Source organism: Schistocerca nitens, chromosome 6, assembly GCF_023898315.1.
Source record: "Schistocerca nitens isolate TAMUIC-IGC-003100 chromosome 6, iqSchNite1.1, whole genome shotgun sequence".
NCBI lineage: Eukaryota > Metazoa > Arthropoda > Insecta > Orthoptera > Acrididae > Schistocerca > Schistocerca nitens.
The window spans coordinates 616,325,542-616,397,630 of record NC_064619.1 but is presented as its reverse complement, the minus strand read 5'-3'; the positions used below and the strand labels follow the sequence as shown (position 1 = coordinate 616,397,630).

At 44.9% G+C, this 72,089-nt stretch overlaps 1 protein-coding gene across 1 annotated transcript; it reads left to right on the top strand.

Annotated features, from left to right (window-relative positions):
* Window positions 1-15,234: 15,234 nt before the first annotated feature.
* On the top strand, window positions 15,235-70,287 carry LOC126263523 (putative nuclease HARBI1). The gene is made up of 3 exons (XM_049960617.1): window positions 15,235-15,626; window positions 17,079-17,277; window positions 70,093-70,287. Exons 1-3 carry the CDS (start codon window positions 15,235-15,237, stop codon window positions 70,285-70,287), a joined length of 786 nt encoding a protein of 261 aa, XP_049816574.1.
* The last annotated feature ends 1,802 nt before the right edge of the window (window positions 70,288-72,089 follow it).

Genomic DNA, 72,089 nt, shown 5'->3' with positions numbered 1-72,089 from the left:
ATGCATGGGAAATGCAATTCCCACAAATTATGGATAGTGCGGGTGGAGTTCGCGCCAATAGAGACCCAGATGTTTTTCATAGGGTTCAGGTCGTACGAATTATGTGGTCAAGACATCAGCGCAAATTCCCAGTCGTCTCTGTCATACCACTGTAGCACGAATCCATCCATATGACACAGACAGTATTCTTGATGGAAGATGGTATTGCTGGTAGGAAAGACATCAAAGTTGCATCCGACAACTCTCAAAGATAGCCTGAGAACCCCAGGGAACGTCTCAGACAGCATAATACTGTTCCTACCGTCATGCTTCCGTGACATGGTATGTGATCCGGGCAGCCACTCTCCTGGACGATCAACCTGGTGTAACAATAAACATGAGTCATCCTTAATTCATGGACTAATCTTGTTGATCGCGTGCCCAATGTGACGACGCCATTGGGTCAACACTGGAACATGTATGGGTCGACAGCTGCGGAACCGCAACACTGTGGTCCAAAGCCTTTCTGCCTCCACCAGAATTGTACCCTGTAGTCACACCTCCCAGATTATCGTTTATCCTGGGTTAGAGAGCGGGCAAGCCTCCGAACTTCACATTCTGTGACGAGGTGCAGATGTTAAACATATTCAACACCTTGTTGCCCATTCGTAGTCTAGTCGGCCTCTAACCATTACTCGCAGATATTCAGTACAGTGGCACATGGACAGCCCGCCAGCGTCACCGTTTCTGAGATGATCGTTCCCAAGTATCAGTCTGCCAATGTCCTAGTCCTCCACGTCAATGGATTTCCACATTTTTGGCTCATACTGTTACTCGATTGACTCCCCATTCGTCTCTGCTTCACAGCCGCCGTGTTACCGGTCGTCACCTGGCAGTGGTCATAATGTTTTGGCTTCTCTGTAAAAGTTTAACTTACCTTCTGCTGCAATATCAGAGCAGTGTAAATGCGATGGAAATTCTTCACTGCACGTGAGAGCAGCTGTAAGTGTTTGTGCAAAGAACTGGATAATACCCGCAGGACGTTTCGAAGCGAGGCCTCAATGTCTGAAACAGAAGATGTAGGTAAATGTAAAACTATAACGAATCAAGACACAAAGGAAATAGATCAATTCAATAAAGACAGTTTGTGCGCCTCTCTTGACAGCTGGAGAAGCAGCAACTTCTCAGCCATTATTACTACTACCACATAGCATATTTTGGGCTTAGAAACGTGTACAAGGGGCGTTCAATAATTGAAGCTAGACTCTTTTCCTGAATGGAGGTAGGCTTTATTCAGGATTCCAGTACGCCAATTTATTCTCTATTATATTGGCTTTATTTTTCAAGACAAGCTCTGTTCAGTGTGACAGCCCTACACCACCTTACTAGGACGGGCCGCACGGTACCGCTCTACTGGTCAACGTTGGAGCCAAAGTCATGCTGCATCAATAACCTCCCCATAGCCCACGTACTGTTTCCCACAGAGTGCATGCTTCATTCAGACGGAAGTCGGAAGGTGTGAGATCCGGGCTGTATAGTGGACGAGGAAAAGCAGTCCAATGAAGTTTTGAGAGCTCATTTCGAATGTGCAGACTTGTCTGACGCCTTGTGCTGTCATGAAGAAGGAGCAGTTCGTTTCCAGTTTTGTGGTGAAGAACACACTGAAGTCGTTTCTTCAGTTTCTTGAGCGTAGCACATATCATTTCAGAGTTGATCGTTGCGCCATGAGGGAGGACATCAAACAGAATAGCGCCATCATAGCCCCAGAAGGCCGTCGTCATGAGTTTACCTGCTGAGGGTGTAGCCTCGAACTTTCTATTCGGAGGAGAGGTGCTGTGGTCCCAATCTATGGACTGTCGTATTCGAAGAGATGAAACCATGTTTCATCGCCTGTTGATGATGTTCGACAAAAACTGTCACGATCAGCCTCGTAACATGCACTCAGTACCCCACAGATGATCCTTCTGTGCTCTCTATGGTCTTCTGTCAGGTGGCGTCCGCCCCGGTATCCGAGTGGTCAGCGTGACGGATTGCTGTCCTACGAGCTGGTGTTCGATTCCCGGCTGGGTCGGAGATTTTTTCCGCTCAGGGACTGGGTGTTGTGTTGTCCTCATCATCATTTCATCCCCATCCGGACTGCAGGTCACCCAATGTGGCGTCGAATGTAATAAGACCTGCACCAAGGCGGCAGGACCTACCACGCAAGGGGCCTGCTGGCCAGTGACGCCAAACGCTCATTTTTTTCTGTTAGGTGGTGAAGAACACAGTGGAAAACACACCTTTGTGTATCCCTACTGGTGTACGAGTGTGTCAGCACTACCAACAGAGACGTCCAGCTGAGGAGATGGAGCGAAAGGTTCGATTGTGAGCAGTCGATCATCTCGAATGAGTGTGTCCACACGTTCCAACATTGCAGGAGTCACAGCTGTGTGCGGTCGGCCGGCACTGGGGAGATCAAGCAGGCTTACGTGATCTCGTTGCGATGATGACAGAAGCCCCACCCCACCCCACCCCTCACCTAGCTTTCATCCAGTGCCTGCTCTTTGCGGATATTCTGCAAGAACCTATGAAAATCCAGCCCGCATCTCGTGGTCGTGCGGTAGCGTTCTCGCTTCCCACGCCCGGGTTCCCGGGTTCGATTCCCGGCGGGGTCAGGGATTTTCTCTGCCTCGTGATGGCTGGGTGTTGTGTGCTGTCCTTAGGTTAGTTAGGTTTAAGTAGTTCTAAGTTCTAGGGGACTTATAACCACAGCAGTTGAGTCCCATAGTGCTCAGAGCCATTTGAACCATTTGAACCTATGAAAATCTGCGATGCCCTGGTTTTCGGTCAAAATAAATTCAGTCATAGCTCTATGCTTGGGACGCACTTCCATGACAGACGCAATTTTGAAGGCTACCTACAGCGCTGCCACCTGTCGGAACTTCATGAATCTATAGGGGCTGAAATGCGAACGTTCCACAGTATCCCACAACAAATTCTGCATTTTACCAACAGAAATTGGCCGAGAAAAATGTGTTGCATTACTTACTGAACGCCCCTCATATCTGGCTGTATTCACATGTTACAGTAAATCAGGACTACCTCTGAACACTGGCATGAAGACAAGTCTCTCGTTCGACATAATACCTCATTCTGACGTGGTTCATGGAAGCATTCTGTTGAAAACGGCACATGGATTTCCTAGAATGTATTACTACATTGCACAGAAATGTCTGAATAATTATTGGGAAGGTTTGGGGAGCTGCAGAGCTAGCAAGTTCAGAAGAAACTACTACGGTTGTATGATGGTCTGCGCTCTCGGAATGACCCCACGCAGATATGACGCTGGTTACCACAACCTTCCTCAGTCCTGGCATAACATATTTTCCACATTAATCAGCACCTTTGGTTACATTCTGACCGATCTTACAGCAGCAAGCTTTCCACGATTACAGTCACTATTTCTATCAATATCACACTTTCTCCGCCAGCTTTTTTCATTTCTCAGTATCCCAAGCATTCATAAGCTTAACCAGTAGGAGGAAGTCTGCTAAACTAATTGACTCATTACACTGACCTTTATCACTTTATGAAACGAGGGAGTGGTACAACTAACAGTAAAAACTCAAACGTGTGCAAGTTCAAAGCTGGCTAAGTTTCCTGTGTACACGATAATAAACGTTTATCACAGCAACATAAATTAGGTCTTTGTCAAACTTCCGTTGAAGAAAAGTACGTTGAAGCAAAGATGTCCCGACGCTATCGCTAAACCTGAAGCAGGAAAGACTTTGGGCGCGAGAGACACGTTGTTTTCGTCGGTAACGTTGTTCAGGGAATGTAACGTCAGTTTCACGGTACGTCAATGAAATCTGCCGCAGAAAAAAATATGTGGTTATTATGTAGTTCATTGCCCAGATGACTACGGTAAAAACCATTGTTCGCTATCACCTAAACATTCTTCTGGAATGTCTTTTTATCTGTGCTCCGCTGCGTAATTGATGTGTCGCGGCGCTTATTTTGGGAATAGTGGTGGGAATAGAGACGGGAGTGGGAGTTAAGCCACTATAAACGTTTGGCAATCAGCTTTATGGCTAGAATGTTGGCTTTGTAGGGGATCTACTAAAAGTTTCGCGGATCCAGAGTATTCATGTTTCTATTGCTCATGTCAATTTCCAGTAAAAGTTACAGCCCCATTCTGGGACATTAAAATTGAGGAATTTCGATTACTTGGTTTTCGCATGTCCTGTATTTGATTATTAACATGTACAATGGCCAGATGGTGAGTCATTAAGTATTCGGGTCCACTTGGACGTATGTGCTTCCAGTATTCTTTCTATATAGCCTCTTATTCACTCTCACGGTGTGTTCTCTCAGTGCCTTTTGTAATTTTAACTAACGTATGAGGTTGTGAGGCTTGTAATGTCAGTAACATTGAAAGCCGTTTGCTATAAACAACTCTCACGTAATGTATGAAGACACAAAGATGGCCGCTAGACCTTTTTTTACAGCATTCTGGAGAAACTGCTTTCACTGAGTCGTAATTGATTGTAACTCACACAGCATGTTTTACAATATCCGCCATATTTGTCTTGTTCCGAAAGCCACCTACAAAAGTCTGTTTCTTGTGGCCATTTGTCGTTGAAATGACACTCACGGTGCCGTTTTTTGCCTGCTTCATTTGAGAAGCTCACTATAATATGTTATATATGTATACGTATCCTCAGTCACTACAATGCCGTTCTTAAACACTTCAATTTCAAACTAAACGCATGTCGTGTGCGGTTCACCTAATACAGCCACACATCAAGCAGCCGTGTGCAGCAATGGGTATACTTGACACGTTCATTTGTTCCACAGCGATATTATTTTATACTTAGTAGGTCTTTATTGTAAGCATCGATAATAAAATGAAAATGCGACACTGTTGTTTGTTTTTTTCCGCTGCATACTATAAACGTGCAGAAGAACAAATAGACGTAAACGGATGTTGTAACCCTGCTTTATTGTCCAGGTGGAAGTGACATGCAGCCGTCATAAGAAAATACAAGCTATTATTGGCCTGTCTTTCATAGTTCGTTCTCATTGGAGCGATCTTCAAATGAGTCGATGACAGTGGACGACAACGGACACCGCGGTGTAATAAAAATACAAAGCCCCTTCGACGTCTTTGACACGGCTTGTCGAACAAAGAACGTGCCAACTTATACTAAAATACAATGGAATTCGTTGCTACAAACCGATAATGCCGCTAACTTGTGACAATCTGATACGAAATACTGAAACCAAAGAATAATCAAACTGAAAAGTTTAACTGTTTCCATTTTCATTATTTGGCTTCTAGAAAAAAAATGTAAAAATTAAATCGGGAAATATAAATTTAGCCTAATTTAAGGTGGCCCAAAAACAGGACTTTTGACGTCTGTTAGGGACGTTCGACCGGACATCACAGATTTTATTTGAAAACCTGACTGTTCCGTCTAAAATCGGACAGTTGGTAACCCTGGCCAGAAGTGGATGCATCAGAATGCGTTGTAGATAATATTAGAACTGTTTTCTTCTTCTCTAAAAAGTATGAACACAGACAAATGTTATCTTCATTGAATCCAAATATAGACGACAGTTCTTGGCGTGAAGAGGAAGACTATATCTGGCCGTATATAGGGCGCCTTTCTTTTCCCAGTACCAACTACGGCAACATCTCAAGTCATCAACGGATTTGCTAATGGTAGAGTTGTGAAAAAATTGTCAGTGACTATGTTTCTGTCAGTATCTTCGAAATGGTACATAAATGTTTTACTGCCATCTCGCCTTGATTAGTTTCTCTTCCGTGAACAGATCTACCTGTTATTGGATAAGAATTTCGAGAATCATAAACCCACCATACCTTCAAGCCATATCTGGCTGGCTCTGAGGGCGTGTACAGAGTAAACCTTGTCTTTCGTTTTTGAAGAAAAAGCTGCTCACAACAGTGAGACAATCAGAAGGCACTTAGTGTTTACGAATATCTCAACGTAGCATTTCAAATATGTCAGATACTGCAGCAGCTCTGTCACTTTTCAAACGCTCAGCCCTAGTTTACATATTATCTAATCTTATAAATCTGCTTACCTGCCGAAACCTGTCGGGGGAAAAGCTTTCGCAGTACAATGAGAATGCATTTATTTTCCACATTTCCTTTGTGTGTTTAGTCTTAGGGAATTTTATTTCAGGTGTATAGTATACCAAGATATGCGTCAAATTCTTGTCAATGGCTTCTTACCCTTTCACTGCTCCTTATGATTTGATGTTAACGTTTTTGAGTATCCTGATTTGCCTCCTTCTTGGTTTCACATAATGTTATATCACACATTTCTTCTGTAAATATACTCTTGACGGCGTCTTTCATAGAAAGAAGTTTGGTTGTAGGACCAGATCTGTCCAGCAAAATACTATGCTTCAGCAACTTTTTTTGTCTCAAAAGGTCCCTTATTCCATATTTAGTTCCATCTTTACCATGTACAATGCCTGCAGCAGACACAATCGCTTCACTCTTTTCGTCAAATCTATCATTTGCATCGCTAATACTATCACTTGCCACTAGCCGGCCGCGGTGGTCTAGCGGTTCAGGCGCTCCGTCCGGAACCGCGGGACTGCTACGGTCGCAGGTTCGAATCCTGCCTCGGGCATGGATGTCTGTGATGTCCTTAGGTTAGTTAGGTTTAAGTAGTTCTAAGTTCTAGGGGACTGATGACCACAGATGTTAAGTCCGATAGTGCTCAGAGTCACTTGCCACTCCTTCAACTTCATTATCACTACAAGCACCAACAGCATCTTCAATATCTGAAGCAGCAGCATCTTCCTTACTCGAAGTCCATTCGTCTGTAGAATCTTTGTCGCTAAAATCAGTAGCGTCATTCTTTGTATCAACAGTAGACAGTAACTTTTTAATGTACCCTTCTTTCGCTTTATACACTCCTGGAAATGGAAAAAAGAACACATTGACACCGGTGTGTCAGACCCACCATACTTGCTCCGGACACTGCGAGAGGGCTGTACAAGCAATGATCACACGCACGGCACAGCGGACACACCAGGAACCGCGGTGTTGGCCGTCGAATGGCGCTAGCTGCGCAGCATTTGTGCACCGCCGCCGTCAGTGTCAGCCAGTTTGCCGTGGCATACGGAGCTCCATCGCAGTCTTTAACACTGGTAGCATGCCGCGACAGCGTGGACGTGAACCGTATGTGCAGTTGACGGACTTTGAGCGAGGGCGTATAGTGGGCATGCGGGAGGCCGGGTGGACGTACCGCCGAATTGCTCAACACGTGGGGCGTGAGGTCTCCACAGTACATCGATGTTGTCGCCAGTGGTCGGCGGAAGGTGCACGTGCCCGTCGACCTGGGACCGGACCGCAGCGACGCACGGATGCACGCCAAGACCGTAGGATCCTACGCAGTGCCGTAGGGGACCGCACCGCCACTTCCCAGCAAATTAGGGACACTGTTGCTCCTGGGGTATCGGCGAGGACCATTCGCAACCGTCTCCATGAAGCTGGGCTACGGTCCCGCACACCGTTAGGCCGTCTTCCGCTCACGCCCCAACATCGTGCAGCCCACCTCCAGTGGTGTCGCGACAGGCGTGAATGGAGGGACGAATGGAGACGTGTCGTCTTCAGCGATGAGAGTCGCTTCTGCCTTGGTGCCAATGATGGTCGTATGCGTGTTTGGCGCCGTGCAGGTGAGCGCCACAATCAGGACTGCATACGACCGAGGCACACAGGGCCAACACCCGGCATCATGGTGTGGGGAGCGATCTCCTACACTGGCCGTACACCACTGGTGATCGTCGAGGGGACACTGAATAGTGCACGGTACATCCAAACCGTCATCGAACCCATCGTTCTACCATTCCTAGACCGGCAAGGGAACTTGCTGTTCCAACAGGACAATGCACGTCCGCATGTATCCCGTGCCACCCAACGTGCTCTAGAAGGTGTAAGTCAACTACCCTGGCCAGCAAGATCTCCGGATCTGACCCCCATTGAGCATGTTTGGGACTGGATGAAGCGTCGTCTCACGCGGTCTGCACGTCCAGCACGAACGCTGGTCCAACTGAGGCGCCAGGTGGAAATGGCATGGCAAGCCGTTCCACAGGACTACATCCAGCATCTCTACGATCGTCTCCATGGGAGAATAGCAGCCTGCATTGCTGCGAAAGGTGGATATACACTGTACTAGTGCCGACATTGTGCATGCTCTGTTGCCTGTGTCTATGTGCCTGTGGTTCTGTCAGTGTGATCATGTGATGTATCTGACCCCAGGAATGTGTCAATAAAGTTTCCCCTTCCTGGGACAATGAATTCACGGTGTTCTTATTTCAATTTCCAGGAGTGTAGTTTAACCTGCTGTATTCAGATTTAGAGAATTCCAGTTTATAATCCATGAGAATTCCGAGTTAAGGTTCACAGTAGCAAAGCTTACGCAGCAATGAACTTTTCATAATGTTGTGCAACAGTAGCCAGCAACAATATTAGAATGTCTTCTTGCAACTGTTTCGTATATATCCATAGCTGAGTGTTGCCAACCGTGACTGTAAGACAGTAAAATCATTGTGTTATCCCGGTAACCAGGTCATATAACAAAGTATAATTTTTTATGTGTGAACGAAAGGTTAGTGTTGTGGATAGGTACACAAGGCACTCTGCATTTCCTCCAGCTGTGTACATTTTACGCCTGCTGCTCATTTGTTAAGAATCGAAATTTGTCTTGTGGCATCAAAATGGGCAAGAATCGAAATTTGTCTTGTGGCATCAAAATGGGCATTCTGAAGCTAAATTACGCAGGATTATTGGTGAGACAGTTACTTGCTTGCCGTAAACTGGCGTTATTATGCGCTATTGGAAAAAGAATTACTACGCCCTGTTAGAAGTTTCCAGTTCACTCAAGGTTTATTGTTGAAACAGTGGATATCAAGTACTTGACATGATTACATTTACAGATCAGTAACACAAGCGGTTCTGAGCTAGCAGTTATCGACACATGCTGAAAAAACGATATTAATACGTAGTGTAGCCTCCAAGGGCGAAGATGCAGGCGCTGACTATGGCATCCAGTCGATCGTACAGATGGCGAATACTGTCCTGGAATACGTCATATGAATCAAGCCTGCCCGACGTGATGGCGTACTTCTGTTAAGAATTGTTCACTGACAAGTCGTATGAGTCGCTTCTCGCCCAATCATGTCGCACGAGTGCTCAATTCGAGACAGTTCCAGTGATCATGCTGGCCAGGGCAGTTGATCTACATCTTTCAGAGCACGTTGATTTCCATGGCCAGATTATAGGCGGGCATTATCCTGTTGAAGCAACACATCATCTTCCTGCTGCAACGACGGCAATAGAACGGGTCTAACAACATTCTGCACTCACCGAGCGCTGGTTAGCATCCCCATGGTAACTAGAGTTGTAGCTTATCGCACCCCAGACCATAATGCCAGTGTATACAGAACGAATGCTTCCTCGAGACAAGACTCACTAGGTCTACGTCATATACACAAGTGAACGTCACTTTCTTGCAGGCAGAATTTGATTCCATCACTGAAGAGAATGGCGCCCCATGCCATCTCCAAGTAACTGTCTAATGCAGGGGCGGGCAGGAATCCTGCACGTGTGCAATGCACTTGCACGTGTGCAGTTAACAGGTGTTCTGCGTGCACACTGGAGCAAGCTGGCCACACGCTTCTCTCCACTCCCCACCATACCGTCTCTCCGCTTCTTCCTCTGTAATGCGTTTTCTTTCCTGGCCTGTTTTATTGAATGAAGGAATAAGGTTAGTAGGAGTGCTTGAAAGAAATCGTGGTTTGAAAGAGTGCCTTTTACCTACGATACGTTTTATTCAATTATCACAGGTGGAGTTTACAATACATTTAATGTCTGGAACAAAATTTCTACATACAGACAAACGCAAACAGTTACGTAAATATTCATTACTGATGTTTGCTCTTAACCGAGACTTATTAATTTTCATAACAGAAAAAGTCTCTCACAAACGTATGTCGAGCCAGACATTGACATTATCTTCGCGACGTCACGATGGAGACGAGGAAACTCTTGCTGTGGAAAGTCGTGATAAAAATCTATTACACGTCTTGCCAAAAGGAACTTGTCTCTCAGACGAGAATTATGCTGTAGAATCTACAGTGCAGATCTATTAATTTCATTTGCAAACTGGGATGAATATTATCTACAGAAACAGCAAATTGTCTCGAGAACTATTCAAAACCTTGGGATAAGTGTGATATATCCCCAAATCGCTTGAGAAATTCCTCTTTTATTGCACTAATTACGGGAACATATTGAAATTTATTATAATGGCGTTCAATATTAAACTTCCGCTGACCAGCGACAATACTGTCACATATTGTACATTTCGAATTTTCACGTTTTTGCACAAAGAAAAAATGATTCTCCCATTCCTTTTTAAAAGATAGCAAATCTCCACGTCTCCGTTTCATTGACTCACTCTGCATTTTCCGGTTCTTGAAATACAACGTTCACTACGTAGTGGTCGCTTCGCTTCAACGTCCGCAGCTTAGCCTGGCACTACACTGCCGCAACCTGCCGGCTGTCGTCACTGTCCCGTTTGACGACTGAACGCGAGCAGCACACGTGCAGCGCTGTGTGCTCATGAGCAGCGTGCAACGTTTGCCCGCCCCTGATCTAATGGCAAGAGCCGCGCCGTGAACGTTCATGCTTCAGCTTGAGTGGTAAATGGGCCTGAGGTGTGCATGCCCGTGGTCCCATTGCTAATAACCAGTTGGCAACAGTTTGTGTTGACACAGGCTCTCTTATCTGTACTGTGGTTACTGTAAGACCTGCCACTGCTCTCCTTACAATAGGATGATGGTCATCTGTGCTCCATGTTCTTCCAGGGCCTCGTCTACATGTGTGAGAGTGTTCACATGACCACTGATACCAGCATCGTCGCACAGCTGATGCAGGACATCCAACTTGTGTGGCAGTCTTCAGGAAGGATCATCCCGACATTCGGGATGCCACAGTTTGACTGCTTTTAGAATTACTCACTTGGCTATAGGAAGCACAAGTGTGTCTCCGTGGCATGGTTACCTACTTGCTCCACACGTCTGCACCGCAATGAGCCTTCTGGCAGTGAGCATTGCCTATTAAAGGGTGGACACATATGGCGCTCTGATAGCTATGCCATTACGATATCTGTTGGCTGACAACGTTGAGGCGTATGACGTCATCGGGTCAAAATTACGTCGTCTTTCCAGGTGCACTAATTTTTTCCTAGCAACGTATTTTATCTGGTGCGGTTATAGCAAGGAATGTGTTCTGCAGTTGTGTTCTAAGTGAACAGTGTTAGCACTTTGTCGGATTCGTCTCTTTGTGGGCATCAATATTTGCTTTTTACTGGGTAATCTGAACATATCAATGACTGATCATACTACTTTACCGCTCACTAAGTAATATTATTGTGGATATCGGGTTACATTTTCCTCTTTCGTTAAGGTGTGGTTCTGTACACCCTTATAATCTGTTAAATGACATTTGTATGTACTGTTCACAAGATTTCGCGTTGCTTTACGAAGAGTGACTGAGTTTAAATTTCACTGTCTCTTGAACTCTTCCCCTCACGAACTTATTTCTCGGTCCTCCGATTCCTGATGCTTGTCCACACTCGCGCTCATTCAAGCTTTCCTCTTGAAAGTGTCCGTATCACGTGAAACGTATTTGACATATTTCTTGAATTGCCTTCAGCAGAACAAATTTCTTAAGTTGCCTTAGGCAATAACATCGTTTTATGACCTTATATATAATTTTCAGCTAATCACGGTGAGCGCAAGGAGCCATGACCTTCAAGACAAGTGGTACAGTGCGGAATGCTTCGTGAAATTGGTTTCAAAATTGTCATTTTCCATTCGTTAGGCGTAATGGATCACTAAGCATTTCTGAAGTAATTTCAGCATCATCGTTCCAGGAATTCCGACATCACCACACCCAGCCATGTCCAGCTAGGCGATAACATCGTCGTCCCCAGAACTCTGGCATAAAGGCACATGCACCAATGTCCGGAGATCGTCGCTCCAAGAATGCTGACAACAAAGCGTATTAGCCACATGAAAGCCATCCCAAATCCCCCACTCCCCATCCCCAGGACTCACGCATTCCCACTCATCGAAGTGCCAACAGCATGCAAGCTTAAGCGACCAAGAAACCTGCGAGAATGTCGTTATTTGCTGCCAAGTACAAAGCGGCGCCAGCAGCAACAATCTGACAGAAAGGATAAGCCTGATTTTAAATATTATGCTAAGTTGATGATCTTCTGTTTATGGCTTTTCCTAAACTGATAAATCATGGACACTACTTCCCCTTGCCCTATTTAGTACAAATTTATACACTACACATTTTTACGAAGACTGAACCAAAACACTGGGTAATCCTAGATAAATTACATAACATTTTATAAAAAGAGCCTAACAAGAAGCACCCTGAAACTTCCTCGCAGATTAAAACTGTGTGCCAGACCGATATTCGAACTCGGAGCCTTTGCTTTTCGCAGGTAAGTGCTAGAGCATTCTGGAACAAGCGCCCTAACGGACAAGGATCTGAATCTGACTATTCTCCTGTGCAAGTCCATTGTTTGAACCGCAGCTCCTCCTCTGTCGAAAAGAGAATAATTCGTTCAGGTTACACTTCTATATTGCTACCAGAAAGCGTACGAAATTCACATACAAACACTTTGGCAGCGGAAAGTAATTACTCCCTCCCAAATCGTCTACTACAATACGTTTTATGACAAATGATATAGGTACCCACCAGAATCAGTCCAGCTACTGTTATAGGTGAATGCATTGCCGCTCCACCAATAGCATTCCATGTTACTCGTTATAGCTTTTGAGAGCTGCACATTAGTAATTAATAGCTCGTCCAAGAGATGTCTTCTCTGCTGATGAGACATGTGAAGGAACTTCTTGCTCCACTCCACATCCTCCAACCTACAACAAAATAAACAAAAAGGTGATGTAGGAGTATCGAAAATTGTTGGTAGATGTTTATATCTACGGAGCCAAACGAGTCGTAAGGACTGAATTTTCACATGTTGTCACATGAGAATGTGCCATCTGTTTTAATTGGTGAAAACTTTCTAAAGCCAAGATTGTATAAATATTTCAACAACCAGTTTCGAGAGACTTTGCTGTCATCTTCAGGTCTTCAAAATTTTTGTTACACTCACAACGAACACGTTTCCTAAGATCCAAAGATGACAGAAAAGTCTATCGAATCTAGTTGTTGAAAATTGAAGAAATATTTATGTGGTCTTGGCTTTAGAAAGTTTTTTACCGAATCCTGAGGAGTCTTGACTCCTTTGTTTTATTCTCACATAACCATCTTATTGGAGTACGATTGCCAAAGAGAGAGGAAGAAAAATACACTCCTGGAAATTGAAATAAGAACACCGTGAATTCATTGTCCCAGGAAGGGGAAACTTTATTGACACATTCCTGGGGTCAGATACATCACATGATCACACTGACAGAACCACAGGCACATAGACACAGGCAACAGAGCATGCACAATGTCGGCACTAGTACAGTGTATATCCACCTTTCGCAGCAATGCAGGCTGCTATTCTCCCATGGAGACGATCGTAGAGATGCTGGATGTAGTCCTGTGGAACGCCTTGCCATGCCATTTCCACCTGGCGCCTCAGTTGGACCAGCGTTCGTGCTGGACGTGCAGACCGCGTGAGACGACGCTTCATCCAGTCCCAAACATGCTCAATGGGGGACAGATCCGGAGATCTTGCTGGCCAGGGTAGTTGACTTACACCTTCTAGAGCACGTTGGGTGGCACGGGATACATGCGGACGTGCATTGTCCTGTTGGAACAGCAAGTTCCCTTGCCGGTCTAGGAATGGTTGAACGATGGGTTCGATGACGGTTTGGATGTACCGTGCACTATTCAGTGTCCCCTCGACGATCACCAGTGGTGTACGGCCAGTGTAGGAGATCGCTCCCCACACCATGATGCCGGGTGTTGGCCCTGTGTGCCTCGGTCGTATGCAGTCCTGATTGTGGCGCTCACCTGCACGGCGCCAAACACGCATACGACCATCATTGGCACCAAGGCAGAAGCGACTCTCATCGCTGAAGACGACACGTCTCCATTCGTCCCTCCATTCACGCCTGTCGCGACACCACTGGAGGCGGGCTGCACGATGTTGGGGCGTGAGCGGAAGACGGCCTAACGGTGTGCGGGACCGTAGCCCAGCTTCATGGAGACGGTTGCGAATGGTCCTCGCCGATACCCCAGGAGCAACAGTGTCCCTAATTTGCTGGGAAGTGGCGGTGCGGTCCCCTACGGCACTGCGTAGGATCCTACGGTCTTGGCGTGCATCCGTCCGTCGCTGCGGTCCGGTCCCAGGTCGACGGGCACGTGCACCTTCCGCCGACCACTGGCGACAACATCGATGTACTGTGGAGACCTCACGCCCCACGTGTTGAGCAATTCGGCGGTACGTCCACCCGGCCTCCCGCATGCCCACTATACGCCCTCGCTCAAAGTCCGTCAACTGCACATACGGTTCACGTCCACGCTGTCGCGGCATGCTACCAGTGTTAAAGAATGCGATGGAGCTCCGTATGCCACGGCAAACTGGCTGACACTGACGGCGGCGGTGCACAAATGCTGCGCAGCTAGTGCCATTCGACGGCCAACACCGCGGTTCCTGGTGTGTCCGCTGTGCCGTGCGTGTGATCATTGCTTGTACAGCCCTCTCGCAGTGTCCGGAGCAAGTATGGTGGGTCTGACACACCGGTGTCAATGTGTTCTTTTTTCCATTTCCAGGAGTGTATAATACATTAATGGGCGAGTGCACCAATCTCGATTAACAGATAACCGCAGTTCAACGCAAAATCCTGGTGCACCAACATCGATCTAAGCTAAACGAGGGAATCGACCGCGTTTGTATTTAACCGGGGCTCTTTCACGGTTTCCTCGACATAACCGTGGTTTTAGAAGCATACGCTATTAAGATGGCGGCGCGTTTTGATGTTATGGATGACGCTGAGGAAGAATTGTTATACCTTGACCATTTAAATCGTGGCCGAAACCGTGTTGGAGTGATTGTGGAAAGGGGAAACCCTTTTGAAGATTATAGTGATAGGAAGTTTGGAGAGAGATTTCGTCTGCTAAAAGAAACAGTGTGTTGGTTGTTAAACGAAATTAATTATAGGTTAGAATTTCCTACTGATCGGAATATCCCTATTTCGCCGATGAACAGTCTTTTGATTACTTTAAGGGCATATGCAACAGGTGCATTCAACATTCTTATTGGGGACAACAGTAGTGTAAATCATACAACAGCACAACGAATTATCAGTGATGTATCAGACATCATAGCATCAATGTCTCCTCGATTTATAAAATTTCCTACAAGAGAAGTAGTGCGCTCTCTGATGTATGATTTTAGTCAATTGGACCGATTTACTGGCGTTCTTGGTACCTTGGATTGCACCCATATAAGAATTCAGTCTCCTGGAGGACACAAAGCGGAACTTTTCCGCAATAGGAAATCATATTTTTCCTTTAACTGCCAGACCATTAGTGATCACAATTTGTTAATAAGAGATATTGTCGCTCGATGGCCGGGCCTTTGTGCACGACAGTACTACACTCCTGGAAATGGAAAAAAGAACACATTGACACCGGTGTGTCAGACCCACCATACTTGCTCCGGACACTGCGAGAGGGCTGTACAAGCAATGATCACACGCACGGCACAGCGGACACACCAGGAACCACGGTGTTGGCCGTCGAACGGCGCTAGCTGCGCAGCATTTGTGCACCGCCGCCGTCAGTGTCAGCCAGTTTGCCGTGGCATACGGAGCTCCATCGCAGTCTTTAACACTGGTAGCATGCCGCGACAGCGTGGACGTGAACCGTATGTGGTGTTGACGGACTTATAGCGAGGGCGTATAGTGGGCATGCGGGAGGCCGGGTGGACGTACCGCCGAATTGCTCAACACGTGGGACGTGAGGTCTCCACAGTACATCGATGTTGCCGCCAGTGGTCGGCGGAAGGTGCACGTGCCCGTCGACCTGGGACCGGACCGCAGCGACGCACGGATGCACGCCAAGACCGTAGGATCCTACGCAGTGCCGTAGGGGACCGCACCGCCACTTCCCAGCAAATTAGGGACACTGTTGCTCCTGGGGTATCGGCGAGGACCATTCGCAACCGTCTCCATGAAGCTGGGCTACGGTCCCGCACACCGTTAGGCCGTCTTCCGCTCACGCCCCAACATCGTGCAGCCCGCCTCCAGTGGTGTCGCGACAGGCGTGAATGGAGGGACGAATGGAGACGTGTCGTCTTCAGCGATGAGAGTCGCTTCTGCCTTGGTGCCAATGATGGTCGTATGCGTGTTTGGCGCCGTGCAGGTGAGCGCCACAATCAGGACTGCATACGACCGAGGCACACAGGGCCAACACCCGGCATCATGGTGTGGGGAGCGATCTCCTACACTGGCCGTACACCACTGGTGATCGTCGAGGGGACACTGAATAGTGCACGGTACATCCAAACCGTCATCGAACCCATCGTTCTACCATTCCTAGACCGGCAAGGGAACTTGCTGTTCCAACAGGACAATGCACGTCCGCATGTATCCCGTGCCACCCAACGTGCTCTAGAAGGTGTAAGTCAACTACCCTGGCCAGCAAGATCTCCGGATCTGTCCCCCATTGAGCATGTTTGGGACTGGATGAAGCGTCGTCTCACGCGGTCTGCACGTCCAGCACGAACGCTGGTCCAACTGAGGCGCCAGGTGGAAATGGCATGGCAAGGCGTTCCACAGGACTACATCCAGCATCTCTACGATCGTCTCCATGGGAGAATAGCAGCCTGCATTGCTGCGAAAGGTGGATATACACTGTACTAGTGCCGACATTGTGCATGCTCTGTTGCCTGTGTCTATGTGCCTGTGGTTCTGTCAGTGTGATCATGTGATGTATCTGACCCCAGGAATGTGTCAATAAAGTTTCCCCTTCCTGGGACAATGAATTCACGGTGTTCTTATTTCAATTTCCAGGAGTGTATATTTCTCAACTGCGCTCGCAGAGCCCAGTTTGAAAATGGAGAAATACCGCAAGGTCACTTATTGGGAGATAGCGGCTATGCATGTAGATCCTACTTGTTAACTCCACTTATAAATCAGCAGAATGAAGCAGAGCATCGCTATAACAGGTCTCATATTAAAATTAGAAACACTGTTGAGAGAAAATATGGCTTGTGGAAGAGGAGATTTCCCATATTATCTGTAGGAATAAGATGTAATCTACAGAAAACAATGTCAATAATCGTGGGTAGGGCTGTCTTGCATAATAGTGCGAGGAGTACAAGCAGTGAAGAACCACCAGAAGATCCAAAAATTTCTCGCCTTTTAAGTTAGTTACATGACGAAAGAGTCCCCAACATTGAAGATAACGAAGCTGTGCTACCTGGACAGCAGATGTATCGTGATGACACATTGCTAGGGAGAGCAGTTCGCCGTGCTATAATTAATGAACATTTCCGATAACGTAACATAAATTCAGACATTGTTCAGAATGAAAAATTACGATTATAGTTACGGGATTTCACAGTAATTTTTAATTTTTTAGATTATTTCAGCATGTAATCTATTTTTTTCTGTTATATCGGGAACATAAAAGTAGCCTACTCATTGAACTGGGTGAATGATGAGAAATTCAGTGGTACACCAAAAGCACTTTCAAATTTCAAACTAAAAGCCAGAGTGTGCCGTATACTATGCTTACGATGAACCCAGAAAAGTCATTAATTTATGAGTAAATTTACGAGGAGTAGAATTAAATTGCGTCTCCACATGGGACCACATACCTGTTTTTCTTTTGAGCTGCGGCGGCCAGTTTTCTTATTTTCAAGAACGGATGCAGTTGCAACCACCAGTTCAAGAAGTACATCAATCTCGTGCTTCGAGAAATTCAGGGATCTTCTTTTGTTCTCCATTATTCTCCAAAAAACGAACAGATCGGAAATAGGTACCGTGGTACGTATACACACTTCTGCTTGTTGACGGAAAACACGGCAAAGAGAGAATGTGACACCAGCGATTATATGTACAATTTCATGTTTACTAACATCTTTGCGTCGCCAGGGCACGTTCCATTGCAATGTACAGAGTTTACCGTGGTCAAATGCACGGTTGGCTGACGACGGTTTGCTGACCAGCGATTAACGTTGGTGCACTGCAGAAACATTTTAAACACGATTTACTTTTAACTATGATCGCAGGACCTTGGTAATCATGCTTTTTGACCGGTGTTGGTGCACTCGGCCATAAACATTGGAGGATGTAATGATGCAACCACAAGTTTACATGAATCCTTATGTCCTACCATGCCAACAAATACGTTTTGACGTTAATTTTCTACCAAAAATGTGTACCGCTAATTCACTCAAAAAAGGTGTTAAGCTATTAAATGGTTTCATGAAACCATTTCATGCAACACACTGTGTTAAGTACTTTTATCTGAAATTCTGAAGGTGCGGTATGTACAAAATGCGTAAATAAGTAATGCTTTAACAGCAGTTGGATTATCGTTAGTAACACCTAAAAAGCGGTGACAAGGACATTCTCAAGTCGTTGATGTATGTAAGAAAAGAAAGATTTAATACTGGTACGGAAGCTGATACAAACTACACTGAATGCGAACTGGAACTATTACACCGATTTTAAAAAATCAATGTACGCCTTGATATCCAGCACTCTCTCCGATAATTGTAAAATACTGATTCAAACTAGAAAAACTATTTGTGACATTGCTATCGAGGTGTACGACATCAAACTTTTAGACATGTGTAACATTGTGCCAAGACAAACGATACAGAGGCAGCAGTATCTAAGCATCTAAGTTACTAAACGGCTGAACTGTCGGTAGTGCCCAGTATGCATTGTCTATCTAGCCGCCTTCAGTGGCAACAAAAGTTTCAAATTTCGTGTAATTACTGACCGTATTTAAGAGTTTTACGTGCTGTCACAATCCGCTCATTAAGACGTATAATCTTACATTAAAGGTTAAACACAGAAGTAGTACCGATTACGGCGACTCAGGCGCACTCTGTTTGCATATCTGTCACAACATCTCCCATGTCGGTGGTTACATGATCATGCCTCTCCCTTCCTCCCCTCCATCTCTTACCCCATTCCCCTCCCTCCATTGCCCTCTTAAGCCAATCGCAGCGCAGTATTAAAAATGAAGCAGCTAGTCATAAAATACCTGTAAAGGTCCCACTGAACTGCATTTATTTCCATATACAAATAATAAACTTGAATTGGCTCCATATTGAAAGATATTCATCAATACAACAGTATTTCCAAACTTTTTCGCATTAATCGTGTAAATCGGTGTTATTCATCACTCTCACTCACACAGTCACTCACACACACACACACACACACACACACACACACACACACACACACACATATATATATATATATATATATATATATATATATATATATAGCCGCACTCACAAACAATTGTTTACGTGAAGTTCAGTTGCTTCATCATTTAATTTCATTGCTTTTATGCTTACCTCATTTTCCTAATTGATGATTATAGCAAATAACTTACCCACGTATGGTGACTGCCATTAACCCTGGATCGTAATGACTACCACTAACCCCAATGTCATAGTGACTTCCTCTGCCCTCATAAGTGACTGCCACTGGTGAATGCCATTACCCTAAATGGTGAATCCGTTACCCCCTTTCCCAAACATGGTCATCATCATTAGCTCCATAGCAGATGTTTATAAAAGACTCAATGCCTGACGTTAGTCGACTTTAACAGATCCAGCCCTCATTGTGAACGTTGGAAACATATAGTAGATAAGCCCGATACAACATGTTTACCGACATAATATCAACACCACACGTGGAAATCTTTGGCCTATATTCTGACACCTCACTAAACTGCACAACGAATCTACGTTAACGGATTTGAATTCCTGTCGAGAAATTCTCCTCAACGGCAAATTCCAAGCAAATGAGAAATATTTCACCGATTTTGGGACAACTATTCATTTGTAGAACGCTGGAATGGCTAATAGTTCTGGCTATTGGTTCCTCCAAACAACTTCTGACTTAGCCATTTGGCAACGCAACAGGGGCAGTGTGTTTATGTTGTTGTCATATGTGAAGTGACTGATCTACACTGTTCTGTTCATTTCATCTCTATTTCTTTTTTGTTTCATTGTTTAGCAATGGGCAAAAGAAAGTGTTTAATGTTACCCTCTAACTGCAATAAAAAAATGGTTCAAATGGCTCTGAGCTCTATGGGACTGAACTTCTGAGGTCATCAGTCCCCTAGAACTTACAAGGGAACCTCCCCATCGCACCCCCCTCAGATTTAGTTATAAGTTGGCACAGTGGATAGGCCTTGAAAAACTGAACACAGATCAATCGAGAAAACAGGAAGAAGTTGTGTGGAACTATGAAAAAAATAAGCAAAATATATATAGTCCATGTGCAAGATAGGCAACGTCTAGGACAATCTGCGTTCAGGAGCGCCATGGTCCCGTGGTTAGCGTGAGCAACTGCGGAACGAGAGGTTCCTGGTTCAAATCTTCCCAAGAGTGAAAATTTTTCTTTCTTTATTTTCGCAAAGTTATGATCTGTCCGTTCGTTCATTGACGTCTCTGTTCACTGTAATAAGTTTAGTGTCTGTGTTTTGCGACCACACAGCAAACCCGTGCGATTAGTAGCCGAAAGGACGTGCCTGTCCAATGGAAACCGAAAACATTTGATTGCAAGGTCATAGGTCAACCGATTCCTCCACAGGAAAACACGTCTGATATATTCTATACGACACTGGTGACGGCATGTGCGTCACATGACAGGAATATGTTGTAGACCCACCTAACTTGTACACTTGGTGAATGGGTAAAAAGATTCTTCTACCTTGCCCAATTTAGGTTTTCTTGTGGATGTGATAATCACTTCCAAAAAAGTGTGAAAACATAAGAGTTTGTCACATAAACTGCAACAAATGAATGCAACAGTTTCACAGTCGCACAGTTTTGTCTGTGCTCTGTCAAAACATATGTTTTTAACGTTTTCAAATTTTTCCGTGTGTAAACCGTCAAATCCTGCATATGTCCCAGCAAATCTGAACATGTCCTGGAATTTTGGAGAGCGAAGATGATTATATGTGAGTGCCTGAACTTTGATAATTGTCCGAAAATAAAAATTAAAATTTTCTCCCGAGGGAAGACTTGAACCAACGACCTATCGCTCCGCAGCTGCACACGTTAACCACGGGACCACGGCGCTTGTGTGTTTGCACCCACCTGGATGTTGCTTATCTTACACATGGACTACTCAGTTTGTATATTTTGCTTATTTTTTCATAGTTCCATACAACTTCTTCCTGTTTTCTCGATTGATGTGTGTTCAGTTTTTCAAGGCCTATACACTGTGCCAACTTATAACTAATTCTGAGGGAGGTGCGATGGGGAGGTTCCCTTGTTAGAACTACTTAAACCTAACTAATAATAAATGTGTCTATTTCACACTATATGCTTGAGAATTCGGTTTTGCACATAAGGAACGGCTCATGGTGAACACCACGAAAAACAACCAAACATAGTAATACTATTGAAAAAAAAAACTATTAATACTACTGCTTCACCAAACGTAAGAGATTTCCAGAATGCGATTTTCACTCTGCAGTGGAGTGTGCACTAATATGAAACTTCCTGGCAGATTAAAAATGTGTGCCGGACCGAGACTCGAACTCGGGACCTTTGCCTTTTGCGGTCCCGAGTTCGAGTCTCGGTCCGGCACACAGATTTAATCTGCCATGAAGTTTCATATCAGTGCATACTCGGCTGCGGAGTGAAAATCTCATTCTGGAAACATCCCCTAGGCTGTGGCTAAGGCATGTCTCCGCAATATCCTTTCTTTCAGGAGTGCTAGTTCTGCAAGGTTCGCAGGAGAGCTTCTGTAAAGTTTGGAAGGTAGGAGACGAGATACTGGCAGAAGTAAAGCTGTGAGGACGGGGCATGAGTCGTGCTTGGGTAGATCAGTTGGTAGAACACTTTCCCGCGTAAGGTAAAGGTCCCGAGTTCGAGTCTCGGTCCGGCACACAGATTTAATCTGCCAAGAAGTTTCGTAAGAGATTTGTTTGAAGCCAAGGATGAAAATGACAGTGTGTGCTGATACAGAGGCTACATTTTCATATTACACTGCTAGACATCAAAACCTTTACTGAAATGAGTCACGTCTGATGAATATCACAGCTGAATTATCAAAGTTGATGTTGCAATAAACTGCTTTAACTAATTTTCAAAAACATGTCCTGGGTTAGGCCCAAGACAAAAAATGATAGCAGAATCTTCAAGTTGCTGGGAGGTGAGAGTGCAGTGACTGCTATCAAAATACCAGACCGTGAGGAATATCCGAAACACATGTCAACTCTCACATTTTTCACACACTGATTCTGCTTCAACCTGAAGCGTTTCTACTTACGCTTACCGTTCACAAAACCTCTCCCAGTCTTCTCTTTGTTTATTATACATGTTTCAGACCTTACCATATCTTTGAATGCCACTATGTTGTCTGATCTAAGGCACGTTTCCTTTCATTCAGTGTTTTAAAATCCTTGAGGTGCAGCGAATGCTGAAAATTACAGCTGATCGGTCGTCGAGCAGCGGACAATCTGGAGCGGTTGGTTCCCGATCAATGAAGAAGAGGACCTAAGTCTATCGGCCGGCTGAACATCGTCTCTGCCCACTGAGATTTTATCGTATTAGCGATAATGGGCGAACCAGCAATAAGTTGGATGATCTTGAATGCGTTGCTGTTGAGTCTGCATTTAGAATTCAAACAACTACAACTGTTGTAACTAATAGGTTGGGTTTTAAGGAGCCTATAAGTTACTTGGATACCGGTTGTCACGTTTTCGACAACGCAATTCGTCAAATTAATCGAAGCCTCTAAATCAGTTTTTAACTAGTCACATGGAGTAAAACAAAAGGAACTCAGTACAAGGAACACAATTTAATGCCATCCGAAATTAGTGACATTTGGTACTCGGTTAATATTATTGATAATCTCTCAAAGAAATTTGAGACGTTTCAAGAGAGAGATTCCAGCTGGGCACTGAAGGAAATAGTTCAGGTTCGATTTAATACACATTAAAATAAGGCATTTTATGCAGCACTATACCCAAAACTACTCAAAGTGATATGCGATAAACATGCATTAATAAACCTTAAGTCGTAGGTTAATGCTTGTTTTAAGTGGTCCGTTGTGGCTTCTTTATGTCCTGTAAATCAAGATGCACAACATATGCCTAAATATTCGCTAAATGCAAACAAAGTACACTTTGTCAACATACCATTTCTTGCGGAGCTGAAACATCTATGACACCCAGTATTCTGATTATGAGTGGATGTCAGGGCAAGGCAAGAGATATGACAAAGAGTTCAACATTGTACTACTGGATGTTACAAAACGCCATGACGAATTAGATGTAAACCCACAGACGTTGCAGGAGGATAATACTGAACTACGTCATTTCTTTTGCATAAAAAACTTTTCATGACACGCACAAATTAACATGACTGTTCATCAGAAGTCAATTGTAATATATTAATGGTATCTGTGCTATTTTTATTCCAAGGAAAAGATAAATGCACACATGCTTGACTGTGTACAGTTTAAATCGGTCACGCCTCATGCCTCATGGCAAGAAAAAGTTTATACGAGGGTTGGAATTTAATAGTGGCAGTTATTTATTTACAGCTCCTACAAAACAGATACGTATTTCAACGTTTTAATGACCTTCAAAGTAGTCACCAGCATTGTGTATAACCCTTTGCCAGCGATGTGGAAGTCGTAGGATATTCTTAGCAGTGCCGGTTGTGTTGACATTCGAACGGTGCGGTCTACTGCCCGACGAATTTGTAGCAGTTCTGAAGCGAGTGCCGTAAAGTGTTTCCTTCAGTTTAGAAATCGAGTTGAAATTACAAGGGTTTAGGTCAGGGGAGTGCAGTAGGTGGTATAGAACTTGGCAGCTCCATCAGTCAACAAATGAGTAACAGCTTGCACTGTACGTGCTTGAGCATTGTCCTGCAAAATGATGGTCAGTTCCTGCAGAAAGTGTCGTCACTTCTGTCCCTATGCTGTTCATTTTTGGAACCCAACCTACGACCAGCTTAGAGTGCAATCTGTTACTGATTTGTTTGACTGACGGGGCTGCTAAGTGCTATACAACCTACTGCACTCCCCTGACTTAAGCCCTCGTAAGTTCAACTCGATTTCTAAGCTGAAGGAAACACTTCACGGCATTCGCTTCAGAACTGCTACAAATTCGTCGGGCAATTGACCGCGCCGTTCGAGCTGTCAACACAACTGGCACTGCTAAGAGTATCCTAGGACTTCCACATCGCTGGCAATGGGTTATAGACAGTGGTGGTGACCACTCTGAAGGTCAGTAAAACTTCGAAACACGAATATATTTTGTTCGAGCTGTAAATAAATAGTTGTATGGAGCAGCCATTTGTGACTTATAATGGTACAGAAGACATATTGTAACCAGGTGTTGGTTGTAGTCACAGTATTGACTATGGTTTGTATCCTGATTTTGTAGATTTGCATAAACCGCTCAGTTTTGTCTACTACATACACTGCGGCTATGGCCAGGAACGCTGCGAGTTTAAATTGCACAGAGGCAATGATTGTTATGTACGGTTGACTCAACAGCTCACTGCAGTCGTTGAGATTGTAAATGTGGTTTTGTTGCACAATATCGAAGTAGGAAATGAGCGCTGAAGAAAAATTAGCATTTTGCTAAGCTGAGATTTGTCATACCTATGGAGGTGCAGTTAAGTAAAGAGATGTAAATCATCTCCCTGGTATGTACTGAGGTACAACATCCTCCCCAGCCCCCCCCCCCCGACCCCACTCCCCTCCCCCGTGCCCCCCCCCCCGTTGCAATTTTAACTTCAGGCTTCTCTGTAGATTTTCCATCGTATTCTCACAATCTTAGCAACAGATATTTCTTGATCAGGAGCATTTTTGAACAAAAGACGTTATACTGGAGAAGAAAAAGTGAAGTTAAGTCAATGTCATCTTTCTAATGTGACATAGAACATGGAGAAATATAAAGCTTCTACAAGTGTCACAGTATGCCACCAAGAGTGATATTTTCGATTTACCGGTTTCCAAAGTTTCTTGACGTGCTAACTCACAAAGTGTGCACTTACCTTATATCTGATTAACTTAAGATAATGAGAACCTGTTTCCCATATGATTGAGAGTTTAATCAAGCTAATCAGAAGGATATTTGTGTATATGAGTACTTGTAACGCCGGCCAAAGTGGCCGTGCGGTTAAAGGCGCTGCAGTCTGGAACCGCAAGACCGCTACGGTCGCAGGTTCGAATCCTGCCTCGGGCATGGATGTTTGTGATGTCCTTAGGTTAGTTAGGTTTAACTAGTTCTAAGTTCTAGGGGACTAATGACCTCAGCAGTTGAGTCCCATAGTGCTCAGAGCCATTTGAACCATTTGAGTACTTGTAACACGAATCGATTTTATTGGAAGACTGCCTACTTTCAACCGTAAATTTTAAAAGTTTGCCTACATGTGAAACTATAACAAATGCCAAATTGGTTGGTTGGTTGGTTTTTGGGGGAAGAGACCAAACAGCGAGGTCATCGGTCTCATCGGATTAGGGAAGGAAGTCAGCCGTGCCCTTTCAGAGGAACCATCCCGGCATTTGCCTGGAGCGATTTAGGGAAATCACGGAAAACCTAAATCAGGATGGCCGGACGCGGGATTGAACCGTCGTCCTCCCGAATGCGAGTCCAGTGTGCTAACCACTGCGCCACCTCGCTCGGTCAACAAATGCCAAATATCAAAGAGCCTGTGTAAATGGAAAGTGGTCAGGCGTAGAATACTTGGAGGTAAGTTCGATATATATATATATATATATATATATATATATATATATATATATATATATATATATATATATATTGACGTGCTACATCTTTAGGATGTTTCCGAAAACATTCGGATCTTATTCAGTATTATTTTACCTGGCTTGATGGGGGACCCTCCAATCGAAATTACTAATGCGGAATTGCAGTTAATTATAGATATTCAGAAATCAAAATTTTCTGAGTGTGGCATCAGAGTTGATATTGCTCGCTGCTCACATGGACGAGCTGTTTCAAACAATACATGGATGACTATCATGAAAACAAGAACGAGTTTTCAGTGCACACTTCGATGTTAACTGTGTGTACGAAACCTTCCTGGTTCAGATTCTACGTATATGTTCGTCGATGGCCGGCCGGTGTGGCCGAGGGGTTCTAGGCGCTACAGTCTGGAACCGCGCGACCGCTACGATCGCAGGTTCGAATCCTACCTCGGGCGTGGATGCGTGTGATGTCCTTAGGTTAGTTAGGTTTAAGTAGCTCTAAATCCCATAGTGCTCAGAGCCATTTTTGTTCGTCGATGATTTTGATGTAATGTGTATACCTGATGATTCCGACGTAAGATATATTGTAGATGCCGTTCCTGAGTGCCCGGAAAATTTACGTGAACTTCACTCTGATTCACGATCACGTTCAGAGAAAACTGTACCATCAACTACCATCAGCGAGCTGGGTGTTCCAAAGAAAGTAACTTCCACATTATATAATAAGGTAAATTTTGTGTTTCACTACAGAATTTCAAAGTACTTTCCTACATTTAACATATTCTACAGAAATATCAACGCAATGGTCATGCTCTCAAGCTGCCTGGATCAAACAGTACACTGATATTTATGATGTGTAACACGTGAATGCTAAGAAAAATTTTAAAAAAGTCATCTTCTGACTTGAGGATAATTGTATTTCCGCAAAACAATGCAAAATGTGCGAAAAAAGAGTGATGTGAAGGAACTAACAAAATGTGATTCAAGAACAGTTGAATTAAAATTGCTTAAAATAGTCTTTCATAAGCAAATAGCAGTACAGATGGTTACTATTAATATTTTATAGACGTTTGTAGACTCTTTGTAGATTCTAATTTTCATTATATGTTAAAAAATGTGAAAAAGTCTTACAACGACATGCGTAGTCTAATATACCACGTAACGATAGAAAATAATTATGGTGATATTAAAAGCATACTACATCAATGATTTGACACTGCACCTTGAAAGCTTACAGTTCCGTCCTTAGTACATTTTCTAACAGGAACAGTTAACTGGAAGTATATTTGTTGCGTACCTAAGATGTACACTCTTAGACCCCCACGAAATCATTAACCGAATGGAATGGAAATCAGTATATGAGACATGCTATGCCGGAGCCAAGGTAGCCCCTGATGGCCGGCAACCGAAATTACACCACAGAGGACGGGGTTGTCTATGTCCAAGGCGTACCAAAAGCACCATGGTAAACATTGGGTCTTTACATACAAGATAATGGAAACAGACATTCCGAGGACTACTTCCTGCAGAGGGAGCTCGAGCCACGGCCTGCAAGAAGTATCACTGCGCGAAAACCTGATTGGGTAGAGACAGCTATTTAGGCGCTAGAACCAGCCCCAAAGTTCGGTTTCACTCCTGATGCCGACCTCGTGGACATGGACCGCTGAATATTACATCTTCGTCTCTGACTTGGACTTTTACTAGTGTGTGTGTGTGTGTGTGTGTGTGTGTCTGTGTTATCTCGAACCTTTGTGGAAAATTAGAACTTCTGTTTGCCCAATTAGGAAACTTTGGCTGGCATCGTTATTGTTACGTCTCTTTTGTTGTTCAGTCATCAAACTTGTAAACTTACATAAATAAACGTTGTGTTAGTGAGACATTTCGAATTGTCAGTCACAACAGGACGAACATGTACAGGAAAATAAAACAATTTCAGAAAAGCATGGTCGATCTATTCAAGAGAAAGAGCTTCAAACAATGAGCGAGTCAGTAATGTGTTGATCCACCTCTGGTCCTTATGCAAGTAGTTATTCGGTTTGGCATTTGATTAATAGAGCTGTTGAATGTTCTCGTGATGAATATCGTGCCAAATTCTGTCCAGTTGCGTGCTTAGATAGTCAAAATCCAGATGTTTATTCAGGGCTCTGCCCACAATGGTCCAAACGCTTACAATTGCAGGGAGATCCGGAGAGCTTGCCAGCCAAGGTAGGGTCTGACAAGCACGAAGACTAGCGGTAAACACTCTTGCCATGTGTGGGCGGTCATTATCTTTCTGACATTTGTGGACAGGATGGCTTGCAATGAAGGACGACGTAATGGGGCCTAAAACACCGTCGATGCATCGCTTTGACGTAAGGGTGCCGCGCATGACAATCAAAGGGGTCCTGAAATGAAATGAAATGGCCCCCAACCGTCACTCCTGGACGTCGGGCGTTATGGTGGGCGGCTGGTATCCCACTGATGTCTGGGGAGTCTCCAGATGACTATTCGGCCTGGATTCTCATTGACTGGAGTAGGATTGTCTTGCGTGGTGAGCCACGCTTCAAATTCAGCACCGACTGAAGACTTGTCTGGAGACGAACAGCAGTCAGATATCAAACCGACTGTCGCCAGCCATATGAACAGACAACCAAGAATGGTGGTCTGAGATGCCATTTCATTTCGTAACAGGACATTTCTTTAGTTGTCATCCGCGGCACTTATAGTATACATTATCGGTGATGGAGTTCGTATGGAAGCGGCCAAGCTGGTCCCGCTAGCGTCCCATCCTGGTGCCTTAAGCACGGCCGCGATGTATGTGCTCTCTCGCCGCCACATATCCGCGGCAGTCTGCGTTGGCCGAGGCAGGGCGCCAGCCGCATTTCCGTTCACCCGTATTGTGGGCAAGTTAAGTTGTCTTTTTTAGACATGTAGGTTTTCTAGGCACTCCATGAGTGGCAGCTTTCAGGGCTTCCCGAGGTCTCTGACGATTTACATCGCCGTTCTATTCGCCGTTTTATCACCGCTAAATTCGTTTTTCTAGATTAATATTTCTTTGAAAATATGTCTAAGTGTTTTCACGAATGTAGGGAAATTTCCTTGTTGATTTAAAGCAGCAATATATGTTATTAGTTTAAATCAAACCGAAGGTTTCTATTTTAAAGGACGACTCATATCCATTGTTATCTGAAAGTAGGTTTTAAAGTTTGTACTGTGCATTATTTGGTTCTGTGTGTTCATGTTATCCAGGGGAACTTGCATATTGGTAACCCATCAGTTATACGTTATTGCCCCTGTTAATCATTTGCATTGCTGTTGTTGTGGTCTTCAGTCCTGAGACTGGTTTGATGCAGCTCTCCATGCTACTCTATCCTGTGCAAGCTGCTCCATCTCCCACTACCTCCTGCAACCTACATCTGCTTGGTGTATTCATCTCTCGGTCTCCCTCTACGATCTTTACCCTCCACGCTGCCCTCCAATACTAAATTGGTGATTCCCAACCACTGCTTCCCTTTCATGTCCGTCGACTCTTATAACTGTCATATGGTTTCTGTACAAATTGTAAATAACCTTTCGCTCCCTGTATTTTACCCCTGCCACCTACAGAAATTGAAAGAAAGTATTCCAGTCAACTCTCTCAAAAGCTTTCTCTAAGTCTACAAATGCTAGAAATGTAGGTTTGCCTTTCCTTAAACTATCTTCTAAGATAAGTCGTAGGGTCTGTATTGCCTAACGTGTTCCAATATTTCTACGGAATCCAAAGCCGCGCGGGATTAGCCGAGTGGTGTGAGGCGCTGCAGTCATCGACAGTGCGGCTGGTCCCGGCGGAGGTTGGAGTCCTCCCTTGGGCATGGGTGTGTGTGTTTGTCCTTAGGATAATTTGGGTTAAGTAGTGTGTAAGCCTAGGGACTGATGATCTTAGCAGTAAAGTCCCATAAGAGTCTACACACATTTGAACATTTTGAACGGAATCCAAACCGATCTTCCCCGAGGTCGGCTTCTACCAGATTTTCCATTAGTCTGTAAAGAATTCGCGTTAGTATTTTGCAGCCGTGACTTATTAAACTGATTGTTCGGTAATTTTCAGATCTAACACCTGCTTCCTTTCCGATTGGAATTATTATATTCTTCTTGAAGTCTGAGGGCATTTCACCTGTCTCATACATCTTGCTCAACAGATGGTAGAGTTTTGTCAGGACTGGCTCTCCGAAGGCGTTGTCTACACCCGGGGCCTTGTTTCGACTCAGGTCTTTCAGTGCTCTGTCAAACTCTCCACGCAGTATCATATCTCCCATTTCATCTTTACCTACATCCTCTTCCATTTCCATTATACTGTCCTCAAGTACATCGCCCTTATAAATGCAAATAATTTTTAAAAAGTAACTTGTTCCTTGGGGTAATTGCTCGATTTATTATGTTATATTAAATTCTATGACGAAGTTTATGTAATTTGTATCAAATATTGGTTTATAAATTATGTGTATCAAACCAGTGAATGGGTCAAATGCCTCTGAGCACTATGGGACTTAACATCTGACGTCATCAGTCCCCTAGAACTTAGAACTACTTAAACCTAACTAACCTAAGGACATCACACACATCCATGCCCGAGGCAGGATTCGAACCTGCGACCGTAACAGTCGAGCGGTTCCGGACTGAAATGCCTAGAACTGCTAGGCCACCGCGGACAGCAAACCAGTGAATGAAGCATTTGAAATCCGTTAGGCACAATCTTATCCGGAAAGTCTTGTCGCCCCTTAAGAGACAGTAATTTCCCATTTCAATAGCAATATTTTAGGCATGGTGCAAAAGCGCCAGTACAGTTCCCGCGAAAAGTTGGCCGACTAGCCTGTTACGCGTGGGATGCGGATGGAAAGTTACCTGGCCTTGCTTGGAGCGGGAATCTGAGAGAGACAATGCTGACACTGGCGCCAGCAACCTACGGTTGTTCCTGCCTCGTTCCACGCAGCGGCTACCGGCTAAATTTCGCACAGATGTAACACGCATTCTTGAAAGCGAATTAGTAAGTCGATCACCTATTAAGAGTGTTGTGCCGGCCGCGGTGGCCGTGCGGTTCTAGGCGCTGCAGTCCGGAACCGCGGGACTGCTACGGTCGCAGGTTCGAATCCTGCCTCGGGCATGGATGTGTGTGATGTCCTTAGGTTAGTTAGGTTTAAGTAGGTCTAAGTTCTAGGGGACTGATGACCTAAGATGTTAAGTCCCATAGTGCTCAGAGCCATCTGAACCATTTTAAGAGTGTTGTAATACAACACAATTAGCATAAGTAAAATAGCGAATATTGTGAGTCACTGAAGTTGGCAGCGGTCTGATCAACAAGACCGCGAAGCGGTTGTTTGGGGATTAAATCACTCAGCTCGCTCTCGGTGACACGACACTGTTAACTTGTTACTTATATGGATATGGTGTCTGTTCTTTCGGACATATCCGAAAGAACAGACACCATATCCATATACGTATATAGTTCTGACAATACCGGCCATGACCTTCTTCTTCTGTGCGGATGCACACATATTCCCCGAACTCTTACGGGACTTGGTAAGAGTGTCTTCCATGAGTAATGAGTGTGTTGGGGTGGGACACTATAAATGTAGTGTGTGGACGTACAAGATGAGAATGTGGGTCTTGCGGGAGGCGTGCGCGAGATAGTCCGTGCAGTCGCGTTACCCTCGGTGCCCTCGATGGCTCAGATGGATAAAGCGTCTGCCATGGAAGTAGGAGATCCCGGGCTCAAGTCCCGGGCGGGACACACATTTTTACCCGTCCCCGTTGATATATATCAACTTCCGTCAGCAGCTGAAGGTATTAATATAATTCTAAATTTTGTTAACTTGTGTCTGCATGTCTCTCCAATTTCCGTGAAGCAGTCTGCTTGTTCCACTTAGCAATGCCACCGACTGCGAAAAAGCGAAATTTTAAATTCACGCAAGACTTTCAAAAAGAGTTTTCTTTTTTACAGAAGTGTTAATCACCTTCGGATTTACGACGCAATATATGCAAAGGGACGTTTTCCGTACCTCACGCTGGCGAACACGATATACAACGCCATCTAATATCTCACAAACATAAAAAAAGCTCTGACCGCTGCAAGTACATCGTCAGCACTGTCAACATGCTTTCGACGAGAGAGATACAGCGATCAAAAACCTGAAAGAGTCGAAGGTTGTGAGCCTTCCACACCGTAAGTCACAGAGTTTTGGACTGGTGAAGTGCACTTCTAAATTAATTCAAAAAGTATTTGAAAAGAAGTTTCACTGCGGGAAAACTAAGAGCGAGGCTGTTGTATAGAGTGTGGTTGTGCCGTATTCTTTAGTCTCTCTGATGACAGATCTTAATTATATCCAATTTATCTGCACATCTACAAACATTTCAGACCATAAAGCCGTCAAAATATTTACAACGCTGGTGCAGTACTTCTATCTCACAACTAGAATTAACGACATAATATTAGATATCCTGATTTTACCTGGCGAGACTGCATTCAGTACATATGATACTTTAATCGACATGCTTGAAAAGCACGATCTTCAAGAGGAAGTGGCTGGAATTTGTGCTGATAAGCCCAATGTAAATTCTGGTGCTCAGAGTGAAGGACAATGTAACGTTTTCTTAAAGCTTCAAGAGGGCTTAGGAGGGGTTGATGTGGGGTGCATAGCACACATTGCGCACCACGCTACACAAACATCAGTAGATTTGTACCACCGGAGATTATATTGCTACGAAGATATATTCGTACTTTCGATTCGTACTTTCGTATATGCACAGTGCATGTAGAAGCTCTCAAATATTTTCGCAAAGAGACAACGATGCAGTACATAGAATTTTAGGATATAGCAAAACAAGATGGCTTGCACTTTCGCCTGCAGTTGAGAGAATCTTGCAAATGTATGTACCATTGACACGTTATTTCTTATCGCAAAAAATGTCCAGCAGTACTAAATGCATTCTTCTCTACTGAATGCTCGGAGCTGTGGCTAAAATTAGTAAACGTTCAAGCTGTATTATTTAACGATTCCGTGAAAATGATCGTGGAGACAAAATTAGCTTTACAGAAGTTTCTCTCTTGTTTGTGGATCTGACAAAAATTGCAGAAACCGCTTAGGAAATGAGTCTATTACTCTGCACACAGTGAATGAGTTAAAAAAGCTTGCGTAGAGCGGGTAAACTGACATAAATTATTTTGTAGGGAACATACATAACGCCTGTCACAGCTCCAACCAGCACCTATAGAAATATATTCATCAGTGCAGTAAATTCGAAACATATAACTGGACGCCTGAAATGGGTTGACGTGTAGCAGACATACCAACAGTTAATTTTGCAGATGCCTACGACAATAGCAGAAGGTAACTTATTCGTCGAAGTTAGTTGCGTCTCAAATTACGTGAACCATTATGTTCTGAAGAGATGAAAAGCACAAGGAGTGACGATGATTACAGGTGTTCGAAAAACTTAATGAACGGCAAATACAAGATAAAAGCTGTCTGATCATCGCCCAGTACGTACTCCGTTTACTAGGTATGAACGCCCTACAGAACAAGTATTTAATATCATGTGGATACCAAAAAAATAGCCACTTAAGTTGAAACGCTACGTGCAGTGTTTATTGTAAAATTTAATGCAGGAATTTGTGAAAATTTTATTAAATTCTAAACTAAGAATTAATCAAAAAATGTCACTCATGCCAGAAATATGAATTTAAAAGTAAATGAACATGTTAGTAACTTACGTTTCATTTCCAATCTCAGCACAACAGAGACACTCAGTCACTTATAGTCAGTCACCATCCACATCCACAAAATAACCTGCATCGAGTTTTTACAATTCTGGCCGCCCCTACACTCACTACGCCTTGGTAGTGTCCGTGCAGAATACTGTGGAAATTTTGGAGTTTGGTGGTAAGTTCCTATGGGACCAAACAGCTGTAGTGATCGGTCCCTAGGCCTACACACTACTTAGTCTAACTTACGCTAAGGGCAGCACACACACCCATGCCCGAGGGAGGTCTCGAACCTCTAACAGGGAGAGCAGCGCGAACCGTGGCAAGACGCCTGAGACCGCGATACTCCACAGGGGGAATACCGTGGCCGGTAGATGCGCAATAGACAGGGCACACGTGGGTAGAACAGATAGTGGTGGGGGTTCTGGCAGACACTTTAGGGGAAATTACGAGTACTCGAGGGGAAGTGCTGTTTTAAACTCAAGCCTACACTCACATTTTTTGCAAATATTAAGTACAGTCGGTCCAGGTACCCTTGCGTGGTGACCATTCAAAACGAGCTATCACCTCTGCTTGTTTGGTATGTAGAAGGAATTTCGCTGAAAATGCAGCGACTTATTTTCACCTGGCTTGTTAACCATTTCTAACTTTCAGAGAAGCCTCATGAGTCGCGGACTTTGAGTGAAGCCTACACGTTTCTCTTGTTGCCCTGTTAATTTTTTTTTCTTCTGCCAAAAATTGGCGGAGGTTACCCAGTGTGAACTCACTAACATGTTGTACAGTTGCGAGAGAAGTCTGAAACATTGGTTTACTATTGAGGAACTGAGGAAAAGTGAGGCCAATACCTTATGAAACTGCACATCCTTGCCGCGCCGAGTGACCGCGTGGTTTGAGATGTCACGTCGCGGATTGCGCGGTCCCTCCCGCCGGAGGTTCAAGTCCTCTCTCGGGCATGGGTGTGCGTGTTGTTCTTAGCGTAAGTTAGTTTAAGTAGTGTGTAAGTCTAGGGACCGATGACCTTCACAGTTTGGCCCCTTAGGAATTCACACACATTTGAAAATTTGCACATCCTTCGTAAGAAATAAATGTGTAATGTCTTTACTGATGTTGTGCCAAAACTCATAGCATTTCTAGTTTCACCAGCTATCGATTACACACAAAAATTCCATTCTTTTATCGAAAAAATCCGCAGTGAGTGGAATAACGTGCTGGATAATGAGATTTTGCATAATAGCCGTATGGTAAAATATTTTCCTCTTTATTTGCTATCATTTGCCAAAATCTCGTTTCGATATCAGAAACCGTTTATGAAATATAAGGAATGATGTGGATATTTCACTCTGGCTTTATCGCTGGAGCAGCGCGATCGAAAATGAGTCTACTACATCAGATCAATGCTCTTGAGATTGGAGAGAGAGACCTCCAAGCAAATCTAAAGAAAATTTCAGTATGTTAAAAAATGGTTCAAATGGCTCTGAACACTATGGAACTTAACATCTGAGGTCATCAGTCCCCTAGAACTTACAACTACTTAAACCTAATTAACCTAAGGACATCACACACATCCATGCCCGAGGCAGGATTCGAACCTGCGATCATGGATTTGACATATAAAGCTAAAAGTAACGCAGACGGGAAATTTTTTATCAAATATTATATGTAAAATCGTTTGAGGAAGATAGCACGGCGCGCGCCTCGATTTTGTCATCACCAACTGGCCGAAAGGTGGCAAACAGAGTCGGTCTCCCCTTACGAAAAAACGAATGAGCTCTCCCAGTACTTTGCATGAAAATTTGTCACTGCACATCGGCCACCGTGTCCTGGGCGGTCCCCACGGATGGGTATGAATGCAGATGCTCACAGTCAAATAGCCCACACAGCACGCTGACCACGGCATCAGAGTAAACAGCCACACTGATGAGACGTGACACGCAGATCTGTTAGCGTGTCGCCTTTCCAAGCTTCCACATTAAGTGACAAGTATAATAGTCAGTGTTAAAACAGACGGTCCAGTATGATGTATCATGCAGCGTAACTTGCTGTGACAGTGCGAGAGAGAGAGAGGGGAGAGAGAGAGAGAGAGAGAGAGAGAGAGAAAGATATTGTTTATTACTCTGTGGCGGTCAGCGCTCACATAATTATTCTTAGGAGATAGAGCTTTTGTTCTTCTTAAGAGTGGAAAATTTTAGGAGAGGAGAGCCATTCTTGTGATGTAAAAAACGACGCCATTGCGAGTTTTTGATTCACATTGTAAAATATAAGTGTATATGGAAGGAAATCAGTTAATAGAACAATAAAATATTGTTCATTTTAAGAAGGTACGTGTTATTATACACCCAGCGATATACTTCTATTGTGATTTACTAATAAACACCAGCTTGAGAACAGTTCCGACGGGAGCGTTCAGAGGGTAAATACATACAGCGTACACAGGGCGATGTGTGAAACTGATAGCGATTACGCGCTTCCGCTGTAGTAGAAATCTGCTCCAGATGCTGCAGATACCGTGTTGAGCTGAAAGTGGTAACCAAAGTACGGAGAAATATTCATCGGGGCTCTGTTGCATAGATTGCTTTCAGTTCTGAGAAATGTTCAGGTACTATTGTGGATTTGAATGATCCATGAAGTGACTTCTTTTCCGAAGAAAACATCGAACTGTTTCACTAGAACTGAACGCTCCCGTCGGAACTGTTCTCAAGCTGGTGTTTATTAGTAAATCACAATAGAAGTATATCGCTGGGTGTATAATAACACGTACCTTCTTGAAATGAACAATATTTTATTGTTCTATTAACTGATTTCCTTCCATATACACTTATATTTTACAATGTGAATCAAAAACTCGCAATGGCGTCGATTTTTACATCACAAGAATAGCTCTCCTCTCCTAAAATTTTCTACTCTTAAGAAGAACAAAAGCTCTATCTCCTAAGAATAATTATGTGACCACTGACCGCCACAGAGTAATAAACAATATCTTTGTCTCTCTCTCTCTCGCACTGTCACAGCAAATTACGCTGCATGATACATCATACCAGGTATCAGATACGCCTTTTCTCAATGACAGACTGTAATGTGAGATCCATTCTTGAACTGACGTGTCTCACCACCGGCCTAGTGCGGCATGACTCGCAACTCGTGTCTTGACGCCCGTTAAGAACCAGGATTCTGCGGGCACAACAGTGGGAGGAGGGGCGCCATTGATTGGCCTTGAGTAGGTCAGTGTGTCGCATGGCACCTTTTGTTCTTCTTCCTCTAGTGATGCAGCAGAAGGCTGGGGAAGTCAAGCACACACGGCAGCCCGCTAGGTGGGTGACGCCCGCAGCGGCAAGTAACGGAGATCGAGCAGCTGATGTCTGCAATCTTGGGCCATTACCGACAGCCAGGGGGGCAGAGCAGTGGAGCCACACCCATGACGGCCTGTCCGGCCAGCGTCCTGCACAGTGGCTGCCCACCGCGAGCGCTGTACTTCTGTAGGCGATACAGCTAAATCGAAATGCAGGGCAGCTGTCAGGCCAGGCTGCACCCGAGCGGCTGGCGACCCGTGGAAGATAACCCGTTGCTCTAATGTCATCCACTGTCTTCTCTCACTCTCACCCTGAACGTTACAGTAGCCACGACGACTATGTTACTGATATTAAACCATTATTATTATACACTACTGGCCATTAAAATTGCTACACCACGAAGATGACGTGCTACAGACGCGAAATTTAACCTACAGGAAGAAGATGATGTGATATGCAAATGATTAGCTTTTCAGACATTCACACAAGGTTGGCGCCGGTGGCGACACCTACAACGTGCTGACATGACGAAAGTTTCCAATCGATTTCTCATACACAAACAGCAGTTGACCGGCGTTCCCTGGTCAAACGTTGTTGTGATGCTTCGTGTAAGGAGGAGAAATGCGTACCATCACGTTTCCCACTTTGCTAAAGGTCGCATTATAGCCTATCGCGATTGCGGTTTATCGTATCGCGACATTGCTGCTCGCGTTGGTTGAGACCCAATGACTGTTACCAGAATATGGAATCGGTGGGTTTAGGAGGGTAATACGGAACGCCGTGCTGGATCCCAACGGCCTCGTATCACTAGCAGTCGAGATGACAGGCATCTTATCCTCATGGCTGTAACGGATCGTGCAGCCAAGTCTCGATCCCTGAGTCAACAGATGGGAACGTTTGCAAGACAACAATCATCTGCACGAACAGTTCGACGACGTTTGCAGCAGCATGGACTATCAGCTCGGAGACAATGGCTGCGGCTACCCTTGACGCTGCATCACAGACAGCAGCGCCTGCAATGGTGTACTCAACGACGGACCTGGGTGTAAGAATGGCAAAACGTCAGTTTTTCGGATGAATTTAGGTTCTGTTTACAGCATCATGATGGTCGCATCAGTGTTTGGCGACATCGCGGTGAACCCACATTCGAGTCTGGCGTATCACCCGGCGTCATGATATGGGGTGCCACTGGTTACACGTCTCGACCACCTCTTGTTCGCATTGACGGGACTTTGAACATTGGACGTTACATTTCAGATCTGTTACGACCCGTGGTTCTACCCTTCATTCGAGCCCTGCGAAGCCCTACATTTCAGCAGGATAATGCACGACCGCATGTTGCAGGTCCTGTACGGGCGTTTCTGGATACAGAAAATGTGCGACTGCTGACCTCGCCAGCACATTATCCAGATCTCTCACCAATTGAAAACGTCTGGTCAATTGTGGCCAAACAACTGGCTCGTCACAAGGCGCCAGTCTACTCTTGATCAACTGTGGTATCGTGTTGACGCTGCATGGGCAGCTGTACCTGTAAACGTCATTCAACCTCTGTTTGACGCAGTGCCCAGGCGTGACATGGTTGTTCTGGGTATTGATTTCTCAGGATCTATGCACCCAAATTGCATGAAAATGTAATCATATGTCAGTTCTAGTATAATATATTTGTCCAATGAATACTCGTTTATCATCTGCATTTCTTCTTGGTGTAGCAATTTTAATGCCCAGTAGTGTAAGTAAGCTTAGAAGCACACATACCACTAGGGAAATTATGGATACAACCTACAGGAAGACTGAAGGGGCCTTTGGAGAAAAGAGAAGCATCTGTATTAATACCAACAGCCCGGGTGATAAACGATTCCTAAACGAAGACATGCTAATACGTGGAAGGAGTTTATAGAGGGTCTATACAAGGAAGCTGAACTTGAAGACAATATTATAGAACTGGGAGAGGATGTGCATGAAGATAGGATATACGATAATGCGACAAAATTTGATAGAGCAGTGAAAGGCCTAAGTAGAGAAAGGCCCCAGGGGTAGACTATATTAGGTTTCAACTACTGATAGCCTAGGGATGGCCAGGCACGACAAAACCTTGCCCTCTGGTGTGCACGATGCGTATATGGGACAGGCGAAATACCCTCACAAGGAAACATCAAATTCACCGTGTATTTTGCGGAAAAGAAAGCACGACAACAAGGCGACAGCAATCGAACCCGCGCGAAAATTTGGGCCACAGTTCTGACACTACTCTCTTATGATCTTCCGAACGTACAGCCTTTAAACTTCACGCACGTCGCTTGGTTATCACTCGCTCCACCCCTCTGCAACCGCCTAATGCCTGAGCGCCAAGTACGGTTCAGCAGAGTGACAACCAGAGTCCACCTCTTCGAGGAATGTTGATGTTGAGGGAAGAGGAGAGGCGATGGGGCCACGTCTGCGAAACATATTTTGAAATCTTGTTCGAGAACTCGTTGTTTTACGCTAATAGAGTACGTAATAGGTCAGCCTCATACACATAATGTTCAATATTATGCCTCAAAGTCACAGAGAAATGTAAGCAACTGAAGAATAATTATGGAACGGAAGCAATGGATTTCGATTTATAATTTAATCATTCCAATCGCCTTGAAGAATAAGCAGACTCTTTCACGTTAACAGTGACAGCTTTTTACCTCAAAGATAATGACGCATAATAGCGATGTTAATAATTAAATAGCGCTTCGCCACTTCTTAGTGACGTGTTCATTCCTTCCATTAATACACATAACATTTGTGAATCGCAACATAGAAGTGTTAAAAGGAAAGAGACCCCTAGCACCAACTACAGGTATGATACTGCGCACTTTGACGTAGTGAACAAAGCAGTCTCTCTTTCTGGTTCAGCGACATTATGAACACGACCTCGTACTCACTCCTCCATACAGTACTCGGCGGTCGGGCTTTAGGTGGCTGCAGTGATTCAAGGGATACAGGGGTCTGATTCACACTGTTTTTTGCAGTCAGAGTAACTATTACACTAAGGTCTAATATTAGACATGAAAAAAAGCAAAAAGTGCAACTGTTTGCACCACAGAAGCCAGTGTTTGGGTCCATGGGGTGCTTTTTGTTTGTTTTAAATAAAGTGCACACTTCTATGCCATTTCTATCCTATGCTAGTGGTGGTGGTAACAACAACAATATTACTTACAGTGCAGTTTAATGATCCAGTGTCTGTGTTTTTCATCATTAAATACTTGGCTGTAGAAACGCTCCTACTCGAATACCCCTACCATTATTTACAAGTCTACTACAATCCTATGTTGCACACCTTCTCAATGTAGTCTTATAGTGACATCATTGGTTTTAACCCAGTACGAAGTCATTTTTATGTAGCTGCTGGCTATTTGGAGGTTTGCAGTGAAAACTTAATTTGTGTGAGTACATACTCGACTTTACAAATGGTAGGTAGCAATAGGAAGTGGTCACACATTGGTGGTTGTTTAGAGGTAATTGTTTACAGTGCAAATTTGACTATGTCTTCTATGTGTATGTACACGCTTGTCGAAATGATAGATAACAAGGAGAAGTGGTCATGTATTGGAGTTGTTACAGAAAATGTCGTGACATCAGTAAATAATTGCAATTGAATTGCACCCCTTCGAGTTTCCTCATCACACTGTTACGTCAAAGTTCTTACATCATACATTGTGATAATACTACACACCAATTTTAAGTGCTGTAAATCTGCTGCCTGCACTTCATGATGATCTTATCACTACTGAGTTCACGCAGCTGAACTAGTAAGAAAAGTGCGAGAGGGCAGGAGGGACTTTATTTTCAAACAGTTTTAAGTCATGACCTATATCAATGGGAGAGGAGAAATAGAATTTGATTCCTCATTATTTGTTCAAATGGTTCAAATGACTCTGAGCACTATGGGACTTAACATCAGAGGTCATCAGTCACCTAGACTTAGAACTACCCAAACCTAACTAACCTAAGGACATCACAGACATCCATGCCCGAGGCAGGATTCGAACCTGCGACCGTAGCAGCAGCGCGGTTCCGGACTGAAGCGCCTAGAACCGCTCGGCCACAGCGGCCAGTCCATTATTTCTAAGTCATCCTGTACTCGTAGACTGATGAGGAGATAGCGAGTGGGGACTTGACTTCCAGCCAGTTTAAAATCTTTAAATTAACTTAGATCAATGGCACGATCTTGGTTTTGGTCTTCATATGCCCAACAATAGACGCATGACGACCGTTTTCCCGCCATTTTTAGTGAGACACTAATTGTCCTAGAGGCGTGGGAAGAGGTCAGTACCTTGATACATGATTGGTATCTGGCTGAATACACCATGCGCAACTGCCCAAGAATTGTGGGCAGGGTATCAGGTTACAATGTGACTTTGAATTCGCTGCCTCGAGCAGCATACACACACTACTGACAGAACGTTCATGTAGAAACTTCTGTTGACAAAATACATGGTCAGTTCACCGTGTGACAACGGGTAAGCTTTGGCTCGTGTTCCCCAACATAGTTGGCAGCAACTCGATTTTTTTGCCGCCGGACCCGCAGTGGAGTATGGCACCTCGGAAGACTTAAAGGTCAGGGCACCGGCTCCTGCAAAGCACAAAGCACTCCGTCTTCAGGCCACAAGTGGCCCATCGAGACCATACGACAGCCGTGTCATCCTCAGTTGAGGCCGGCCGGAGTGGCCGTGCGGTTGTGGGCGCTACAGTCTGGAGCCGAGCGACCACTACGGTCGCAGGTTCGAATCCTGCCTCGGGCATGGATGTGTGTGATGTCCTTAGGTTACTTAGGTTTAATTAGTTATAAGTTCTAGGCGACTGATGTCCTCAGAAGTTAAGTCGCACAGTGCTCAGAGCCATTTGAACCATTTGAACCTCAGTTGAGGATGTGGATTGGAGGGGCGTCTTGTTAGCACACCGCTCTCCCGGTCGTTACGATGGTTTTCTTTGACCGGAGCCGCTACTATGGTCAAGTAGCTCCTCAATTGGCATCACGAGGCTGAGTGCACCTCGAAAAATGGCAACAGCGCATGGCGGCCTGGATGGTCACCCATCCATGTGCCGGCCACGACCGATACCGCTTAACTTCGGTGATCTCACGGGAAGCGATGTATCCACTGCGGCAAGGCCGTTGCCTCCTCCAAAGCCAATCATTTATTAAGCTTCGGTCCGGATCGACCTCGACCGACACAGATTCGTCTCCGTCACAGTATTCATCACCCTGAAATAAGCAAAGTAATGTAGCTCGAGTACATATTCCGCCTCATTCGCTTGACGAGTGTGACCATCTAATACTGACTGCGCTAGATTTCACTGTGGTCACTTTCTTTGTCACCTTGGTTGGTATCTTACGATTCAGCATTCTCTCTCTCTGGCATATACGAATCCGCCTTAACGAAAGCATCCATGCAGGTACTTTGTGTCAATCAGTGTTGCTTGACATCAGTGAAGCCTGTCTCTAGTTGAATATTCTGTATCTCTAATTTCAGAAACTCTTCAACATCTTGTTTTTAATTTCGGACCTACTCTTACATTCTTGTCTCCAGACTGATCAGAGACCCATTGCCAGTAGGCATGCTGTAGTCACTTACACAGTCGGTGACTGAATAGGCAGTTAGTTTTCAAATCCCAGCAGCCTGTTAATCTTTATTGCGGCTGCAAACTGGGACAAGTTAGGCTGGGAGTGCTGTTAAGTCAGTGTCGGGCTCACCATAATTGGTTTATCGGTGACTCATTTTGGAATTTCACTTTTTTATGGAGGGAAGAGTGAAGAATGGCAGTATCTTACAAAGCCTTACACTCTCGCTATGTTACATACCATTTGTCTGGTTCAGAGTCCAGGACCTCTGGAGCTACTTGACACAGTAAGTCTTTGGCTGAGTCGGCTTCCATGCGACGCATCCCCTCTACTATGCGACATCTATCGCCCTCCTCGGAAGGCAGTGGTGCTGAGCTGTTGTGACGTGGAACCATCTGAGGAAGCATCGCGAGCGAGCTTCTGAAGGCGTCATCCGACTCGGTGCCATGGCACGAGGATCTGGTTCTAACGACGATTGAGTAAACACCTATGAAATTAATTTTAATATTATTTATCAGAACGTATGTGTGCACGCACGCATGCACACACACACACACACACACACACACACACACACACACACACACACAAACACACACAGCGTATTGCAGTGGGCGTTAGTACAGAGTAATTCGAATAAAATATTCCATATACGAGGTGCATTCAAGTTCTAAGGCCTCCGATTTTTTTTCTAATTAATTACTCACCCGAAATCGATGAAACTGGCGGTACTTCTCCACGTAATCGCCCTGCAGACGTACACATTTTTCACAACGCTGACGCCATGATTCCATGGCAGCGGCGAAGGCTTCTTTGGGAGTCTGTTTTGACCACTGGAAAATCGCTGAGGCAATAGCAGCACGGCTGGTGAATGTGCGGCCACAGAGAGTGTCTTTCATTGTTGGAAAAAGCCAAAAGTCACTAGGAGCCAGGTCACGTGAGTAGGGAGCATGAGGAATCACTTCAAAGTTGTTATCACGAAGAAACTGTTGCGTAACGTTAGCTCGATGTGCGGGTGCGTTGTCTTGGTGAAACAGCACACGCGCAGCCCTTCCCGGACGTTTTTGTTGCAGTGCAGGAAGGAATTTGTTCTTCAAAACATTTTCGTAGTATGCACCTGTTACCGTAGTGCCCTTTGGAACGCAATGGGTAAGGATTACGCCCTCGCTGTCCCAGAAGATGGACACCATCATTTTTTCAGCACTGGCGGTTACCCGAAATTTTTTTGGTGGCGGTGAATCTGTGTGCTTCCATTGAGCTGACTGGCGCTTCGTTTCTGGATTGAAAAATGGCATCCATGTCTCATCCATTGCCACAACCGACGAAAAGAAAGTCCCATTCATGCTGTCGTTGCGCGTCAACATTGCTTGGCAACATGCCACACGGGCAGCCGTGTGGTCGTCCGTCAGCATTCGTGGCACCCACCTGGATGACACTTTCCGCATTTTCAGGTCGTCATGCAGGATTGTGTGCACAGAACCCGCAGAAATGCCAACTCTGGAGGCGATCTGTTCAACAGTCATTCGGCGATCCCCCAAAACAATTCTCTCCACTTTCTCGATCATGTCGTCAGACCAGCTTGTGCGAGCCCGAGGTTGTTTCGGTTGGTTGTCACACGATGTTCTGCCTTCATTAAACTGTCGCACCCACGAACGCACTTTCGACACATCCATAACTCCATCACCACATGTCTCCTTCAACTGTCGATGAATTTCAATTGGTTTCACACCACGCAAATTCAGAAAACGAATGATTGCACGCTGCTCAAGTAAGGAAAACGTCGCCATTTTAAGTATTTAAAACAGTTGTCATTCTCGCCGCTGGCGGTAAAATTCCATCTGCCGTACGGTGCTGCCATCTCTGGCACGTATTGACAATGAACGTGGCCTCATTTTAAAACAATGCGCATGTTTCTATCTCTTTCCAGTCCGGAGAAAAAAAATCGGAGGCCTTAGAACTTGAATGCACCTCGTAATATGCATCCAATATTTCTGATGTACAGCTTGTTACAGCGAAAAGTTTTCATTTTGCGTCTTGGTACATTGGTACTGCCAGTTGTATGGTTTATTAATCAATAGCCATTATTGTCGTGAAGTTCAAGCTACGAAGATGTGCTTGCGTTTAGATAGCAAATTTTTCAACTGTGGCTGTGACTGTAGTCCGTTGCAGACTTCTTCTTTATCGTTCAAGAATGTTTCACATATTTGCAAGTGCTGAGTACGCCGTTATAGTATATGAATACGTGCTCTGTAGTGGAAACACAGTTGCTGCTTGCAGAGAACACCGTATACGATTTCCTTACCGCAGCGTACCAGATTGAAGGGTGTTCTGCATGTTTCTTTAAGTTGTATGAGACTGGTGGAGCATCTAGCAGTTGTATTTCATTTGCACATGCAAATTAACATCGTGTGGCTGATACGATATCGTTCACACAGCGGAATGTTACCCTTCAGCAAACACGTGTAGAATTTCGTCACGTTTCGGTGTTCCACATAACCTACAAGAATATGGCGAACATTGTGTATGTGTGGTGTCTGTCCTTATAATTTACAAGGTATTCAACAACATCGAGAGGCTATGAAGGTAGATGATTATAATTTTGTCGCCGATAACATCAGTAGTACTGTTCACAGATGAAGCAACTTTCATCCGTGACGGTATCAATAACACTCGAACTCACATCGACGTTCAACAAAACCCCACACGCCTTTGTGGAGACACGTTTTGAAGATTACCTCTGTATATACGTGCTTGTAGTATTATTGACATTCAGCTGACTGGGCCAGTGGTGTTGCCGTAGCGTGTTACAAGCTTCCAGTATTATTAGAAGAGATTCTTTCGGCTGCAATTATGGCATGTTCTCCAGGCACGAACAGGGCATTGCACATTCTAGTTGTCAAGTGACGTGTCAGTCGAATCTAACTTTCCCCTGAATGTGAATCGACAGGACTAGATACATTTCTTATCCATCAACGTTCTGGGATCTTATTAAGTTACATTTTTTTTCCTGGGGACTGGTTGACATGGTAAGTCTATAAAGAGAAAAATAAGGATAAGATACGCAATGGAAAGGTTGAATTTATGAAAATAAACGTTGAGCTAAATCATTTCCAAATGGTTCAAATGGCTCTGAGCACTATGGGACTTAACATCTGAGGTCATCAGTCCCCTAGAACTTAGAACTACTTAAACCTAACTAACCTAAGGACATCACACACATCCATGTCCGACGCCGGAGTGGCCGGGCGGTTCTAGGCGCTTCAGTCTGGAACCGCGCGACCGCTACCGTCGCAGGTTCTAATCCTGCCTCAGGATGGATGTGTGTGATGTCCTTAGGTTAGTTAGGTTTAAGTAGTTCTAGAGGAGTGATGACCTCAGAAGTTAAGTCCCATAGTGCTCAGAGCCATTTGAACCATTTAACACCCTCTGCGTGTAATTATTTTTGTTACATTCTGAGAGCAGCATCTGTGTATTCAATTACAACTAGACACAAGGGTGGAACTTTTTTTAATTAGTCTATACTGCCAGCACCCAAATTATTCATTGTTCTTCCTGACTCACCTGATCAGATGGCACTCAGGTGGCCTCTCTGCGCATCCTCTTTCCTGACTCTACTGGTAATTACGGTGCTCAGCTTGGAGGTGAACAGGGTACAACCATGCCCTGCGGACGAGTACCTACTCTTGCTGAACAACTTCATCCGTTTGAATGTGGTTGCACTTTGGGTTTACAAGAAGCTGGTAGGGCGTGTCGACAAAGTGCTGCAAAAGTTTGGCACAACTTATCGTTGGTGTGTCGCTTTTAGTTGTCCTCTGTCGAACATTCCCATACCAGGTTCTGGGCGTCCATGTGGCACGTCGAGGTCTATATATTGTGCCAGCAGTGTCGGACGATCGAAAATCATCCAGGGATGTTAAAAATATATCGGCTCAACCACTTGTTTATAGTATAAAACACTAAGATTGACGCGTTTCGGAAGTCAAGCTTCCATCATCAGAATAATAAAAAGTAAAAGTACCTGTTAAAACTCGCTAAAATGGAACATGCACCAGGCACAATAAAATTGATAGTAAAATTAAAACATCGTGGCTACTTCCCTTGTTGCAGCCGTGTCTTCCAAGGTGCATCCCCACATAGTCGTCAAAATATAAAAAACTCTAAAATGGTGTCGCCTATGGTGTTCAACATCTAACCACATGGCTCTCTCCTCTATCGTCGTAAACCGCCCGTGCGTCTTCGTCGATACCACACACCACGTAGCCAAACACGACACTGAAACGCGAGTGAGCTCACGCGCAAGTAAACAAGGAAGTCACAGAGATGTCCATACAAACAGATAAGGTATACATGTTCGAAGGACCTCATGAAATGATGGTATCCTGCCAATTGCTAAAAATGTAGTTACTAAAAGAAACCCGTGAAATGTTTGAAAAAGTTATTTGTATCACCAGTTAGCTGTTCATTCAGTGTGTTCTGATTATCCACGCTATGTGTCGTAATTTCCAGCTGTTCTAGTCGATCGAGCTTTTTGCCTTTCTACTGTCTATGTAAAATAACGAGATCCTGATCTATTCCCAACATGCTGTAGCCAAGCATATTTGGGAAACGGCACACCCCATGTTGGGAATAGATCAGGATCTCGTTGTTTTACATAGACAGGAGAAAGGCAAAAAGCTCGATCTACTAGAACAGATGGAAATTACGACACATAGCGTGGATAATCAGAACACACTGAATGAACAGCTAACTGGTGATACAAATAACTTTTTCAGACATTTCACGGGTTTCTTTTAGTAACTACATTTTTAGCAATTGGCAGGATACCATCATTTCATGAGGTCCTTCGAACATGTATACCTCATCTGTTTGTAGGGACATCTCTGTGACTTCCTTGTTTACTTGCGCGTGAGCTCACTCGCGTTTCAGTGTCGTGTTTGGCTACGTGGTGTGTGGTATCGACGAAGACGCACGGGCGGTTTACGACGATAGAGGAGAGAGCCATGTGGTTAGATGTTGAACACCATAGGCGACACCATTTTAGAGTTTTTTATATTTTGACGACTATGTGGGGATGCACCTTGGAAGACACGGCTGCAGCAAGGGAAGTAGCCACGATGTTTTAATTTTATTATCAATTTTATTGTGCCTGGTGCATGTTCCATTTTAGCGAGTTTTAACAGGTACTTTTTCTTTTTATTATTCTGATGATGGAAGCTTGACTTCCGAAACGCGTCAATCTTAGTGTTTTACACTATAAACAAGTGGTTGAGCCGATATATTTTTTAACATTGAAATTGACAACCACGACCTCTGATCCAGTATGGATAAAATCAAAGATCATCCAGGGAAGAAATCTGGGCACATGTTGTACCTTTCGTGTCTCTAACGACTAGTGGGTACCGTCTGCTTGCAGCAGGAGTAAGATCACGTGTTCCTATGGCCAGATTACCACTGACACCCATGGCAGAGCCGAGGAAGGCTCTGGTGTCGTGAAAGATTCGAGTGGAGAATGGAATGGCACTGTGTTATCTTTAGTGATGAGAGTAAGTCCGTCTGTATCCCTAGACCTGATGGTTGGCCTATTTTGGAGAACAGGAACAATCGCCCATGATATAAGGTCGCCAATGCCTTCATTACATGCGGGGAGGAGGAGGGGTGGGGGTGGCACCAATTAAAGTTCGTGGTCACATTTGGTGTTTTCGCAGGATAAAGTAACTAGTGCCCACTACATTGCACAGGTTGTATTCTCCACGCCACTGACTTTTCTTCGTCAGGAGGAAGATGTGCTTTTGGGCAGGACATAGCATGTCCATCTATGGCAGCTACGAGACAACTTTCTCTTCATGGTGTACAAGTACTCTACCTTACCAGACCTGGGCCTAATTAAAGCGTGTAGGACATGATGAAGTGGGAATTTACCCATTCTCCAGAGCCTTCCAGAACCACTGTCGAATTGCAGCAGAAGGTGCAGCAAGATGCTCGGGACAATCCATTGCACGATGGCATTCGATATCTTTATGATCGTCTGCTTGTGACAGTTCACGTCTGCGTTGCCACCGTAATAGGGCACGCTGTGTAATAATGAGAGTCTGGGCATCCTTTACTGTGACTTGCGTGTTTCATTTTGTCTGAATTTATTATCGTGCACTTCTGTGAAGATGAAATACTGTACGTCTCACATCACATGTCAATAAAATCACTTTCTCTTTGAGGGCGTCACATTTGTTGCCTGGCAGGTCAGGTAAGAAGGCCTCGCTGACCTGTACACTCCGCATCCATAGCCTAGCTGTAAACACACTAAAGCCTTATAAAACTGGAGCAGACGCGCCATCTCCGCTCCCCAAGATTTGTTGCTAGCATACTTTATAATATCCAGCGCCTTCTGTGTTCTGGCTTTCAGGTCTCTCAGGTGTGGTAACCACGACAGTTTGGAGTCAAAAATCGGGCCAAGAAACCACACTGACTCTTTTAAAATGTTGAATGGTGTCCTTGATATTCAAGTCAGTGAAATTAAAAATCATCACAAACGATTAAAATGCACATGGACACACACACACACACACACACACACACACACACACACACACACACACACATACATAGATGTAGAAAACCGAAAACACATATGTATAGCCCACTCTTCTAACCTCTGCATTGGAAGCTGCAGCTGATGGGTCACTGTTTCAGTACTAGAGGAGGAACGGAAAGCAGCAAAACCATCCACAAATAATTACCATTGTATGGAACTCCATACAGACGCCGTGAAACTGTTGATGACTATGGCAAAGAGGGTAATACTTAAAACACTGCCCTGGGGTACACCATTCTCCTTCTCAAAACGATCAGACATTGTATCTTCAAGTCAGGACCGAAAAAACCGCTGAGACAGGAAAGGCCGTATGAAGATAAGGAGGTGGCCACAAAAACCCCAGTGATGCAGTTGTGAGAGAATACTGCATCTCCAAGTAGTTCATATGCCTAACTTATATCAAATAATATGCCGGTACAGTGACGTTTATGTAGGAAAGCCTGCTGAACAGCTGCCTGTAGAAGGGTCAGGGAGTCGACAGTGGGACGAAATCTCCAGGATCCACACCGAGAGGGTCTGAGGAGTAGCCTGGCCCTAACAACCAGACCAGACAATAATTAACCATTCATGCCAGGTATTTCTTATAAAGCTCATTTGGGCGATACTCAGATAACTACTGGTATATGTCCTTTCGTAGTTTGAGGAGAGGTACCAAACTAGCCTCTCTCCACAAGTTGAGGAAGTGACTTGTCTGCCATATCACTTTAAAACTGTCGACGAGGATTTCCTTTGACACTGCTGGTACATGTCGAAGCATGCAGTATCAGATTTGGTCGTGATTAGGTGCAGTATCAAGAGTTTCCAGCTCTCACATGGAGAAAGGGTAGTAATAAGACTCAGCCTTGTTGGACCTGAAATCCAACATGCCCCTCTCTACAGTTGCACGGTAGTGATGAATCGCAAGATGCTGCATACTATTCGCAGTAGTTTTTGCAAAATGCAGTGCCAACATCTGTATGAAGTCTTTGGGTGTTGTTCGGAGACACCCCTGTTACAGTACTGCTACTATTGGCAAACGACTGCGATTACCAGTAGTCCTGGTGGCTTGCCATACTTTTGCAGAAGAAGTGAAACCATTGATGGAGTCCAGAAACGCTTGTCATGACCTATTATTGCTCTCATTAATTACGCATCGAGCCTTGGCTCTTGCAACCCAAAATGCTCTGAGGTTCTCATCTGTTGGGCGGTGCTTAAACCATCAAACAGCCACATCAATGACGTGGATTGCTCAGTGACACACATCAGATCAACAAGGTACAAAGTGCCCCCTAAAAGAACCTGAGGACTTTGGAATGGCCAAGTCAGGTCATGCCGGATCACTAGTGTAACGTGGTCCACCTATTCCTGGACACTGTCGTGGTGCTCAGACGCAGTCAGCTGCTTGAATAGCGTCCTGTTAGCCCTGCCGACAGTCCGTTTTGGTGGCTTCTCTTCAGGGAACGCTCCATTGAGAAATTGAATGGGAAGAAGTGGTCACAAGAATGAAGATTGTCAACTACTTCCCACTGAAGAGAGGCTGTGAGCGCTGGAGAGCAGAAAGATAGGTTAATGGCTGAGAATGAGCCAGTAGCAAGACAGAAATGATTGTGAGTACCAGTGTTGAGCACGCACAGTTCGTAAGAGGTCATGAGTCTCTACAAAACGCGACCTCCATGGCAAGTGGAGGTCGAACCCCACAAGATACGACGGTCATTGAAGTCTTCAAGTCCGCAGCTCGTGGTCGTGCGGTAGCGTTCTCGCTTCCCATGCCCGGGTTCCCGGGTTCGATTCCCGGCGGGGTCAGGGATTTTCTCTGCCTCGTGATGACTGGGTGTTGCGTGATGTCCTTAGGTTAGTTAGGTTTAAGTAGTTCTAAGTTGTAAGGGACTGATGACCGTAGATGTTAAGTTCCATAGTGCTCAGAGCCATTTGAACCATTTGAACCACTTTGAAGTCTTCAAGTAAGTGAAGTGGTCACAGGAGTTGTTCCGTAAGATCCGTGGGAGCCTCTCAGAGTCTATTGCATCTTGCTGAGGTATGCACAGTGAGAAAACAATTTCCTCTGACACACATTAATTTCAATGGCAACTGTCTACAGGTCAGTAGCCTGGAGCAGAGCAGCGGAGTGATGTACATTATTGACAAACACAGCAACCTGTTCCTTGGCTCTGTCCCCAATCACGTCATCCTTTCGGTTAATGGTGTAGCCCAATACTCAGCGGCTTCAGTAGTTTTAAAATGTGTTGCTAGTAGACACAGACAGAGAGGGATTTCCTGTGCAAGCAGTTTCAGTTCTTCCACACGTGTCCTCAACCCATTAATGTTTCACTGTAATATGGAAGAGATCAATCTCGGGGGTTGCACTGTCAGTCAGTCTTTCCGCTTGGGGGGGGGGGGGGGATCCTATAATGAGCAGAGGCTCAGTGTTGGGGCGTCTAGCGTTAAAAGGTTTTTGCTTTTCGTATTTAACCAAATATAACATTGATGATGATAATTTATGGCAATGTTTGCCGACGAGATAAAGAATGCAACCTTTTAACACTAGATTGCGTACTCACGGCAGTTCTCCTTGGCCGTTTTTTTTTTTTTTTTGGTACGTCTTGGAAAGAGAGAAAAATTAATGAATGATCGACGATGCGTCGGTTCTCGATTGTGTTCAGGAGACGTACAGATTGATTGCGTGAAAATAGTTTCTCAAATGACCTCTTAACCCGGATTGCTTTCACGCAATCAGACTCTTCAATGAAATTACTTAAGGGACCTATTTGAATAATAAAAAAATGCAAAACAGTGAAATTTTGTAAAAAAAGTTGTCAGATCGGAAACTGAACACATTAATGGCCTCCCAAATACAATCGAGACACCGCGATAAAGAGCGAACCTGTAACAAAGTTCATTTAAACATAAACATTATTTGTGGTTAATTTAAAGAAAAGAATAAGCATAGATTTCCTGTACAGTGAAGCATCAATATATTCTCAAAGAACAAAGGCGTTAAACTATAAACATTAAAAAATTTACAATGAATACAAAACTTACTTTTTTATGTTTTTCTCATACATGGAGCAGTCCAACAATCGCTGCTTTTGTATGTGTGATATTTTGTAAAAATTAAATGTCCTGGCGTGCGCGTAAGTATTTTTTTTCGTCACAAGGTTTGCAAAAGCGTTTTCTTTCTTGATGATAACGTGGTTTTTCACACTAAATGAAATATAACTTGTAGCGGTGCTACACAACACGTCTTGACAAGTCGGCGACCAAACATCAAAGGTAATGAAGTACATGTTAACATATCGGCGACCAGAAGTACAACTAACTATAAAGACTCTAGAATTTTCCTAACAAATGACAAATTGTTCTTTCTTCTGTTTCGCAGCTTCTTGCTATCAAACGCTGCGGCAATGATTTTAAATATCTGCGCCCAGCGAGTCATAGTGTTTAAAAGTACCTTTCAAACGCTGGCCGCGCGTCTTGGTATAGGTGCACGTTATAAACAGATTTCGTTTCTTTACTCTCGCGTTGTCATGCTTAGCATCATTACAAACTACAGCTCGATGGCTGTCCTTTTCTCATATGCAAAATGTCTGAAATTCAATGATATCACAATACTAAGCATGACAAGGCGAGAGCAAAGAAACGAAATCTGTTTATAACGTGCGCCTATACCAAGACGCGCGGGGCGAGATGACTGCCTCAAGTTACATTAGCTCTACAGAGAGACATCAGACAGGATGATGTCGACATCGTCGAACTGTTTACTTCCCTAGTCCGCTTTGCCTTTCATTTTTCGCCCTGGATTGGCTTTGGAGCCACAGCCGCAGCGGTGGCAGTGGCAGCAATGGACTGTGGACCAGTCTGGAGAAGCAGGGAGGGAGCTCCACAATGTTAGCGCCACGGTCTCGTCTGATGTTCTGGGAAGAAGTAACTCCAGCAGCACACGTACTTTGACAAACACAGGTACTAGTGCCAAACGAGCAAACCTCTGATTGTGCAGGAGCATCGGTAATCTTACTGACTGCTTAATAACAGAGGTAGCAAACTTCTGGGGCTGCATGGCCTTAAAGATGGTTTTGACCTCACCATACGAGATGCATTTAGTTGTTTGACCTCCTGGTTTTTCCTTTCTTCAAGGAAGACACTGCAGTTCCTACTCCAGGCAGGATTATCCCCAAAGCAGTTCCCACGCTCTTGGGAGGATGAGCAACCAACACCTTCATGGGCAACATTTTCCACCAGTGGCTTCTCTCCTACAACCCCAACGTGATGTGCCCAAAGAACTGGCATCTAAAACAGCGCATTGGGTTAGAGAGGTAAGGCCACATGCTGAGGTGAAGGAAACCAGCCTTAATGTGCTTTGGAAGTTCTGCTGGAAATCGGTATGAATGAGTCCGATTTCACGAGATTACCATGCAACCTTTTCACTGTATTTTGCACATCAACAATGCCTTCCTGGAACAACTCAGCTTTCAGTTCTTCTCAGAGAATGTCAAACAGATTCATGGAAATCACAACATCTTTGCTATAGTTCAAGGTGTTGATCCATTCACTACCTGCTGCATACTCCCTGAGGCATTGAGGTTTCTAGATATTCTTCACTTGTTGAGAATTCCATTGATCTACCAGCAGAGCCCCATTTCTCAAGTGCTTGATGGATACTAAATTTCCAACCATTCAGTCAAAAGTTTCTTGTATGTGGAAAGGTGATACTTTCTCAAATGTCTCCTCTTTCCATTTAACTATAAGAAACATATTCTGGTCACCAGCATGTATTCTGTTACATGATACGGAAAGACTCTGTGTAATCCCAAAATAGAAAAGTTTAAAGCATCCATCCCGGACACACGAGCAGCAAGGGAATAAAGGCCCATCTATACAGAGCCCCACTTACCTAGCTAAGCATTATACAACTGAGGTGCAGCTGGTTCCCCAGAGGTTGCCCATTAAAAGCTGTTCCCCCACAACTGTGATGTGTCTCATCAGCGTGCATACACCTTCAGACTGAGGGTTTTTCTTTATAGAGGCTTTTATCATCCTTGCGAACCAGGTGGTCAAGCCAAGATCCCCATCCCTGTGACACACAATGTTCCACCATCTCCGAAGCATGCCTCATGCTTACAGTGACAGAGGACGGGCGCTGCTTACCAGTCCCCTTCTCAGGAACCCTGTGGTCGCCAAGATTGTACCCAGCAAACGAATACTGAACCTCTGGTTCCCTTCTCAGGAACCCTGGGGTCACCAAAATTATACCTAGCAAACGAATACTGAACCTATTGTCCTCTTCTCAAGATCCCTTGGGTCGCCAAGATTGTACCCAGCAAACGAATACTGAACCTCTGGTTCCCTTCTCAGGAACCCTGGGGTCACCAAGATTATACCCAGCAAACGAATACTGAACCTCTTGTCCCCTTCCCAGGAACCCTGGGGTCGCCAAGATTATACCCAGCAAATGAATACTGAACCTCTGGTTCCCTTCTCAGAGAACCCTGGGGTCGCCAAGATTCTAGCCAGCAAACGAATACTGAACCTCTAGTTCCCTTCTCAGGAACCCTGGGGTCGCGAACATTGTACCTAGCAAACGAATACTGAACCTCTAGTTCCCTTCTCAGGAACCCTGGGGTCACCAAGATTATACCCAGCAAACGAATACTGAACCTCTTGTCCCCTTCTCAAGATACCTGGGGTCGCCAAGATTGTACCCAGCAAACGAATACTGAACCTCTGGTTCCCTTCTCAGAGAACCTTGGAGTCGCCAAGATTATACCCAGCAAACGAATACTGAACCTCTTGTCCCCTTCTTAGGATCTGTGGGGTCGCCAAGATTGTACCCAGCAAACGAATACTGAACCTCTTGTCCCCTTCTCAGGAGCCCTGGGGTCGCGAAGATTGTACCCAGCAAACGAATACTGAACCTTCGGTTTCCTTCTCAGGAACCATGGGGTCGCCAAGATTATACCCAGCAAACGAATACTAAACCTCTGGTTCCCTTCTCAGGAACCATGGGGTCGCCAAGATTATACCCAGCAAACGAATACTGAACGTCTTGTCCCCTTCTCAGGAACCCTGGGGTCGCCAAGATTATACCTAGCAAACGAATACTGAACCTCTGGTCCCCTTCTCAGGAACCCTAGGTTCGCCAAGATTATACCCATCAAACGAATACTGAACCTCTCCCTAATCCGATGAGACTGATGACCTCGCTGTCTGGTCTCCTTCCCCAAACAACCCCAACCCAATGACAGTGTTTTACAGCATAATGGGGGAACGTACCGATTTATTGGGCACTAAATACTGAAGTAAGTGGCTGTGCTTCTCAGGAACCCTGGTGTCGCCAAGATTATACCCATGAAACGAATACTGATTCTCTGGTCTCCTTGTCAGGAGCCCTGGGGTCGCCAAGATTATACCCAGCAAACGAATACTGAGCCTGTGAGGGCGAGCAGCTCCTAACTACACTATAGCAGTGCGCGAGTTCCTAAATGAATACTTTCCAGGATGGTAGATAGGTTGTGGTTCGCCAACAACACCGGCTTCGTTGAAATGATACCAATAGTTCCTGACCTCACCAAATCTGACAATTCGTATGTGGGCCATTAATGCACATGCACCTGCACGTCGCTATGCTTCAAATGGTTCAAATGGCTCTGAGCACTATGAGACTAAACTTCTGAGGTCATCAGTCGCCTATAACGTAGAACTAATTAAACCTAACTAACCTAAGGACATCACACACATCCATGCCTGAGGCAGGATTCGAACCTGCGACCGTAGCAATCGCTCGGTTTCAGACTGAAGCGCCCAGAACCGCACGGCCACTCCGGCCGGCGTTATGCTTTAAACTAAGAAATGCGCATTGCCGTGGAAGAGGCATTTCGCATTATAACACCAGACACGCTGAAAAATATGTCAAAACGAATATAAGGGTGTATGACTGTGTTACCGAGAGAGGTGGCGCAGGGGTTAGACACTGGACTCGCATTCGGGAGGACGATGGTTCAATCCCGCGTCCGGCCATCCTGGTTTAGGTTTTCTGTGATTTCCCTAAATCGCTCCAGGCAAAAGCCGGGATGATTCCTTTGAAAGGGCACGGCCGACTTCCGTCCCCGTCTCTCCCTAATCCGATGAGACTGATGACCTCGCTCTCTGGTCTCCTTCCCCAAACAACCCCATCCCAATGACAGTGTTTTACAGCATAATGGGGGAACGTACCGATTTATTGGTCACTAAATACTGAAGTAAGTGGCTGTGCTAAAACAAATGAAGTCGGTCGCCATCGGTACTGCTGAACACGGCAACTTCTCGCCCACCCTGTACATGCTTGGCGATGATTTGGTCAGTTTGGCTGTCTCTGCTTTGGTGACCGGCACAAATATAATTAAGGAAGTGGCTATTACATGAATTAAATTTACGTCATTTAGAAATAGTAGTTCTGATCTTATTTGGCTACTGCGATAAATGGTGACCCGATTTGATTTTCGTCAAACACATGCGTATAGGAGAGAGAGCACTGCGGAAGTCTGTTGCAATCATCGGACAGCAGGTAACTGTGGTAGAACTGCAGACAATGAGTCCACGTGGCATTGCGCAGCTCCAGGGAACTGCGGTTGGGGTGCTTGATCTACCAACTACCTCTGGACCAGCCAAGTATGTAGGTATTCTCACCACTCTGAGCCCATTTATATTTACAGCCACCCACGCCAATTCAGCGACTGAGTCCCATGAGATACACTCATGGTCACTGCCCACCACGACACTGAATACCGCCTTGTCGCGTTGCGGTTTCGTGACGCGGTAAGGAAAGTATGTAATTGGTGCAGAGACGAACGGGGGACCATTCCACCATCGAAGAAGCCGCAGCTCTGGAAATACAGCTTGACATAAGTCAGCTTGACAAAGGGCAGATTTTTATGCCGTAGTGCCTGGGAACGAGCATCTAAATCAACACCTATGTCTGTACTCCGCAAGGACCCGTGTCACTTCTACCTTTCCTGGTCCAGTTGCGAACAGTCCGCGGGAAGAACCATTGTTGGTAAGCCATAATTTTATCTTCATTGCTTTTTCGCGAGGTATACATCCAACATTGACTGATTCCTCTAGGATCGTATGGTATTGAAATACTAACAGTAAACAAAAAGGTGATGTGGATCTCTTACAGCAGCTGAAACTTGAGTGGCTGACGCATCCACGCTTACTGAATGAAACTTTAACGGAAGCTCAGCTTTCCTTTGGATCTTCTATTTTCGTCCACAATCAACATTACTAAAACGCTGACCCGGAACCAGGAACCCGATGACATTTACAGTGGAGGGGCAACAAAAATTCTATTTTCAATATTTCGTGTAAATGATGACCGAATTTAAAAAAATGCAGTGTCTCACTGTCTACTTACTATTATGTGTAATCTTACATCAGAAGTTTTCCGCAATAAGACAGGTATTACAGTTGCAAACGTGTGTTTGTCTTGAGGTAATGCAACTGATGGCGTGAAGACAGGTGGACGTCATCCAACCAGCATTTGAAAATAAGGGCACTTAGCGACCTGCAACAAACTTTACACGGATGAAACATTTTCTTGCTCATATCCTCCACAAAATGATGAAACGCAAAAAGTTTCTCGCTCACAACATTTCCTCTGTTCATGCAGCCAAACATCAGCATCAGCCGCGATTGCATAGCCCGCATCTCGTGGTCGTGCGGTAGCGTTCTCGCTTCCCACGCCCGGGTTCCCGGGTTCGATTCCCGGCGGGGTCAGGGATTTTCTCTGCCTCGTGATGGCTGGGTGTTGTGTGCTGCCCTTAGGTTAGTTAGGTTTAAGTAGTTCTAAGTTCTAGGGGACTTATGACCACAGCAGTTGAGTCCCATAGTGCTCAGAGCCATTTGAACCGCGATTGCTTCTTTGTTCCTAATTCCGTTCGCTTGCCGTTGAATGTACCTAAAAAATTACACTACTGGTCATTAAAACTACTACCCCACGAAGATGACGTGCTACAGACACGAAATTCAACCGACAGAAAGAAGATACTGTGATATGTAAATGATTAGCTTTTCAGAGCATTCACACTAGATTGACGCCGGTGGCGACACCTACAACGTACTGACATGAGGAAAGTTTCCAACCGATTTCTCATACACAAACAGCAGTTGACCGGCGTTGCTTGGGGAAACGTTGTTGTGATGCCTCGTGTAAGGAGGAGAAATGCGTACCATCACGTTTCCGACTTTGGTAAACGTCGGATTGTAGCCTATAGCGATTGCGGTTGATCGTATCGCGACATTGCTGCTCGCGTTGGTCGAGGTCCAATGACTGTTAGTAGAATATGGAATCGGTAGGTTCAGGAGGGTTGACTCAATGCCCTGGCGTATCGCGTGTCAAGGCCGTTATTACGGCCAGAGGTGGTTGTTCTGGGTACTGATTTCTCAGGATCTATGCACCCAAATTGCGTGAAAATGTAATCACATGTCAGTTCTAGTATAATATATTTGTCCAATGAATACCCGTTTATCATCTCGATTTCTTCTTGGTGTAGCAATTTTGATGGTCAGTAGTGTATATCACTGCATGACACATAGTACAGGTGACATGACGTCTTAAGCTTTGAGACGAGTGAAAAACTAGCTTTTTTTTTTAAAGGGGAGAAAATTAGCTAGTTCACGTTCACACAGTTCTTCATAATCAGAGCACTTAGCTATTCCCAATAAACTTTAGGCATAATCTGAAACTTTTCCTAAACTTTGGCTTGCTTACGTACGAAAGGCGTTCAATAAGTAATACAAGACATGTGATTCTTGAGTTTCTCCCGGCGTATTTGATAACGATGATGGCGACATGTGTGATCGCCAAAATATTGTGCCCGTTGGACACTGTAGACCGGCAGTACACCCGTGGATATTTTGAATACAAGACATGTTTTTTTTTCTCGGCGAATTTTGGTTGAAAAAGGGTGGAATGTTCCCGCTTCGGGACCCATAGTTCCATGAAGTTCCGATTGATGGCAGCTCTATACGTAGGCTTCAAAATGGCGTCTGTAAAGGAGGTGCGTTCATGGCAGAGAGCAGTCACTGTGTTTCTTTTGGCGGAAATCCAGAGCGTCGCAGATATTCAAAGGCGCTTGCAGAATGTCTGCTCTGACCAGCAAGTGAACAAAAGCACTGTGATTCGGTGGGCTAGTCGTCTGTCATCATCGCACCAAGGTCCGCTCTTCCACGTGCCGGCCGGCCGCACATAACCTGCAATGGTGGAAAGTGCCGAAACTCTCATTCGAGGTGATCGACCTAGTACAATGAAACATCTCGCTGCACACCTGGACGTCTCTGTTGGTAGTGATCGCACACTCGCTCACCAGTGTCCTACCTCATGATGCAAAGATCTACTCGGAAGTGTATTGTGCTACTCCAAGGAAACTGAAGAAACGATTTCAGGCTGTTCGTCGCAACAAAAATACAAATTGACTTATCTTCCTCCATTACAACGCAAGGCCTAACACAAGTCTCCTCAAGACTTCGTTGGATTATTCTTCAAATGGTTCAAATGGCTCTGAGCACTATGGAACTTCTGAGGTCATCAGTCCCCTAGAACTTAGAACTACTTAAACCTAACTAACCTAAGGACATTACACACATCCATGCCCGAGGCAGGATTCGAACCTGCGACCGTAGTGGTAGCGCGGTTCCAGACTGTAGCGCCTAGAACGGCTCGGCCACTCTGGCCGGCGATTGTTCTTCCTCATGCCCATTAGAGCCCAGATCTCGCACCTTCGGACTTCCGTCACTTTGGCCCAATGAAGGATGCACTTCGCGGAAAGCAACACGTGATGATGAGGACGTTATAGGTGAAGGAACACTTTGGTTCCGACGTCGATTAGCAGAGCGGCATCATGCGTGCATAACGTGGCGTACGTCCGTCGCATTGTACGGAGATTATTTTTAAAAGCAGTGTTTTGTAGCCAAAAGAGCGGGGAATAATATGGTGTGTTGAAATACTGAATAAAACCTACCTGTTTCCATAAAAAAAAACATGTACGAGGGTCACTCCAAAAGAAATGCACACTCTTTTTGTAAAAATACAGTTCTTATTCTGCATGTGTGAAAGTTTTACAGTGTGTAGATACATCCTTCCCGCTTGTTTTCAAACTTAGTTCAACCTGTTCTCGTGAGTGGCGCCGTCACAGCATTTCTTTAAGATGGCTGCTACACTTGACGTTCGTCTGAAGCAACGTGCTGTCATAGCATTCCTGTGCTGTGAATACGAGACAGTGGGAAACATCCACAAGAGGTTGAAAAAGGTATATGGAGGTGCTGCTGTCGATCGCAATACAGTTAGTCGGTGGGCGAGCAGGTTACATGATGAAAGTTGGCACGGCAATATTGAGGATTGTCCTCGCAGCAGCAGGCCTCGTACTGCACACACTCCAGGCAATGTGCAGAGTGTTAACGAATTGGTCACTGCTGACAGACGCATCACAGTGAACGAATTGTCACGCTACATTGGGATGGGGGAAGTAAGTGTTTGCAGAGTACTGAAAGTGTTGGCGTTAAAAAAGGTTTGTAGCTGGTGCGTTCCCAGGATGTTGACAGTGGCTCATAAAGAAACGAGGAAACGGTATGCAGCGAACTTTTGGAACACTACGAGAATGATGGAGATGAATTTCTTGGAAGAATTGTGACAGGTGATGAAACATGGCTCCACAATATATCACCAGAGACGAAGAGGCAGTCAGTGGAGTGGCATCATGCAAATTCACCCAAGAAAAAAATTCAAAACCACATCTTCTGCTGCAAAAGTTATGGCTACGGTGTTTTTCGTTTCCGAAAGACTCTTGTTTGTGGACGTCATGCCAAGTGCAACCACTATAAATTCTGATGCATATGTGACGACACTGAAGAAACTTCAAGCTCGACTGAGTCGTGTTCGACCACATCGGCAAAAGCAGGATGTTTTCCTGTTGCACGACAATGCATGGCCACATGTCAGTCAAAAAACCATGGAAGCGATCACAAAACTCGGATGGACAACACTGAAACACCCGCCTTACAGTCCTGACCTGGCTCCATGGGACTATCGTCTCTCTGGGAAACTGAAAGACACTCTTCGTGGAATAAGGTTTGAAGATGATGACTCCCTTGTGCACGCTGCCAAACAGTGGCTCCAACACGTTGGTCCAGATTTTTACTGTGCGGGTGTATAGGCGCTGGTTCCAAGATGGCGTAAGGCAGTTGAGAGGGGTGGAAATTATGTGGAGAAATGAAAATATTGTTCCTAAAGGATGTATCTACACACTGTAAAACTTTCAAACATGTAGAATAAAAGATGGATTTTAGACTCCATTATCAGCTTTCAATCGGAAACACTCTCCACACTCACTTTTAAATCTGCTAATAGAGTATACACAATTGTGAATGCACATGCCCCCATAAATGAAGACAATAGGAAAAATAAGGAAAAGGTGGAACGTTTTTGGGAACAACTAGATGACGCGGTGCAAAAGATCCCAGACAAACACAACATCATACTTACGGGGGACTTCAATGCTCAAGTAGGAAAAGAGAAGAAATACAAAAATATTGTTGGAAACTACCCAGCGCACAATAGAACTAACCAAAATGGAGTCAGATTAGTAGAACTCTGCCAAGCGCATGGCTTGATCCTGAAATCCACAGCCTTTAAGAGACTACCCAGAAAACAGAAGACATGGACCTCACCAAACCCACACTTGGGTGAATTTCAACTTGATCATGTGGCGATAAAATGGAAACACCATACAGAAATACAAAATGTCAAAGTACTCAGAGGAGCAAACTTGGATTCTGATCACTATCTTTCTAAAATAAAACTCAAAATTATCCCCAAAAGGAAAGATAGAAACAGTAAACCCAAAAGCAGAAGATACGATCCAGAAAAGATAATGAATTCGAAGGAGTTTCCCCTCGCGACTCAAGATATAAGGAACCAAAATTGGGATCAAATGAAGGAAAGCCTACTAACCAAAGCTGAACAAATAGCACCTATAACCAAAATCAAAAAACACGCATGGTGGACAGAGGAATGTGACAAACTTATTGAGCAAAGAAAGAAAGCATGGCAACAGATGCAATCTCAGAAAAATGAATATAATAGGCAAAATTTCCTGAGTGTAAGAAAACTAGTGAGTAAAAACCTCAAAAGAATTACAAAAGCACAAGAAGATCAACTCCTTTTGCAGATCAACGAAGACTTCAACAAAAACAAGACTAGGAGCTTTTACAGAACTTTTAAACAAAAAATAACCAAGTACAGCCCACCGACACTCCAATTACAAGATAAAAATGGTAATATTGCACACAACAACAGGGATAATTGCAAAATTTTGAGGGAATATTTCAGAAACCTTCTCAACTGTAAAGAACCAATTGAAAAAATGGATTTCAGCAACTCAACTTCAACAAGTCCTAACTCAGAACCGCCCACCGTCGAGGAACTACAATCAATCATTTTGAATCTCAAAAACTATAAGGCTTCGGGAGAGAACCAAATTACAGCTGAACTGTGGAAAAATGTCAATAGAAATGCCATAGAATCTCTCCAAAACATATTTGAAGAAATATGGAAAACAGAAAGAATTCCGGATGAATGGAAGATGGCCCTTATTCACCCAATTCATAAGAGGGGATCCAGAACAGACCCCAACAATTACAGAGGGATTTCGCTCCTTGACGTAACATACAAAATACTGTCTAAAGTCCTTTTGAACAGAGCAGAACCCCAGCTAGATTGTCAACTTGGAGAATACCAGGCAGGCTTCAGAAAGGGAAGATCCTGCCCAGAACAAATTCTAAACCTCAAAAATCTTATGGCCTACCAAAAATCGAGAGCAAAAGCGTATGTCATCACATTCATTGACTTTCAAAAGGCGTACGACTCCATAGACAGGGAATCTCTAATCTCCATATTAAAAGAATTGAACCTAGACAATAAAACTACAAACCTAATTAGAGAAACCATCACCAACACATACTCCAAAATTAAATTTATGGGAGAACTCTCAGACCTATTTGAGATAAAAACTGGAGTACGACAAGGTGATGGACTCTCTCCATTGTTATTTAACTGTGCCCTAGAAAACATAGTAAGAGAATGGAACAAGAAAATCAATAGTGGAATCCGACTAGGAACAAAAAACAAAGGCATCAAGGTTAATTGCCTAGCATTTGCAGATGATATGGCCCTACTAGCTGAAACATGGGAAGAAGCCAAAGAACAGATCCTCGAATTACAGAAACAAGCAGAGAAAATAGGCCTTAAAATTTCTTTTGAAAAAACCAAAATAGTCACAAATATAAAAAAGCCAATGAAATATCTTAAAGTAAGAGACCAAAAGATCGAAATTGTTAAAGAATTCAAATATCTTGGTGAATGGATTAGCTGGAACGCCCTTGAGAAAAAAGCAATAGAATTAAGAAGAAACAAAGTTGAACTAGCCTTTCAGCTTACTAAAAATACTTATAATAAAAAGTCCCTCTCATGGAATTCAAAAATAAAACATTACAACACTGTCATTAAACCAGAGGCACTATATGCAGCTGAGACATTATCTATCACTAACCATGGCCCAATTGAAAGGCTAGAGATCAAAGAAAGAAAAATATTGAGAAAAATTTTAGGCCCCAAATTTCATAACGACAAACTAATTCATACCAAAAATGAAACACTCTACAAAACCACAGAAAAACTTTCGGATACAATGAGGAAAATAAGAATTGAGTTTTATGGGCACATTCTCAGAATGAACCCAAATAGACTTACAAAAAGAATGTTTGACTACTTCAGGAATAAAAAATCCAAACCAAATTGGTTTATCCAAACAGAGAAAGACTTAAGAGAACTACACATCACAGGAAAAATGCTCACAGACAGGACCGCAAAAATGATAAGCAAAGACAGAAAAGAGGGATTCCAGCTCCAAAATAGGAAGAAAAGAACAATTGTCATCTCTGATGAGGAAAGAAAAGCAAGATCAGAAAGAATGAAGCAGTACTGGGCGAAAAGAAAGGCACAGAACACACAGAAGTGATTGATTCAACGTACCCCAAAGTTGGGTGAAACGAAGAAGAAAAGATGGATTTAAAAAAAAAGTAGTGTGCATTTCTTTTGCAGTGACCCTCGTATTACATTACTCATAGAACAACACTTGTACACGCTTAAAGGCAAATATTTAACGCGTGAACTCATTTGTAAATAAATCAGACGTTTGAAGCTTCTTAATACATGTGAGTCGAATTTTTCACAGAATCGGGGATTTACTAGTGTTATACGGAACGCAGCCTGAGGATCAGTATTCAGACATTGATCAGATTTTGTAAGCTACCTCCTTTGTGGATGGACTACATTTTCTGACGTTCCTATCAGTAAACTTCGGTCCGGCATCCTCATAACCTGTTAATAGTTTTGTCTGGTGGTTCCACCTTCTATCTCTCTGTACGCATACTCGCACATTTTAATGGATGTAACGGCTTTCAGGGACTGTTGTTCAATTGCGTAAACTTGTAGCTCCGTCGTCCTGTTTGTACTGGAACCGGCGAAGCTCTATGGCTCTTTCGTCCAAACGTGGTGACCACCCACAGAAATTTGCTGAAGGTTAGTGACACCAGCCGCTGGCGACGAGGTGCTGGACTTCCACGCTTCATCACTGAGCACACTGGTGAAGGTCATAGGTTTGACCGGACTGTAAATCAGGATAGGCGACGATTTGTGGCACTGCTGATGTATTGAAAAATGTTTTTGATGACACTGCACAGCGCACTATATTGAACATGGCGCTCTGGAGGCGACGACCTCCACGTCCCCCAAGTTAAGTCAAAGTCATCATTAAGACTGCAGTGGACGCAGCATCATCCAGTGTAGAGAGTGGACAATGGTAAGGTTTACCTGGACCGATAAATCGCTTTTCTTGTCACAACACATCGAACTCCGAGACTGGATGCGAACGACTGCTCGAAATAAACACCGTACCACGTATGGAGGCCAATGCGGGCAGACTTATGCTATGGGGAACTTTCACTTGGGCTCCTACCGTACCTGTGATAGCAAAGCCGTCGGCACACGGGCCGTGCTGTCGGACGTCAACGTTGAGCGTGCCAAGTTCAACGTGCTGATGAACGCTCAGAAATGATGCAACTTGTGCATACGGCACGTGGGGACCAACATAGTATACGCGATCACAACGCACTCCAGCGGCAGTTGTGAGATGCTTCTAGTACGTAAATCACACTGTTTACTAAACGGGCGCCAGTAAAATTCCCACGTTAGCTCTATGAAAACGCACATTTCTTCCATCGTCCGGGAAAAGGAAAGTACCATGTCCAATCAGTGGGGACACAGGCTTATAAAAGTTCCATTATAAACAGTGCGATACAGATTTGCAATACTTCACATAAGATAAACATTATTTCATCATTCCCACATTTTAGTAAAACCCAAAGGCCAGTCTAACTTGATCACTGTTCTTACGCAATAGCAGAATCTTTGCAACATGTGAATCACGAAGCGTAAAAGAAAAAGGAGCAAAATATCTTTATACCAGTAGCACACGCTGTCCTGCAGATTAAGCCAATCGAACAAAGTTACCCTTAAAAAAAAGTGAACTTATATTTACATAACATCAAATATTATAGTATATACTTATATTAAACTAATAATAAAGCATCAAAACCTAATAAAAACGCAAATGTTAGAAAACAAATTTGAAAGTGGTGAGACGCGAACCACCGCCCTCACATGCAGCTTACTAAGGAACTCTGACACTACTCACTACACTACACACATTTTTGACGTCCAGTCATAGCATCGTACATCTGAGTGAAAACCTTAATCGTAGATATGTTACTAATAGAAATTTAATTATAACAAGTTGTACCAAGAACAATGCTTTTTGGGTGGATCTTCAGTGTGTCGCTGCTTCAAATAGCATACTCTCATAATAACGAAGTTACAATAATTCTTTTGCCACGAATATGACGTTTCTCATTATTTTATTGGAACGAATCACACAGTTGACAACGGGTTTTCCAGTGATTCTCAATTTGCTGGTGCTCAGAAACAGCATATATACGTATACGCTTGGAATGAATGCCAATATGGCGCCCCACAGCTCTGTACTGAAGGGAGACGGCGTGCGTGTGACGTAGGTGGCGTTGTGCCATCACATTGGTCAACGCTCACACGCACGCTCGGAATATCTGACGTGCTAGATATTGCCCTGCACGTTCGGAAAGACTTCCGAACGTGCTATTCCACGCTATGACGTCAGAAACTCGGCACGCTCAACGCTCAACGTTCGGATGCACGGTCCGTATGCCGACGGTTTAATGCGAGGCACCGTGACGGCCGTGGATGATGATGATGATGGCGTGTGACGAGGGCCTCCCGTCGGGTAGACCGCTCGCCGGGTGCACGTCTTTCGATCTGACGCCACTTCGGCGACTTGCGCGTCGATGGGGATGAAATGATGATGATTAGGACAACACCCAGTCCCGGAGCCGAGAAAATCTTCGACCCAGCCGGGAATCGAACCCGGGCCCTTAGGATTGACAGTCCGTCGCGCTGACCACTCAGCTACCGGGGGCGGACGACGGCCGTGGAATAACAAAGTTACAGCGTAACACCTGCGTCGCTTCATGCTTGATGTCTCCTCCGATGACGAGGTCATCTTCCAGCAGGGCAACTGGCCAAAATCGTAATACAGTGGTTTGGCGAACATTGTTCTTAAGTCAGATTGATATCGTGTCCAGGAAATTTGTCTCATCTGAACCTCGAAATTCATCTGGGACTGCTATCGCATACCAGGTCTGCGGCCGGAAAGCACCGTCCGGTAAATTAGGGGAAGTGAGTGATCTGAGAGTAAACAGCTAGTGCCACCCACCAAGAGTTTTCCGAATCCATACCACGAAGCTTCAATGCCGTGTTCTATTCCAAAGATAGAGCAACACGTTACGAAGCTTAATGTCCTGGCGAATTAGTGTAATATTTCTAAAGCGGCGATTACATTCCCCTGAGAGATCGTATGATGAGGAGGTGGCAGTTTCACTGCGAATGCAAGCAACTGAGCAATGTGTAATTTTGTTCACATTCTGCCAGACGTAAAGTCGGGCGTACTACACTACAACACATTGACACCGGTGTGTCAGACCCACCATACTTGCTCCGGACACTGCGAGAGGGCTGTACAAGCAATGATCACACGCACGGCACAGCGGACACACCAGGAACCGCGGTGTTGGCCGTCGAATGGCGCTAGCTGCGCAGCATTTGTCCACCGCCGCCGTCAGTGTCAGCCAGTTTGCCGTGGCATACGGAGCTCCATCGCAGTCTTTAACACTGGTAGCATGCCGCGACAGCGTGGACGTGAACCGTATGTGCAGTTGACGGACTTTGAGCGAGGGCGTATAGTGGGCATGCGGGAGGCCGGGTGGACGTACCGCCGAATTGCTCAACACGTGGGGCGTGAGGTCTCCACAGTACATCGATGTTGTCGCCAGTGGTCGGCGGAAGGTGCACGTGCCCGTCGACCTGGGACCGGACCGCAGCGACGCACGGATGCACGCCAAGACCGTAGGATCCTACGCAGTGCCGTAGGGGACCGCACCGCCACTTCCCAGCAAATTATGGACACTGTTGCTCCTGGGGTATCGGCGAGGACCATTCGCAACCGTCTCCATGAAGCTGGGCTACGGTCCCGCACACCGTTAGGCCGTCTTCCGCTCACGCCCCAACATCGTGCAGACCGCCTCCAGTGGTGACGCGACAGGCGTGAATGGAGTGACGAATGAAGACGTGTCGTCTTCAGCGATGAGAGTCGCTTCTGCCTTGGTGCCAATGATGGTCGTATGCGTGTTTGGCGCCGTGCAGGTGAGCGCCACAATCAGGACTGCATACGACCGAGGCACACAGGGCCAACACCCGGAATTATGGTGTGGGGAGCGATCTCCTACACTGGCCGTACACCACTGGTGATCGTCGAGGGGACACTGAATAGTGCACGGTACATCCAAACCGTCATCGAACCCATCGTTCTACCATTCCTAGACCGGCAAGGGAACTTGCTGTTCCAACAGGACAATGCACGTCCGCATGTATCCCGTGCCACCCAACGTGCTCTAGAAGGTATAAGTCAACTACCCTGGCCAGCAAGATCTCCGGATCTGTCCCCCATTGAGCATGTTTGGGACTGGATGAAGCGTCGTCTCACGCGGTCTGCACGTCCAGCACGAACGCTGGTCCAACTGAGGCGCCAGGTGGAAATGGCATGGCAAGCCGTTCCAAAGGACTACATCCAGCATCTCTACGATCGTCTCCATGGGAGAATAGCAGCCTGCATTGCTGCGAAAGGTAGACATACACTGTAGTAGTGCCGACATTGTGCATGCTCTGTTGCCTGTGTCTATGTGCCTGTGGTTCTGTCAGTGTGATCATGTGATGTATCTGACCCCAGGAATGTGTCAATAAAGTTTCCCCTTCCTGGGACAATGAATTCGCGGTGTTCTTATTTCAATTTCCTGGAGTGTATATTATACTAGAACTGACATGTGGTTACATTTTCACGCAAGTTGGGTGCATAGATCCTGAGAAATCAGTAGAACTACCACCTCTGGCCGTAATAACGGCCTTGATACGCCTGGGCATTGAGTCAAACAGAGCTAGGATGGCGTGTAAATGTACAGCTGCCCATGCAGCTTCAACACGATACCACAGTTCATCAAGAGTAGTGACTGGCATTTTGTCACGAGCCAGTTGCTCGGCCGCCATTGACCAGACGTTTTCAATTGGTGAGAGATCTGAAGAATGTGCTGGCCAGTGCAGCGGTCGAACATTTCTGTATCCAGAAACGCCCGTACAGCAACTGCAACATGCGGTTGTGCATTATCCTGCTGAAATATAGGGTTTCGCAGGGATCGAATGAAGGGTGGAGCCACGGGTCGTAACACATCTGAAATGTTTCGTCCACTGTTCAAAGTCCCGTCAATGCGAACAAGAGGTGACCGAGACGTGTAACCAATGGCACCCCATACCATCACGCCGGGTGATACGCCAGTATGGCGATGACGACTAATCGCTTCCAATGTGCGTTCACCGTGATGTCGCCAAACACGGATGCGACCATCATGATGCTGTAAAGAGAATATGGATTCATACGAAAAAATGACGTTTAGCCATTCGTGCACCCAGGTTCGTCGTTGAGTACATCACAGGCGCTCCTGTCTGTGATGCAGCGTCAAGGGTGACCACAGCCACGGCATCAGAGCTGATAGTCCATGCTGCTGCAAACGTCGTCAAACTGTTCGTGCAGATGGTTGTTGTCTTGCAAACGTCCCCATCTGTTGAGTCAGGGGTCGAGACGTGGCTGCACGATCCGTTACAGCCATGCGGATAAGATGCCTGTCATCTCGACTTCTAGTGATAAGAGGCCGTTGGGATCTAGCACGGCGTTCCATATTACCCTCCGGAACCCACCGATTCCATATTCTGCTAACAGTCATTGGGTCTCGACCAACGCGAGCAGCAATGTCGCGATACGATAAACCGCAATCGCGATAGGCCACAATCCGACCTTTATCAAACGTGATGGTACGCATTTCTCGTCCTTACACGAGGCATCACAACAACGTTTCACCAGGCAACGCCGGTCAACTGCTGTTTATGTATGATAAATCGGTTGGAAACTTTCCTCATGTCAGCACGTTGTAGGTGTCGCCACTGGCGCCAACCTTGTGTGAATGCTCGGAAAAGCTAATCATTTGCATATCACAGCATCTTATTCCTGTCGGTTAAATTTCGCGTCTGTAGCACGTCATCTTCGTGGTGAAGCAATTTTAATGGCCGGTAGCGTATTTAGAATCTGTAGTCGAATGCACGTACTTACCGAGGCAATATGGGTCGAGCATTCCATTCGTTTTGACTTTCATTCCGCGGTCGAAGAACCTGTCGCAGATGCAGTCTAGCACGGTGACGGCGGTCGACGCCGCTGCCGGCGTAGTGCTGTGTGCCACGAGGAGCAGCAGCGGTGCCAGCATGCTGGGTTACGTGACTGCCGCCCAGTGCTGCTTCGCAGAGTGTCGCCTCCGATCTCCAGACGCGCGCGAAATGTCGGCGGCGGCGGACGCGTCCCAACCGCAGGATGTCTAAAAGAGTGCCCAAATGGCCTTCTCACAATCAACGTCCTTCCTGTCTCTTGTCATTCTTCGCTGTGCCCCAGTCTGCGACTGTGCAGTCGATGCTTCATTCAGTGCTTTTCCACGTCACTGATGATGAGGAATATTTGGCTCTCAGACAACACCTGTAGGCGCCCCCGTGACCTAGGTCGCTAACGCTTGTGCGGGAGCGCTTGACCCAAAAAATGAAATACATGCAAACAAACGAATAAAAATAGATCCTGTTGGTGGAAAAAATTTTCACTGGCAATATTTGGCCGGCAAGACGAGGAGATGGAGTGGTGCAAAGTTCCACATCATAAGACTTCGCGCCAGTGTTCTGGCTTAAATACCAAACCTATTGGCTGTGTCTCATTAAGAGGACCACACCCTGCCTATCTAACTCACGTTTATTTAGGCAACTATTTGACCCATTTCTGTAACAACTATTTGATGCAAGAACTTAATATTTTTACTGTATCTTACATGATGCTAATAGAGTCACCTGTACTAAAGTCTACTTCATCCATTTTATAGTCTTTAAGAAATACTTTTATAAATTTACTCACAAGAAATATTAAGTTTTTTCCGCAGAAAATATTTTTTTGTGAACTTCCTAGTTAGGGAATATTAATGAATGTACACTACTGCCCATTAAAATTGCTACACCACGATGATGACGTGCTACAGAAGCGAAATTTAACCGACAGGAAGAAGATGCTGTGATATGCAAATGATTAGCTAATCAGAGCATTCACACAAGGTTGGCGCCACTGGCGACACCTACAACGTGCTGACATGAGGAAAGTTTCCAACCGATTTTTCATAGACAAATAGCGGTTTACCGGCGTTGCCTGATGAAACGTTGTTGTGATGCCTCGTGGAAGGAGGAGAAATGCGTACCATCACGTTTCCGACTTTGATAAAGGTCGGATTGTAGCCTATCGTGATTGCGGTTTATCATATCGCTACCTTGCTGCTCGCGTTGATCGAGATCCAATGACTTTTACCAGAATATGGAATCGGTGGCTCCAGGAGGGTAATACGGAACGCCGTGCTGGATCCCAACGGCCTCGTGTCACTAGCAGTCGAGATGACAGGAATCTTATCCACGTGGCTGTAACGGAACGAGCAGCCACGTCTCGATCCCTGAGTCAACAGATTGGGACGTTTGCGAAACAACAACCATCTGCACGAACAGTTCGGCGACGTTTGCAGCAGCATGGACTATCTGCTCGGAGACCGTGGCTGAGGTTACTCTTGACGCTGCATCACAGACAGGAGCGCCTGTCAACGACGAACCTGGGTGCATGAATGACAAAACATCATTTTTTCGGATGAATCCAGGTTCTGTTTACAGGATCATGATGGTCGCATCCGTGTTTGGCGGCAACACGGTGAGCTCAAATTGGAAGCGTGTATTCGTCGTCGGAATACTGACGTATCACCCGGCGTGATGGTATGGGCTGCCATTGGTTACACGTCTCGGTCACCTCTTGCTCACATTCATGGCACTTTGAACAGTGGACGTTACATACCAGATGTATTACGGCCCGTGGCTCTACCCTTCATTCGATTGCTGCGAAACACTACATTACAGCAGGATAATGCACGACCGCATGTTGCAGGTCCTGTACGGGCCTTTCTGGATACAGAAAATGTTCGACCACTGCCCTAGCCAGCACATTCTCCAGATCTCTCACCAACTGAAAACGTCTGGTCAATGGTGGCCGAGCAACTGGCTCGTGACAATACGCCAGTCACTACTCTTGATGAACTGTGGCATCGTCTTGAAGC

Excerpts from the sequence above, each read along its gene's own strand:
- LOC126263523 (XM_049960617.1), top strand. The coding sequence starts at position 15,235 with ATGAACAGTCTTTTGATTACTTTAAGGGCATATGCAACAGGTGCATTC. Across the intron at positions 15,627-17,078 it reads CCGGGCCTTTGTGCACGACA|AGCCCAGTTTGAAAATGGAG; the intron begins GTACTACACTCC and ends CTGCGCTCGCAG. Across the intron at positions 17,278-70,092 it reads GGAGATTTCCCATATTATCT|ATGCAGTCTAGCACGGTGAC; the intron begins GTAGGAATAAGA and ends AACCTGTCGCAG.